This window comes from Cupressus sempervirens, chromosome 11, assembly GCF_028749045.1.
Source record: "Cupressus sempervirens isolate cs-2001-9-10 chromosome 11, ASM2874904v1, whole genome shotgun sequence".
Classification (NCBI taxonomy): Eukaryota; Viridiplantae; Streptophyta; class Pinopsida; order Cupressales; family Cupressaceae; genus Cupressus; species Cupressus sempervirens.
In genome coordinates, this window is record NC_143128.1 from 632,318,392 (window position 1) to 632,390,480 (window position 72,089).

At 34.0% G+C, this 72,089-nt stretch overlaps 1 protein-coding gene and 1 pseudogene across 1 annotated transcript; both read right to left on the reverse strand.

Annotated features, from left to right (window-relative positions):
* Positions 1-27,058: 27,058 nt before the first annotated feature.
* On the reverse strand, positions 27,059-31,976 carry LOC149531337 (F-box protein At2g27310-like; annotated as a pseudogene).
* Positions 31,977-50,190: 18,214 nt separating this feature from the next.
* Positions 50,191-51,582, reverse strand: LOC149531338 (F-box protein At2g27310-like). The gene has a single exon (XM_089809734.1). It carries the CDS (start codon positions 51,479-51,481, stop codon positions 50,438-50,440), a length of 1,044 nt encoding a protein of 347 aa, XP_089665860.1. The 5' UTR covers positions 51,482-51,582; the 3' UTR covers positions 50,191-50,437.
* Positions 51,583-72,089: the final 20,507 nt, after the last annotated feature.

Below are 72,089 nucleotides of genomic sequence, written 5' to 3' on the forward strand. Positions count from 1 at the left end.
AAGAAGAAGAAGAAGAGGTGATAGATGAGTCATATGTTCCATGTAGTGATTTAGAACACCTAGAAAAAGTGCATGTCATTGATCTAACAGATACAATGTTTGAGCCATATAATGGAAATATGTCTTTGAATCCCAGTGAACTCAGTTATCCTTTCAAACCATTATCCTTGCTCTACCCTAAACTTATCAACTAAGACATATCCATTTACCTCAATGTAGTTGAACTATCTATGAAGCTTGAATCCAGTGGCAAGTTGATGGATAAAGCATGTATCAATAGTCCCAATCGTACAAAAAATTGGAAAACTCTAGTAATCCAATTTACCTTTTGTTTGGACTACAGGCAGAAAAAAAGATGAAAGAAATGACACATCTAACTTTGAAAGCCTAACTGTGGCACCTAATGATGGCATAATTGATGCATTGTGAGACCATTTTGAAGAAAGCTCTTCAATTTTGATAGAGCCCACATAAAAGGTCAACATTGGCATGACAGAAGATCCCATAATGATTTATCAACCAATTTCATTGACAACTATCGAATGAGAGGATTTTGTCCAATTCTTTAAGGAAAGGCGAGTTAATTTTGCATGGTCATATGGTAAAATATTGGTTTTAGACCCTAAGTTGACTGTACATCATCTCAATATTGCACCTAGAACAAACCTTGTCAAGAAAAAATTTAGGAAAACACATCCTAACACAACCTTGTTAGTGAAAGTAGAGTTAAAGAAACACCTTTAGAGTACCTTCATAAGGCCTTTAGAATACGCTTCATGGATCTCAAACATTGTGTGTATTTTAAAGAAGGATTGTAGCATAGGGATATGCATTGATTTACATGATGTCAATAAGGCATGTCTAAAAGATGACTTGCCCCTACCAAGTATTAATGTTTTTTATCGATCTCCCAGTAGGACGTTTCATGTTCTCGTTGATGGATGAATTTTCATGGTATAATTAGATCCAAATAGCACCACAAGATCAAGAGAAAACAACATTTAGTTATGCTTTGGGAATGTTCTATTGGAATTTTATGCCATTTGGCTTGAAAATTATTTTGAATGGCTTTTGAAGATTCTTCTAGAATGCTATATTAATTGGCTTTTGAAGATTCTTCTTTTTTATGGCTCATGAAGGGGGTTTTGAAAGTTGTGTGTTCTTCATTGGTATAGAGGCCATTAACTTCAATGACATCATCATTGATTAGTTTTTGAATCCATGAGCTCATAATATATGGTAAATGCACTATTGAATATAGTAAATACACTATGGAAATAGGTAGAAGCACTGCAAAACCTCATGTATGCATTATAGAAAATAATAAAAGTGCTATATAAGAATACAAATGCACTATATAATATTATAAATATACTAAAACAAAGTTTTAAAGTGTTGAAATTAGAAAAATGAGTTCTAGATGTATCATATAAGAGTTTGTGAGCTTTTACATGTGAGATCTATCCTCCTAGAGTACTAATGAACCTTTGATCAATGAAATCTACAAGATCTAACCAAGAAACCAACTGCACAAAGATGATTTATGAAAATGAGCCTTAGAGCCCTATGATCATAAGATAGTACTCCTAAGACCATAGTGTGAGGTGTGTAAGTGTTCCATCAATATCTAATCATTCAATTGACTGATTTCTGTGTTTATCACACAACATTCTTACAACATAGAGAAATAATTCACCATGATTAACCTATGCAATATGAAACAACTCCCAAGAGAATCTTTCAAGAATTTTATTTAAAGATGGCAGTACACATTGACCAAATACCATAAAGAAATCATAGAAAAGGAGATGATGGCCATCTTTATCAAAAGTCTCTCCAAATCCATGAATTATTGATTATAACTCCAATGTCCAAAAGACTTCAAAATTATGCTAAAAAATGCTACCTAAATAGAGGAGATCCTAATTAACAATGAAAGCCTAAAAATATCAAAAGACAGAAAGGAGTTTTATAACAACTCTTCACATTCACATGACTCCACCAATTAATTTGAATGGAAAAAAAAACCCTGGTGGAGAAATAATAATAAAAGCATGGAAAATGATAGAACTATCAAAGAAAACAACATTATATCATATTCTTATCACCTTCTAGACTCACTGTCCTTTAGTAACAATAACACTAGCATGTCTACTAGCCAAGTTGAGCCATGACAAGAAAAAACCCATCTATTTTATAAATGAAATATCTCACCTCTATCCAAATCAAGTGCACCTAATCAACAAGTTTCTTATAATCAATCTCCTTTGCTGAAGGCACATTGACCCTCCTACCAGTCAAGAACATATACTCCTATAGGTGAGACATACAAAAAGGCCTTAAAAACACTATTGGGTGATGAACTCATTGTATTACTAGAGGCTAGACCATATGATCTACGAATCAAGTGCTCATGGTGGAATGAATTTTTTTTTTGTGCATACCACAAAAATCCGTGACACCTCACAAATAACTGCATGACTCTCAAAGGGGTTATCAAAAAACTAATCAATGATGATGTCAAAGTTAAAGGGTTTTGTATCAATAAAGATCCACACAACTTTCAAAAGCCCATTCATGAGCAATGAGAAAGGAGAATCTTCAAAAGAAATTCAAAATAAGAAAACAAATGAAAAATTTAACTACACCCATGACTATGACAACATGATCAACATATTGTTTAGATTTGATGACCATGTCAGTGTTATAGTCATAAAATAAAAGCACGAGAAGCATTCCTTTAACATCATCACTCAAGGTCAAGCCTCCAAAGTAGTACTACTAGGGGCAACCACTAACCCAGATCAACCTTCCATAGGCTCCACCACATCTAAGTATAGTTTGGTTAACCAAGTACTCAAAACTCTTGTGCATATCTCTATTTTTTATTTATTATAGATATCCCCCAAACACAAAGAGATCCTTACTAAAGCCCTCGTACCAAATAACCTTGATGTAAGTAGGTTACAAAACATGGTAAGAAATCTTTCCACACCCCACTATGTGTTCTTCTCCCCACAAGATGATATTTCATTTACCCATCCCCCAAAATTTACTCTACACATAGAAGTCTGTGTGCAAAGAAATAAGATAACAAGAGAAGTGGTTGATGGTGGTGTGAGAATAAATATTTTTAATTTACATCTAGGGAGAGCATTGAGATATGTAGAGGATATTGGGGATTTGAAGAAAAAGATTACTACCAAGGCATATGATGATTCATAAAGATCATGTAAGGGAATGGTCATTCTCCTAATAAGGGTGGGTCCAATCATTAAAGAAATAATTTTTTGTGTTAGACCTTAAATTGACATATAATATTCTACTAGGAAGACCTTGGATTTATGAAATACAAGCTATTCTGTCCACATACAATTAGTGCCTAAATTTTCCTTACATGGGGCAGGAGATAACCCTAGTCAGGGACCAAAATTGTACATAATATTTTAACTCCCTTGTTCCTCATAATAGGGAAGAAATCCTCACAGAAAGTTACAAAATAACATAATCCCTTTCCCTAGAGTCTTCTAGCTAAAGACATCACCCAAAATCAACAACCAATAATAGAACCAACTTCTCTACTACAAAAATTAAGGGAAAAGAAAAAGTAGGATATTTTGATTCAAGAAACATACAATCCCTCTCCAAACAAGCGCATAAATAATTACACTATGAAAAAATGGATGGGTTGATGAAAGTATTTGAAATGAAGTGAAAAATTGGGCTTCATGATAGATGAGAATACTCAATATCTCTATTTGATTTACCTATGTCTCTAAAATCTCATGAGAAACCACCTTCAAACAGACATCATCAACAACATAATGAACACTTTCTTACAGAGGAAAGGTCATTACAAGATAAATCTATAAAAGAAGATACAAGTAAAAGAATTCAAAATATAGATATCTCACCCTACCTCTATGGAAAAGGTTTTGAATTAATGAAAAAGCTGGGGTACTCTAGAACATGACCCTTGGGGAGAGGCACAAGTATAGTTGAGCCTTTTGAAGATCTTTTCTGATCTAACAAGCTCAAAATAGGTGTAGGCTATGTGAAACAATAATTTTTTAGGTCACCTATTTCTTCCTCACTACAACATTAGGATAACACACTTCATCCCACAATAATTAGAAAAGAAGAAGAAGAAGAGGTGATAGATGAGTAGTATGTTCTACTTAGTAATTTAGAACACCTAGAAAAAGTGCATGTTATTGACCTAATAGATACAATGTTTGAGCCATCTAATGAAATTATGTCTTTGAACCCTGCAAAACTCAATTATCCTTTCAAACCATTATCCTTGTTCTAACCTAAACTTATCAAATGGGATTTATCTGACATAACTATTTAGCCCACCTTTCACAATGACTAAGACATCTCCATTTACCTCAATGTAGTTGAACCATTTATGAATCTTAAGCCTAGTGGAAATTTGATGTATAAAGCATGTATCAGTTGTCCCCAGTCATACAAAAAAAATGGAAAACTCTAATAATTTAAGTCACCTTGAACAAGCTTTGACTAGAGGAAAATAAAAAAGATGAATGAAATGATGCATCTAACTTTGAAAACCTAACTATGGAACCAAACAATGGGAGAATTGATGAATTGCCAGACTATTTTGAAGAAATATCCTCAATTTTGAGAGAGACCACATTAAGGTGAACATTGCCATGATAGAAGGTTCCAAAATGATTCATCTATCAGTTTCCTTAACAACTATTGAACAAGAGGATTTTGTCCAATTCTTTAAGAAAAGGAAAGTTAATTTTTCCTTGTCATATGCTAACATGTTGGGTTTAGTCCCTAAGTTTACCTTACATCATCTCAACATTACACTTGCAATAAAACCTGTCAAGCAAAAATTTAGGAAAATACATCCTAACATAGCCCTATAGTTAGAGCAGAGTTAGAGAAACTCCTCTAGACTAGCTTCATAAGGCCTTTAGAATATGCCTCATGAATCTCAAATATTGTGTACATATTTTAAAGAAGGATGGTAGCATATGGATATGCATTGATTTTCATGATGTAAATAAGGCATGTCTAAAAGATGACTTCCCTCTTCCAAGTGTCAATGTTGTTGTCAATCTCACATGATGCAAGAGCATCCTTGGTTGGCTAGAAATCTTGCATGTTGGCATGGTTTGACCTTGAAGTTGGAGGACTCAGTCAAATAAAGAAGTGGAATTGTTCAATACCAAGTTGGTTTGGTTGTTGTGTTATTTGAGTGACTTGGTTAATGAAGATGTTTGATGATGCTTGGAGCATCGATAGATATTGGGAGCTCAATTTGCACTGGGAGCTTAGTAGCAGTGTTCCCTGAATCGACTAGATCGATGAAGAGGCTCAGTTGCTTCTAAAGGACTTGACACATGCTAGTGCTCAGTTAGTGAAGGAACTCAATTATGTTTGGTGGAATGCTGGCACTCGGTATGGCTTTCTTTGACATCCAGTTTGGTCTTGGTTCTTGTGGTGTTTGAGTTGTCAGTGAGATGACTTTTGGAATTTAATCTATGTATGGGTATTTAATTTGTGTTGCATCTGACTTGAGGATTATGAAAATATTTAATGTAAGGTTTTATTTTAATTTATAATGGGCTAGGTCAACTTGTGGCTTAGTTGGATATAAGTAAAGGGGTTTTGTGGAGTCTTAAATGAATATAGGAGTTATCCATCTTGGAGAAGAGCATGAAGTGTAGGAGTGAAATTTGAAGGGCTAGTAGCTAAGGCTTGGTAAACTAGGAGATTGATTGGTGGGCTTGTGAACACAAGTTGATATTTCATTGGGGTTTCCTACCAGAGTGTGTATCTGGACTAGCTAGGATTAGTGTGGACTTAGATCTTGAGAGATCTTGTAGAATTGTTTTGTAATTACTTTTTTTATTTGGCCCTAACTGGAAGGCCTTACAGTCAAGAATATTGACCAAAAAAAATTCCTTTATGAATCAAATAGTGCGATTTGGTATCAGATCTTGCATTTTTGTTGTGTTTCTATTGTGTGGTTATTTGCTAGGATCTAGATTACCTCTAGCAAAGGTGCCTTAGATTCTTGTTGCATCATCATAATAGGACATTCCATGTTCTCACTAATGGATGGGTTTTTAGGGTATAGTCAGATCTAAATAGCACCACAAAATCAAGAGAAAATAACCTCTATTTGTTCTTGGGGAACATTCTGCTAGAACATTATGCCCTTTGGCTTGAAAAATGTGGGATCCACCTATCAAAGAGCCATTGTCCATGATGTGCTCCACACCTTCATGGAAAACTATGTTGATGATATATTGGCTAAGTCACAAACATGGAAGGAACATATCCCTATCCTAGACAAGACCTTAACTCGACTTAAAGCCTTTAAAGTTTGAATTAAACCAAAGAAGTGTTCTTTTGGGGTTCAATCAAAAAAACTGCTAGGCTATATTATTTCAGCAAAAGGGATAGAGGTGGATCCTAAAAATGTACAAGCTATTTACAAAATGAAAGCACCTAGAAATTTACATCATCTATGATCCTTACAAGGAAAATTGTAGCCAGTGAGACATTTCATTTCCCAACTAGCTAAAAAGTGTAATCTCTTCACCGAACTCTTACACAAAGATGTTTTCAAATGGGATTACAAGTGTGATGCTGCCTTCAAATTTCTTAAAATGTATTTGATGAATCCTCCCATTTTGATGCTTCCTATGCCAAACAAACCACTCCTAATGTATTTTTTAGTAACATAGATATCACTAGGGGCACTATTAACCCAGGAGAATGACGAGGGAAAAGAAAAGGCCATTTACTACATTAGTAGGACTCTAGTGAGTTATGAAATCAACTATACATTCATAGAGAAAGATTTCCTCATAGTAGTCTTTGGTTCCCAAAAGCTACATCACTATCTCCTTGCACACAAGGTAAAAATCTGAGCAAAAGTAAACCCTTTGAAATATCTCCTCAATAAAACAACTTTGAATGGAAGACTTGCCAAGTGGGTCATTATATTGAGTGAATTTAAGATAGAGTATGTTGATCATAAATCCATTAAAATACATGCCATAGAAAACCAATTAGTAGATTAACCACTAGAGGGTTCCAATCCTATTGTTTCTGATTTCCTATATGCCTACATACTCCATATTGAATCAATTACATGGAAAATATACTTTGATAGTTCTTATACTCACCATGGATCAAGCACATGCATTCTATTCATTACACCTCAAGGTGTCACCATGCCAAAGTCATATAAGCTCCTATTTTACTAACAACATGGAAGAATATAAAGCTTTAGTCCTTGGCATTATGATAGCTATTGAGTGGAAATTAAAAATGATAGAGGTCTATGTAGACTCACAGTTAGTCATCAATCAAGCCAATGATATATGTCAGACTAAGGAAAACAAATTAATGCCTTATAAGAAATTAATTGATGTACTAAAATAATCCTTTCTCTAGATCACCTTTGAACAAATCCCTAGGGATAAAAATAGAGTTGTCGATGCTATGGCTACTTTTGCTTCTTTTCTCCAATCACCAGATCAACATGAACATTAAAAATTATTGGTGGAAGAGATAGTTCAATCTACATTTTCCTAGATTGAATCCCACATTGTTTTCCTCCTAGAAAACCAAGAATCATTCTGGTACAATCTCATCTATGACTACCTCAAAGATAACCTCCTACCCCTTAAAAAATCTCAAAACCAAAAATAAAACTTCATAAGAAAAGCTTCATGTTACATGTTGGTAGCTGAAATATTATATCGTAAGGGTCTTGATGATACTTTGTTTAGGTGTCTAGTGAATAATGAGTCTAAAGATGGTCTATGAGATTGTCATGAGGGAATTTGTGGCTCTCATTCTAGTGGCTTTACCTTGGCCAAAAATATTCTTGGAAAGGGTTATTTATGTCCCACCATAGAAAGGGATTCTATTTGATCATCACAGTGATAAAATACTTCTCGAAATGGATAGAGGCATTCCCATTTACCAATGCCACTAGAAAAGGAATCTTTTCATTCATCCTTAACTATATCATTTGTTGATTTGGTGTACCTCACACCATCTTAATAGATAATGCCCTTTACTTAAAAAATAAGATTCTTGATGAATGTGAATTTTTTTATATCATTCATCAATCATCATCAATCTATTATCCTCAAGGAAATATTCAAGTAGAAGTTACAAAAAAGAAATCATCAACATCTTCAAGAGAACTGTTAACAACTTTGGTTGAGATTGGCACATATAGTTCAATCCAACACTTTTGGCATATAGAAAAAATGTTAGAACATCTATGAGACCACCCCATTCTATTTGGTCTATGGTAGTGAAGATATTTTACCACTGGAAGTTGAGATCCCTTCTTTGAGAGTCACATTACATGATATGTTGATAAATGAGGACCATAGGGTAGCTTGCCTAGAAAAATTAGAGTTTATGGATGAATATCAATACAGAGCATATGAAAATCTTAAAGTGTATCAGAATAAAGTTTCTTGACACTACAACAAAAGGACAAAATAAAGTGCCTTCCAAATAGGTGATCTTGTTCTTTGAGAGAATCCAAAGAATTAGGCTAATAGGGAAAAGAAAGGGAAATGGGAACCTAAGTGGATTGGTCCTTACATCATCACTAAGTATTTTGGGACTGGCACCTACAAACTTGTTGATTGTGATGGAGATCAAGAGCTAGGAGAGCCCCTGAATAGAATCCATCTCAAAATATTTTATTTCTAAAGTCTATAACGATTGTCACATATCTTGAATTTTTTTTTAAATAGTCAAAAAATTCACAAAAAAAGGGGGGCAGGGGGGGGGGGGGGGAATATTTTGGTAAAAAAAGAGAGTCAAAGATAACACCTCTGGGCTTTCAATATTTCTTCAAACAATACAAGTCATTTGATGTAAAAAATGAATCAAACAGCTTGGGTTGTAGTGGATGGTTCATTTTGTGTCTCTTGCACCAATATTGCTTCTTTGTGGCCTCTACATTGCTTGCTTCTCATTTAAGTCCTACCAAGACTATTTAATAGAGGATAGGAACAAGAGAACCACAAGAAACCTTTTTCAAGATAAATCATCTGGATCCATTTGGAGTAGAAAATATTATTTTGTCTTGTCTTGGAGGCTCAAAGCTTGGTCTTTTCAACTTTATCAATAGGGTACTAGATCTAGAATTAATTGTGCACATACTTGATTGAGAAATACTTGTGGGTTTAAGTTCTACATTGATAGTTATTGGTTGCTTGGCATTGGAAAAATGGGAGAGGAAATATCAGAAAAGGGGAAAGTTATGGCTCAAAGGAAATATGGAATTTGATAAGTAGGAGATAATTTCCATAGCAAGTCAAATTGTGATATTGCTATCAGGATTTAACTGTGTGATTTAGAGTCAAACTCATTGACCCATGTTTCATGAGTAGCGATTCAACATGAATCCATCTCTCATGAGAATAAATGGAACACTTAGCACTCATTGGATCTAGGTGATGCTCATAGGGGTGAAGCACTGGGACTTCCCAGGAGGTCACCCATCCCAGTACTACTCTAGCCTAAGCACACTTAACTATGAAGTTTCCTCCATTATTAAACCCAAAGCTTGCAATCCCATTTTCAAAACCTTCACCAAGTGTTGTGCCTTATAAACCATTCATTAGAAAGCCCCTTAAGCTCATCAATTGATAAGTAGGAGATGATTTCCATAGAAAGTCAAATTGTGATATTGCTATCAAGATTTAGCCGTGTGATTTTGAGTCAAACTCATTGACCCATGTTTCATGAATAGTGATTCAACATTAATCCATATCTCATGAGAATAAATGGATCACTTAGCACTCATTGGATCTAGGTGATGTTTCAACCTTGATCTTTTGATTAGCATCTCTTTGCTAGATTTGATATCTAGTAGAGAGATGCTAATCGAAGGATCAAGGTTGAAGCATTCTAACAAGTGATTCAATAAAAATATCTTAATTGAGTTGTCCTACAGGCTTTTGTAAATTCTTTAACAAGATGCTTACTTTATTGTAAGTCAAATTCCTTTAACTAGGAACACTTTTAACAAGGTGTTGAAATCCTTTAACAGAGTGAGTCCTAACAGTCTTTGTAAGCCTTTAATAGGGTATAACTTTTATAGGGTAGATCATAGTTTACCATCAAATTTATTGTAACCTTAATTGGCTACACTTTAAAACTATAGTACTGAAGATTTGTGGGTGTCATCCCCACCCCAATTTTACCTTCTCGTTGAAGGGTTTTTGGGTACCAAATATCTTGTGTCATATATGTTAATTGTTTTCATGCTATGGATGAACATGTGTAGCTAGCTATTTCAATTTGCATGCAAATTATGAGATGGATGTGTGGTGAATGTTTTTGTGGTTAAAGTTTTGATTTTCTAATTTATGTGCCCCCACACCCCCCTAGAGTTTACTTGAAATCCCTATTGTTATTTCCAACATTTGGTATTAGATCCTTATTCTCTGGAAAGGAAAGCTTTGCATATTTGAGGAAAGATATTAAAAATGGAAGTCTACAAGTTGGGAAAAGTCATTGAGAACTAGAAGATTGAAATCTAGCTTTCCCTACACTAGCTCAATGAAGTAGGAGATGAGTTGAAGTGCTTATTAAAGAGAAGCAAAGAGATAGCTATTGAAGATAATGACACACATTACCAAGAGGAAGAGATTACTAAATTGTTTGCAGATGGAAATTCAAGTGTGTTTGATGTAGCAATTGCAGATCTTATGGAAAAGAATGGTGCCCTAATTGAAGAGGTCAAAAATCTTAAGATAGAACAAGAAGTCCAATCAGTATTGCTATGTGATGTGATTGAGAAGAAAAAGAAAGATGAGGAAGTAAAAGTCATATTTGAAGATGACTAAAGGACACTAACCAATGAATAGAAGTGAAGACATCAGAGTTGTAAAGGATTGCTAACATGCAACTGGAAATAATGAATCAAGTGATGATTTCCAATAATGAATAGAATGGAAAGGAGATTGATATCACAACCATAAATTTATAGAATGGAAAACTAAGGAATGAACTAAGAAGAGAAAAATAATTTGTTGAAAGTTTCAATAGACCTAGTAAAGCCATCAAATACTTTGAGAAATTGATGAGATCTCCTAGATCTAACAATGATACTATTGAATTGGGATACACTAGTATTAAGAAAGGAGAATAATTTAAAAGTGGTAAAAAAATAAACAACAAAGGTAAGAACTACAAACCCACTTATCATAATTGTGGAAAGTTATGTCATACAAAAAATGTTTGCAGGAGTAACAATGCAAATCAGAACCCTAAGAAAAAGTTCAAGGGTTATTATCATAAGTACAATAAGAAAGGACATTTGGCACATGAATGGAGGATCAAGACTTCAAGAAAAAAAAGATTTGAAGGATATTTCTATAATTTTTAGAAGTATGGACATAAATCATATGAATGTAGATCTAATGCAAAGTTGACATCAAACAAGCAGAAAAAGGTACAACCTAATGGAAAATCCTACAACTGGGATTGCAATACAAGGTAAAATTGTCACTACTATCAAGAGTATGTACATGTTTCTGAGAATTGCATTAGATCACATTTTAGAAGTGGTTACAATGGTTGAGTCAAACTACATGTTTTAGCTATTTGAAGATTGGTCACATTAGTAGAAAATGTCCAACAAGGTCAAGGCACCTAGCAGTGAATTCAACAAAGGAAAAGAGAAGGTAGATGTTGAGAAAGTAAAAGTGTAGATGAACAAGAAATGGAAGAAAAAGGAAGATTGCAACACATCAAGTTTAGATAAGATCACTTCATCTAATGGATCAGGTGATCACATCACCCCAAACTAGGCAATCAAGAGGTATGTGGGCCTAATATTTCAATGCTATATTTTACATTAGTTCCGAGAATCTAAGTTCTAAAAAATTATATAAACATGAATTAAGATGCAATGTATTGGTTAGAAATTGGAAGAAATCTCTAAGTTTTGTTAGTTTTCATGTTGCTATCGAGCATGAAAAGTTTCACAATTGCTATTGAGTGAAAAAGAAATTTTAGTTGATGCTGGGCTATTAAGGGTGATAGCATTGGCCAAATTCTCTATGGTTTCCAAGCATAGTAGAAATTATATGTAAGCTAAGTGAGTTGAAATTGATATGATAATTGAGCTTATAGCTATGTAAGCACTGAGCATTTATTATTGAATTTTAAGGGTTATATAGTCAAATTTTGACTCATTTGCATTAATTTGAGATTGAAGAGAGCACAAAAAGAATAAGGTGAACTTAGGAGAAAGATTCAAGAATTTGTGAAATGGATTCAATTGCTACTCATCACCAATCATCAAATTCATAAGGTATTTATCATGTGCCAAGCTACATTGTTTGAATTATCGCAAACCCTAGTTATTTAAAATTGTGTCTTTCTCTTCTACTATTGTTAGGAAGGAAGGAAAATAAGTTTTTAATGTTCAATTAATTAGTAATGGGATCAAACAACCACCCTTTCAAGCTATTCCTAAGATAACATATAAGGGAGATCCTTCTGGTGTGTTATCAATGATACCACCATAGGTTTTGATGATACAAGATGTTAGATGCTACTACACTTATAATGTTGGAAGTATCAAAGACATGACAATTAGAGATTTGTATGGAAAATTGTCTGTAGATGGAGCATTTAAAGGGGAAAACAAAATCGTAGAGAGAAAAGGGTTAAAACATGCCCTAGATTTTCCAAATGTATTCAAAATGGAATGGATTAAGATTGTACTTAGCACAATAAATTATCACTCTATATGGTTGGAAAATGGCCCTATGAAGATCACAAAAAAGGATCATCCATAGAGTAATAGGGAATCCTACCCTAAACAAACCCAAGACCATGTGAAGTGATGCCAAGGAGATAATAGAGAAAAACATAGGGGTAGTATGGAACAAAAGAGGGATGACTATAGACAAAATTACTAATGCCTTAATTGCATTTTGCAATAAGAATAATTACTCACAAGTTATTTCAATCTAAAAGATTGAACAACATGTCTTGTATGACATTGGATTTAGGCTACAAGATAGTAAAGAAGGACCACACTTATGACCTTTCCTATTTGCAAATCTAACAATTATTAGAAAACTTGGAGGCCATAAGAAAGAAAAAGAATGAACAATGCAAATTTGGTTCACTACTAGTTTGTATATTCTTTTATGTGCATAAAACATTTCCTTCATCTGGAAAAGTGTCTTGGAACACCAATAGGTCTATTTCTATTTAGATTGGAGAGTTCATAGAGCAAATTAGGGATAAATTTGACTCAATAATGACAAGTTATTTTGAAGACTTTAAGAAATCTATGAAACAGAGACTAAAGATTCTAGTATCACTAGTGGAGAAATATTATAATGATGTTTTCTTTCTAGTTGATGTTGATCATACATATATACAAGCAGTTGTTCCAAGGGTTAGATGGCTTAGTTCATTGCCTTATGAAATCAATGTGGATGCATCATTTGCAACCATCAAAATTTTACTTGTAGAAGAAATAGACAAGAGTGCACCCTCATTTGACAATTATGAGGAAGCCAAGTCAAGAATCATAATAGACTTGAAGAGAAATTATTTAAAAGAAAGAAAAATAAGCTTGTGAAGAAGCTCAAGGAAAGATTTGGTGAAGGGGAAGGAGGACAAGAAGAAGATGATGTGGATGATGAAGAAGATCAACCAGCCCAAGCCCCACTTGCACTTACACAAAGTCAAGGAGAGGAACAAGAAGAAGTAGAACATCATGAAGGTGCTGAGGAAGAAGAAGCCAAGGAAGCACCTACACCAATAGAAAAGAAGAAGAGGAAAGCATCATTAAGGGATTTTATATGATATTTCACGTGTCTAATCAGATTTTCAAAATCAAACAACTAATATCACAAAGATCCACCAAATTTCTCAAGAAACCCCAAATCGGGTATGCCGAAAATAGTGCCAAAAGCTTCACAGCTTCACCTATTATAAATAAATTTGAAAGTGGACATTTTTACAGAAATTTGAGCAGCATAAAAGCCTATAAAATGAAATTTCTAAATCTGTATAACATGCACACAATAGCTCCCAAAAAGAGGACAAAAACAATGCTCATCAAGCTCCCGAAAATAGCACAAAATAGCTCGGAATCACCACAAAAACTTAATAATCTATCACAGAAGTATAATAATATCCAAATAAATATTTTCAGCTCTATTTTAACATTTAAAATTATGATATACAGAAGCAACCCAAACTGATATGAAGTACTCAACCAGAAACACCAAACTCTTACAAAAAATACACCCGAAAACTCACAAATCTGCACTGTTCAGCACAAAGGAAAACTCTGCATGAGCATGCACATGGAATGGCTTCAAACTCCCATCCTCAGCCTTCCTAGAAACCTGCAAACTCTTGTTCTTGGGTCTCCCTAGAAACCTGCAAACTCCCGTTCTTGGGTCTCCTTCTCCACAGGTTTGGCAGCCTCTGAAGAATAACAAAGAAATGAGCAAAAATCAAGTTCTGGAATTAGCCCAGAATGCCTCCAAACCCCTTAAAAGAGGGCATAAACCTAACTCATGTCCAAGAGGGGTTAATAAAATATATTTTAATATTTATTAGTCCATTAGCTTCCAAATATTATCCCCTTTTTCCGAAACTTCATCTTTTTGGGCTTGCCTACCTTAGAAAAGATTATTATTTTTAATTATTTGAAAAGGGACATGACAAGTCCTCCCCTCCAAAATATTGCTTGTCCTCAAGCAATGGCTGAAAAATAAACCAATTAATCCACCCGGATCCCAAATGTATTCATGAACTATACTACTATCAATTAACACGGGCTCCTGCAATATCCTCTGCAATATAACCAAGAGGAATCCATAACCAAACTGACAATTATAGCTCAACCAAACTCCAAAATCACCACTACCACAGTTAGAAACCCACGAGACACAAGCTCTTAGAACATCAAAACCCAAGTAAAGTGGACAAATCAAACTGTCAACACAGTAAATACCATCAACGCATTCCACTGGCCTATACGGAATGTACAATCCAACTCTGCAACAATGGTGAATGCTCCCGAATGAAACTGTACCAAGTATGGAGAATCCACACACTGTACAACTCCTGCAGTCAACACAACTCTGTAGATCACCGACCACTGTCTCATAACCATAACTCCCATGCACCCCTGATGGTGAAAAGCCATCACAAGATAAACAACAAGAATTGGAACCCAAACCAAATTTTTCTGCCATCAACTCCTCAACACAAGGATCAAATGCTAACTGATGTACATACCTTGCAATATAATGTTGATAAAAAAAACCAACCTCAGTCAACAGCTCACCATGAACAAGTGATACAACCCATTGTGACTGATCACCAACTAAGTCAGGAGATGTCATAGCCAAAGGAATAGAATCAATAACAACACCTGTTGAAGCATCACTCTGAAACTCCTGCTCTAAGTCATGTATTATCAAGCTGTCAACTGTAGAACCTATCGCCATGTCGTTCCCATCACAACTCTCATCCTGAGGCATCAAACTATCCCATAACTGATGATAAGCACTAGGAATCAAAGTACATCTCTATATCATCATCTCATCAACATGGTCATCAAAGGTAAATTGATGAGCATACCTCACAATGTAATGCTGATTGAATGTGCCAATCTCAGTCAGTGGCTCAAACTACAATCTAGATGTAACTAACTGTAATCGATCACTAACCAAGTTGGAACTGACTACTACCTCTAAAGACATCGCCAAGGGAGTAGTATTACTAGTAGGAACCATGCCAACTATCAGCTCACCAACATCACACATGGTCTTTGATACAACATCTCTAGTCTTTGTGCCATTAGTGCTAGAGGTCACCACCATATCAGGCATACCACAACAATCTACTACAGCACCCAACTCAACTGAACTTGACTCTAGTGGGGCTGAACCCAATATGCCAATGTTAGTATCAAGGATGGATGCATCCCCATCTCCACTATCTTTGACAATCTCAACCATGGACATCCTCAGATCATCAGACACCACAACTTGTGACTGTACAGAATCTAGTAAAGACTATAGTTGCTCTAACTCCATGGTCACCTTAGCCAAATGAAACTGTGACTCCTTGAAAGCCAATTGTGTACTCTCAAGAATCTCAGAAGTCACCTCAAGCTGCTCAGTAAGCTCACTCACCTCATCTTCCTTGGCCAACAATGCATCATATGCTGTACTGCCCCACTCCATAAGATAATCTCTGTCGGCTACCAACTGCATATAATCCTATCTCAGAATCTGGATAGCCTCCCATAAAGAGTGGAACTCTATCAAGGAAAGATAACTGCCTCCCTGCTCATCACTAGTATGAGAACCCCATCCATAAACTGCTAACAATTGACGAGCAACATCGAAATGTTGGCAAGCGATAGTAATGTCTTGCTCACTAACTCTCAACTGATTAGATACATGATGGCACTGGCTTGATTGTCTCCTACAAAGCTCCTCTGATGCACTGTCTAAAGGAGTATCCTCAAAGTTACTAGTCTCTAGAGTATTACCATCTATATCCTATGAATCAACTCTAAAGCTCATATCAACATACGGTGTATCAAAAATTGTAGCACTGCTGTCCAACTCCTTTGTACCCAAGGAAACTAAGTCTTCAAAACTATCCACTGCATCCTCCTGGATGTCATCAATGCCAATATGATCCTAGGACTCATCTGTACACACTGCCAAATATGAAAGATCATCAACACATTCCAGCAAGTATGGTTGACTGGATATATGAACAAAGCCCAACACCGATGTATAAAAACTAATACCAACATTGGACAAGCTGCTAGCACAAGATAAGACAACACCATGCAATCTATTAATCAAATACATGATAGCACCCAAGCAAACATTGCTACCAAAAAGTGTTGAAGATCTCCAGTCAATTGAATCCCAAATGCCAATATAATAATCTCGAGTCCATATCTGTAAACTAGAATCAACTGGTAACTCAAGAAAACTCCTCACCTGAGTAATATGACCAATACCAACTAACTCCACATACCTGTCATGATGAGATAATGTAGTCACAATTCCGTCTTTACTCACCTTCAGCTGGCGGGATAAATCATGTGAAGTACTACTAGCCTCAACCTCATGTGACGAAGCATCTAACTGTGCCTGATACTCTCTCTCAGAAAAGTCATGAATGCTCAATGTCTGCTCATCTCTACCAGGTATCTCACCATCATGCACAACAACATCCTCATAATCATCATCCTTGAGGTCAAATCTATCTATCACTCTTTGACCAAAATCATCAAATGTAGTTACCTGATCATGACCTTGAGTAGTCATTCCATGATACCACCAATCATAGGCTGCATCTTCCAAGTGTAGACTTGCAATTTGAACAACATCACTCTCCTTCATGGGGTTAAGTGTGAAGAAGGTCTGTAATTTTTGTAGCCATGCTCTAGCTAAAATTTTATTTGTTCCATCAAAAGTAGGTGCTATAAACTTGCTTATTTTATTTTTGAGCTCTCTTCCACTTATGTCATGTTGCCTTCTGTACTCTTTCTTGGGCATCAATGTGTTCATCATATCCACATATTATCTAAAAGGAACTAAACTGCGAAAGTCATCATCTAAACCATTGTAAGTAGCTCTTAATGCAATCAAGTTACCTGTAACCTCTTCCATGGGATTAAGGGCTGGATTTGGCACTGGTGGCTCATCTGCATGCAGAAAAATAGTTTTTGTTGATTGAGAGGGTGTGAGTTTCAGATTTCTTGACTCCTTTGAAGTGCTCCCTTTCTCATTAATAGATGCAACTCCTTGCAATTTTTCTGTCAATATTCGCAAAGCCTCTCTAGTTTCTTCCAAACTATCCACTGTTTGCTTCTGAGTATTTTGGATGTCTTGGAAGAATTTCTTTGCCATCTCATCTAGATTAGCCATGCTTTTCCTTCCTTGGATTTTATACTTTTAGTTTCAACTGGAGGTTTGATCAAAATTTCTTTATTCTTTTCTCGTTGTAAATATCTCTTTTCTCTTTCACTTAGTTGCATGCAACCATAAATTTTGACATGCAACTGATTAGAAGCAACATGCAACCACCAAATTCACCAAGAACTAACATGCAAACGATTAGAAGTAGAATGCAACCATAAATTTTGACATGCAGCTGATTAGAAGCAACATGCAACCATAAATTATGACATGCAAGATTTGGGTAATTGTCAAAACTGACATGCAAGATCTGGGTAGTTGTCAAAACTGACATGCAAGAGCTGGGTAGTTGTCAAAACTGACATGCAAGATCTAGGTAGTTGTCAAAATTGACATGCAAACTTCTACAAACCCTCAGGCTGGCAAGATCATGGCTCTGATACCACTAAAATGTCCCTTTACTAATTTTATATGATATTTCACGCGTCTAATCAGATTTTCAAAATCAAACAACTAATATCACAAAGATCCACTAAATTTCTCAAGAAACCCCAAATCGGGTATGCCGAAAATAGTGCCAAAAGCTTCACAGCTTCAGCTATTATTAATAAATCTGAAAGTGGACATTTTTACAGAAATTTGAGCAGCATAACAGCCTATAAAATGAAATTTCTAAATCTGTATAACATGCACACAATAGCTCCCAAAAAGAGAACAAAAACAATGCTCATCAGGCTCCCGAAAATAGCACAAAATAGCTCGGAATCACCACAAAAACTTAATAATCTATCACAGAAGTATAATAATATCCAAATAAATATTTTCAGCTCTATTTTAACATTTAAAATTATGATATACAGAAGCAACCCAAACTGATATGAAGTACTCAACCAGAAACACCAAACTCTTACAAAAAATACACCTGAAAACTCACAAATCTGCACTGTTCAGCACAAAGGAAAACTCTGCATGAGCATGCACATGGAATGGCTTCAAACTCCCATCCTCAGCCTTCCTAGAAACCTGCAAACTCTTGTTCTTGGGTCTCCCTAGAAACCTGCAAACTCCCGTTCTTGGGTCTCCTTCTCCACAGGTTTGGCAGCCTCTGAAGAATAACAAAGAAATGAGCAAAAATCAAGTTCTGGAATCAGCCCAGAATGCCTCCAAACCCCTTAAAAGAGGGCATAACCCTAACTCATGTCCAAGAGGGGTTAATAAAATATATTTTAATATTTATTAGTCCATTAGCTTCCAAATATTATCCCCTTTTTCTGAAACTTCACCTTTTTGGGCCTACCTACCTTAGAAAAGATTATTTATTTTAATTATTTGAAAAGGGACATGACAGGCTTCTAGATCTAGGTTGGATTAAGATCAACTTTGATGGCACCTCAAAGGGGAATTTGAGTTCCTTGGGAGTCAATGCAGTGGAAAGAAATGAAGAAAGTAATATTTTGACAATCAAAGCTAAACTGAGTGCTTAGTAATAATTGAAGCAACCATGTTGGATATCAAGCTGGGGGCCTAGAGATTTCATCTTGAAGGTGAATCATAGATCGTGGCTAATGGGATTGTTGAAGGGGAATTGGAGACATGGTATTTGAACAAATATATTTGAAAAAATTGAAGTTTTTTGGATAAAGTGAAAGAATTTCACATTACTTATTTATCAAGGAGGCTAATGACTTGGTAGATAAATTATCAAGTGTGGGAGCAAAGGTGTTATTAAATGAGAATTTGAAACTTTTTTAAGACTTTAGGATAATTGAACCTACAAAATTAGATATTCTTTAGTGAGAAGAAATAGTGGAGGGGGCACGCGTTAATATTTATAATGTGGTTTAAATCAACTAGGGACAAAAGTATTTTTAGTAGCAAGTGGTTTGTATAGATTGTAAGGAGTTGACATGTGTGAATTTCTCCAACAAGTTTAGAAATGATGGTGTTGTATTTTATTGTATTTTAAACTCATTCATTTTTTGAGCCTCTAATGATGACTTTGGGATCCTTCCCCCCAATTTTGTTAAAGTATGGTAAAAATTAAATGGTGTTGTGAAAGATGAAGTGTTCAATGTGTAGAATGGAAGTCAATTTCTCATTGTGCACTCCTATCTTGATTATAGCCTTTAAAAGGCCAACCACAATCAAGAGGTTTATGTAATGTGTTCAAAATTGATGGGGAGGACTTTTAGAAGTAAGTGTTTAATTTTCAGGAAAGAAAATTTGGAGAATGATTGGCACCCCCAGTCAAATTTAGATAGTTCTTCCCTCTTTCTAGCATTGGCTTTGATGTTTGGAGAGAGGAAAGAGGAGGTCCTATGAGTGGCTAGGTCATTTTTGGAACCTAAGTGGGAAAAAGGTGTGGAGGGCATTGCAAATAGAGTGGAAGCTAGAGTGAGGTTGCATATGGACCAAGGCCTGTGGTGGTTGATTGGCACAGGTGATGATGAACTTCAACTTCTATTCTATAAACCCCATGGAGGTGCATTTTCCTATAGTGCTAAAGAGGTCACATCATCTTGTGTAGGTTTTGTACTTTTGTGGGAGTGTGTAGACAACTAAAATGATTGTTAATAAATAGAGATAGAAAGAAAATCCAATTAGGTCAATGACTCCAATCAACAAGGATGGGTGTCCATTGATCCATCGACAATTACTTGTCACTCAAAAAAGAGGACGTGGTATGGATGGTGGTCGTTCTTTGTTAGGTGTGAGATGCATAGCGATAGCCAAAGCTTATGCTTCTCTACTCGAGGATCATGCAAGTGTTGTTGGGACGAGGAGTGGTGCTTCAATGGAAGGTCTGGGATAAGTGGATGGTATCACCAATTTGACCCATGAGCAAGTTACTAGTTGGTTTCAATGATTTTGGGGGTGGTCTTCCATGAGATTGATCTATTATGGGGACTATGCAACTAGTTTTTGACTTGGGATTCATTATGATGTATGAAAATATGTGGGTAATGTTGGTTAGATAATTGTTTAAAAGGAGTTCCTTTTTTATCACATGGTGATTAGATCTATATATGTACTATTTTTTTATTTCACCAATATAAAGCTTGAATTACTAATTAAAGAAATCTATTCTTCAAACATAGACAATTTTAAAATATTAGAATAAAATATTATTAATATATATTAATTAATACTTATACCCAACAAATCTAAAGTAACTTTACTTGTTTTTATAAATTAATAAACATATATTTTTTTCCTTATAATAATATATTTTTTAATTACATTTAGTTTTTAGTTTTTTTTCCATTTATGATATGTAAAATTGAAGTAAGATTAAATTATGCTTTTTACGTTTTATAATACTTTTAATTAAAAATTTACAGTTTCTCATTAATTTCATCATATTTTTTTTTTTTAAAGCAAAGTGGACAAGCCACTGATATATATATATATATATATATAACTGGTTCAAGAGCTCAACTGGGAAAGAACCAGTAAAGAAAATCCAACATTGTCGCAGTATGTACAAATTACAAGCATCGATATTGACAGTCATAGTTTATCGATGGAAAAAACATAATTTTACCAAAATTCAACCTTTATCGAATTTTGCATTTTTGAGCATATCAAAACAGCAAGCATAAGAGATTCAATACAACCAAAATTTTCAAACATTTTTAAAAAATGTCTAAAGTTTAAAATAAAATAAAATAAAAATAATTTTATAAATTTTTTTTATGAATATGATTTCTACTAATCCATCAATGAGCTAACATGTTATTACCTATTTTTATGTTAACAATAATTGTTTTAATTAAGATGGTACAAAGGGAAAAGTCCCACATTCTTGTTTTGTTTATTTTATTTATACTATCTATTTAGAATTATTTATTTATTTATTTCAATTTTTTGATTTACTTGAATCAACTCTTATAAAAAAACAAATATCTATTAATTTTTTTAATAAAAAATAATAATTGTAAATTAAAATGAAATAAAAGTTAAATAAACACAAATAATTAATCTATCAACGATTTCTTGAGCAGAGTCCCATTATGACACCACGCGCTCTGAGGACGAGATACCAAAACGAAACAGCAGCAACAATACCACTTAAGATGCGAATGACATCGAGACTCTTCACAACAGGCGGTTGTTGATCTCTCGTTATACAAGAGGCTGGCAAGTTGTGAAATCTATTTAAGATTAGGTTTACGAAGCTTACAAAGACCAAATAAATGCTACGTCAATCGCCTCCCTATAACTCAATTGATTTGGAACAGCAAGTCGAAAGAGTTTGGGTTATTCCTTACAGGCTGACGTCCCTTCCGATTTGCCTTCCACGGATCGTTCTTACGGAATTCAACGAGAGCAGTTGTATGAATTTTACATGATAAAGTCACAGGTTCGAATCCGAAGCGTATTTGCAGCTCTTTGCTGAATGTAGTTAAACTCAATGGCAACACGCTTCCGGTTGCCTTACCTAAAGGATTTGAAGCAATGATTACCAGATTGACCGAATGATTAACATAGTTCCCAGATTGGCTTGAGAGGAGACGAAATTTTAGTATTTACTTTACACGCAAATTTTTTATCTCATAGTCTGACTCATATATTCTCCATGAGTGATCTAATATAGAGGGCATGTCGGCACCAGAAGTAGAAGTGGACTACGAAATGAATACTAATTAATGCGTGAAGAAAGAAATTGATTGTTAGATTGCTGAATTTTAAGACTCACTGTAAATCGCCACATTTAATTATGGAAAGGTGGACAACGATGCCGTCATTCACTCTAAATATTAGATTCAATGGATATATTATGGTGCCATTAGCTATAAATATTTTTAAGAGATATCATTCACTACCCTAACATAAAATATTTTGAACTTTTGTAAGTCGTTTTACAATATACATGGACACTTCATTTTAAACTAACACTTCCACCAACAATTATCACTATCACTAAAGATATTATATTAAGTAATAATTATCCATTCATGTAAAAATCGATCAATTCTATGTCTGTCTTAAATAACTTATAATAACAGTGGGTGAAGTATTCTCATCATTAATGAAGTATTCTCAAATTTGGTAATGATATATATAATGTATGTGAAAATTAAATTAATTATCACTATTGAGCACAGACCAAACTGTCGGCACAGACCGTGGAAAATTTATGTACACGTTCAATGCAGACCAGTCGTATCTACCACCACCCTTTCCAACTTCCTATCATCAATACTCCAACTAACTTTGGTCTACATTAAAGTTGGAATTTAATATGTATTTTCTTATAAATAGAATAAACTAGGCCTGTGATTTGCAAAGCCCATTTTTTGGGTTTCTCATCTCTTTGGAGTTTCTTCTCTGCCTTGTTTTTTAACTTGGTATCAGAGCTAAATGAAAGAGTGGAATTTAATGGAGTTTGCACAATCTAATCTGGTTAAGTGTGAGCTATGTTTTGATCTATGGAGTGTCACCTAATCGTGTTGTGTGCAGAGTAGAAATGAGATTGGTGATAGCAAAAAGCCTAGTTGGAAAGGATGTATAATCAATTGAATGAACTATTGTTGTGTGGAGCATAGATGTAAAAGAGTGCTGAAGTTTGAAGTTGTCAAATGTTGATGTTATTTGAGAAATCTTTTGTGATAATAGTGAAGACTATTGAAGGATCTCTTTGGAAATATGATTGTATATTGTTGTAGAAGGTTGAACAAAGTTTTGAATAGAAGGCATTCAAATTCAAGATACAAAGCATTTTTTATGAAGCTACTTTCGTGGTTTGTAAAACACCTCTGGGCAAGGGAGAGTGCTAGAGAGTGCGTACACACTTCTTGGTGAGGAGTTTGTATAGGGTATTACATAACATTTTTTTTTTCTAAAAGCAATAATTGGAGCATGATCTTACTTTTCCTGGACTATTAGATTTGAGAATCAAACATAATTTGAATATTAACCTGAGCCTGAAAACCATTAACTAGAAAATTATTTGGAATAAGAGACATTTTAGTTTGGGACTTCCAGAAGTGGATTGGCTAAAATGTAATGTGGATGGTTATTTTAAAGGGAATCTGAGGATCACTAGAGCTCGGGGTTTAATCAAAGATTATAGAGGGAATTTAACTATGGTCTTTACTAAGAAATTAGTTACTAGCTCTAATATCTCTTCTAAGGGAATAACTATGTCGTATGGCATCAAAATGTTGCAAGACTATGGAGTGGACAATATTGTGATGGAGGGAGACTCAAAACTAATTATTGATATATTATAGAATAAAGATGAATGCTTGTGGAGACTATACAGTCTTTTATCTGACTATAGAAGACAACTCCTCTCATTTAATAAAGTCATAATTGAACATACATTGAGAGAATGAAATAGTGTCCTAGGGCTTAGCATATGAGGAGTGACATCAAATTTTAGCTTTGGACTGCTTACAGGAACTAAAGGACATTGTTCAAAATGGTAGAAGAAAAAGTCAAGAGATATGGTAGGAAAAAATATTGGTGAAATTTTGAAAGGTACACGTGGAGAGAGAAAAACTCTTAAAGTGTTTCCCAAAAGGATTTTGTTATATATGCACCAAAATCATAGAAAATTGTGGTTAAGTGTTTGGATTAATTTGGGTGGGAATTTCATGAACACAAATTATTTAAACCTTTTATACATGAATTTTAGAGGCATTCCTATAAATAGAAATATTAGCTTTTTAGGGGTGATAATTAAAATTTTAGTGGACATGAATGCTATACTAGTGATCATAACACTTAAGTTGGGTAGTAATGCCAAAGTCAAGAAAATTTAGATTGAAAATTTGAAGTACCTTTTAAAAATAAGGAAGTACATGCTAAGACTATTCTTTATTGAATGCAAGTGTTCTATCATAAGCTGTAAAGTTACCAAATTAGTCGAGAGGTGTACCTCAAGAATTGAGGATGTGTGTTTTAGTGGGGATAATAAATGTAGAAGTGTGTCAATAATTATTGTGCATCACCTCATATCTAAAGTTGTTAATTCTCAACGAGCTCTACAAGCCTTCTTCAAAGAAACCATGTTAATTGTGTTGGTTTAAGTTGGAAGTTTATCATGTAGAGCAAAACTATTGAGTGGAGTATAGTGAAGATAGATATTGACTTTGAGGAGGGAAACAAGATTTGACAAATCTTACATTGTGGGTGATCCTCCCAAACATGCTGAACTGAGAAGTTGTAGGGAGTTGATACAAAATAAAGAAATTTCAAATTACTTCAAAAGGGTAGGGTTGGATAATTACATTCAGGTGATTAGAGACCACAATAAGTTACACTTTCTTCAAAAATTTCCAACTCTTGGCTCAAAATTCAGGTGATTATTGGTAATGATAAGTTTTTGGTGACTCTAAAACTAATTGGGGAAGCCACTAGTCTTTCCTACGAAGGGGTGAAAGTGGAAAGGAAGGGCTCCATTGATTACACCAAATTAAGCACAATTTTTTTTAGGACACTAAAGAGTTGGTTAGGGTTGAGTTGAACAATAGGTATGAGTGTCTTTCTCTTCCTAGTCCTTTCACTGTTGTTTGTACATGGGTCATGAAGTATTTTACCCTAGAGGGATGCCTCTCCACCTACCATGGCTATCATTTTCTTTTTCTCAACATATTAAGGCATGGTGAGAAAATTAATGTTCCCTTTTTTTTTGTACTCTTCTCAAGTTAATAACATTGTTAATGGGCACAATTTTTCAATTCGGTAAGGCCTTATTTTTGTCATGTATCACTAGGATTACTCCCATCATCCTGATCTGGGTAGGTGTTTGTCTGGGAATGAAAGTCCCCCTCCTAATCCTAGGTCCTTTATTATCATTGAATAAATTAAAGCTGAAAAGGTTCCTTGGAAAGCCCTTTTAGACTAAGGAAATATGGATTAAGACTAGAAAAACACCAAGGTTTGTAAGGTCAAAAACCAAACCCTTGAGGAGTCCATGTTATTTGAAACTTATGCAAAGGCCAAGAAAGCTTCTTCTAAGTCTAGTCCTATAGGAACCCATAAAAAGAGAGGATTTTAAAAGAAATCATTGAAGTGGATAAACAAGATTTTGAAGGTAATTCAAAAGCTGAAGAGGGAGAAAATAAACCTTTATCTCAAGAATATAAAATTGATTCTAGTTTGGGGGAGATAAGGTCTGCAAGACTAAGAAACAAAAAAAGTAAGAACTATAAAGAGTAAAGGAAAGAGGATACCCAAGACACTTAAAGTGAAGAGGTGATCTATGAAACTAAAGTGAAGAAAACCCTGAAAAAGACAATGAATAACACTACTAAATATGAGGAATTTGAAGTGGAAGATGTTGAGGAGACAAAAGATGAGGAACATAACTCTCAAGAGGCTCATATCAAGGTTGACCTAGGGATTCATTAGGAGGTCTCATTGCCTAAGACGTTGACAGTGGAGGAAATTAAAGAAATAGTGAATTCTCTATCCTTTGTGTAGAATAGGATTGACAACGTGGAGAAGGACTTCACAACCAAGATCATGGAGCTTAATGAAAAAGTTGCCATCCTTGACAAAAAAAAATTGAGTGCTATAACAGGTATTGAGCTCAACATGGTAGATTCTTCCAATTGCAAGGTTTAGAAGGAAATGATGAAGAAGGCCATGTTTGACACCATCACAGGTAAAAGCAAACTCGAGAAGGCTGGTCTACTTAAGGATGACAATTGTGAGGAGGTGAAGAGCCCTAAGAATGTCACTTATTGAATGGAAGACCTCAAGTTCCTTTTGAAGACTGAGAAAGTGTTAAACAGACTTAATGACTCTTTCAGTCTTTGATTTTTTAACTTTAATTTTTCTATTTTTACCAATATTTATATTTTTTCAAAATTAAATTATTAAATCAAATATAATGATAGCAATCTTTTATTAACATCCAGATTACAAGAATGTGATAAATAACAACCGAACAAATCAGATTATATTGATATACATCCAGAGAGACAATTCCTACGTACTATTACACATAAACTCCATATTCTAATTTCCTTTTCCATCACTAAACTTCGAAATTACAGGACTGTTTTCTAATTAAGTTATAGGAGATTAGGTTCAATTATCCACACATTTTCATAATTAATCTATCAACAATGTCTTGATCAGAGTCCCATTATGACAACACTCGCTCTAAGAAAGATATACCAAAACGAAACAGCAGCGACAATACCGCTTAAGATGCGAATGACATCTGGACGCCCTTCAATATTTTTTATGTTCGTTTGTTTCAGTTTGCCCCTTTCGTTCAAGTGCTTTTGATAAGATGCACAGAAATGGATCTGGTCATTGCTCTTTCTGCAACCCAGAGCTCTCTCAAGAATGAGGAGACTGTTTCTTCCATTAACCCAACTTCCCATCGTGTCTTCCAACCGCATGCTGAGCTCTGTGTGAAAAATCAAACTATTGCAGTCACTGATTATTAATCTCCTATCACAAATGATTATTAAACTGCTGAAAATAAATTCCCGGCTAATATCGAAAAATAACACAACTGCAACTTCACTTAAAATACGGAAAGAAATGCGCAACAGAATCAACACAATATTTTCGGACAAATTGTCCCTAGAAAAACCCCTAAGGGAAAACCAGTTCTACAGATGAGAAATTATATTAAACTTCAGCAAATCAAGAGATACAAAATTCCTTGCCTCACACTGGCAGAACTCCGACAACCTCCTAATTTCTCCCGCTGATATTTCTCACTGCTATCCTTGCGCTAACACTGCGCCCTTGCTAACACTGCAAGACTATTTGCTAACACTGCAAACTCCTTCTCCAAAATGCTTCTTCTTCCTGTGCCCTTGCTAACACTGCAAGACTGCTTCACCAAAGCTTCACCTGTGCCCTTGCTAACACTGCAAGACTGTTTGCTAACATTGCAAACAGCTTCACCAAAGCTTCTCCCCTTTGCGCTTTTTCTCCAAATGCCCCCTAGACCCCTTTTTATACTACTCTCGTTGGTAAACCAACGACCGAGATTAAATCAAACCAACGGCTGAGATTAAGACAACTCAACAGCCAATAATAGAATTGGTTGCAGAGTGTCCAAAAGGGAATCTCTAAAATTAGTAAATAATAACCATTTACTAATTTTTGGCAAGTGGACAAACAGCTGTCCAAACCACCCATAAATACAACCGCTATTCATAGATAAGGATGAACAGCTGTCCAAGCTACCCATAAATAGTGCTGCTATTTCCGGGTCAGAAATAACAACTGTCCAACTAACAATAATTAACACTCCCTCTTAGCGAGAAAGCTGTTCTGCATGACACCCATCTTATCTCTGAAGAAGATAAATTTGGCCTTTCCCAAAGCCTTCGTCAGAATGTCTGCTACCTGCTCATCTGTAGGTATGTATTGTAGTCGAACAACTCCCCTTTGTACACAATCTCTGATGAAGTGATATCTGATATCTATATGTTTAGACCTATCATGAAACACTGGATTTTCAGACAACTTGATGCAACTCTGATTGTCACAATGTATCACAGTAGTCTCAACCTTCTGACCAAACAAGGCTACTAACAACTTCCGAAGCAATATAGCTTCACATGTCGCCATGCTAGCTGCTATGTATTCTGCTTCTGCTGAACTTAGAGCCACAGACTTCTGCTTCCTGCTGAACCAAGGTACAACTCCTGATCCCAAGCTGAAACAACACCCTGAAGTGCTCCTTTTGTCTGTTGTACTTCCTGCCCAATCTGCGTCAGTATAGCCTATCAACCTGATACCTTCACCTCGAACATATCTGATCCCATACTCGACTGTACCACACAAGTAACGTAGCACATGCTTAGCTGCTATCCAATGCATTCTCTTTGGTTCAACCATGAACTGACTAAGAGAGTTTACTGCAAATGCTATATCTGGTCTAGTGTTGACCAAATACATAAGCGAACCAATTAACTGTCTATATAAAGTGGGATCTACATCTTTCTCCTTAGATGTATCGTCATGCTCTGTGCTCACCTCCGGAACACCTGTCACGGTCTCACGAAGAAATCTAAGTGCTCCATGATGAATATGGCCCAACCTCCTATGCCATAGCTCTCCAAGATCTCTAGGATTATTGTTGCTCATAAGTGCCTTAGGAGTATCAAACTGCAATCTATAAAGGCGACCACTCCTAACTCCAATAGTTATGGGTGATTTCCAATCCTTGTGCTTAATCAACACATGTGTCCCTCTAAAGAGTACATTATACCCCCTATCCTGAAGAACAGATATAGAAATCAAATTCATACCTAAGCCCGACACATATAACACATCATGAAGAGGAATTATCTTTCCATTCTCCCTCTGAAACTGAACAGTCCCTTTCCCAACAGGGTTGAGTTTGGACAAGTTTCCCATAGAAATCTGGATGTTGGTGTCCTCCTCCTTGTAACTGGAGAAGTACTCTCTAACTCCTGTCATATGAAATGACGCCCCACTATCTATATACCAAACACACTGTGAGGTTGAGCTAACCATACAAGCTATGAGTGCAAACTCATCTTCCATTCTGCTGGAGAGTTCTTCTACACTTGTTGAAGCTGCCACCTGCTTCTTACCCTTTTTTCTCTCTGGGCAATCACTGACATAGTGGCCAAACTCATGACATCCAAAGCACTTAACCTTAGAAAGGTCCTTCTTCTTCTTTTCACTTTGTGAATTTGATCCTTTGCTAGATCCCTTCTTTGCTTTCCCTTTACCCGCTAGGGCAACGTTCTCTTGTTTCACCTCATTTTTCTGACTCTTGTTGGCCCCATTGACAAGACTTAGTCTAAACTCCTCCTGAGTGAAATCAGTCCATAGTCGATCCCAACTCGGTAAAGTATCTCGTCCACTGACAACTTGAACAAAGACACTCCATTGTTTAGTAAACCCATTTAGGGCTATTCTCACTAGCTCATCATCACTAGGGCTATCTCCAACAGCTGCTAACTCATCCTTGACAAGTCTGAGCCTGGTGAGGTAACTTGTGACGTCTTCTCCCTGATTCATCCGGGTATTTTTTAGCTTCTCTCTGAGAATCAACTTCCTGTTAGTGGTAGCATTCTGGTACAGATTTAGAATGGCGTCCCACATCTTCTTTGCTGTATCTAGCTCTGAGATATGTGGAACAATATGATCCTTGACACCATCAAGGATAATCCTCCTCGCTTTGGCATCGTCCTTCCTATATGCTGCAAGCTGTGTTGCATCCGTTGGTACAGGTACACCACTGGTAGCATAATCCTTGATACCATTCTCTTCCAAAAATAAAGAAATTCTGGCCTTCCAGACACCAAAATTTGAGGCACCATCCAATCTATCCTGATCTCTCAAACTAGCTGAAGCCATCTCAAGGGTTTAAAGCAATAATAAATCTAAAGAGATCAAAATTTCTTTCCTAGGGAAAAACTCTTCTACCCTTAACAATGCTCTGATACCATGTCAAAAATCAAACTATTGCAGTCACTGATTATTAATCTCCTATCACAAATGATTATTAAACTGCTGAAAATAAATTCTCAGCTAATATCGAAAAATAACACAACTGCAACTTCACTTAAAATACGGAAAGAAATGCGCAATAGAATCAACACAATATTTTCGGACAAATTGTCCCTGGAAAAACCCCTAAGGGAAAACCAGTTCTACAGATGAGAAATTATATTAAACTTCAGCAAATCAAGAGATACAAAATTCCTTGCCTCACACTGGCAGAACTCCGACAACCTTCTAATTTCTCCCGCTGATATTTCTCACTGCTATCCCTGCGCTAACACTGCGCCCTTGCTAACACTGCAAGACTGTTTGCTAACACTGCAAACTCCTTCTCCAAAACGCTTCTTCTTCCTGTGCCCTTGCTAACACTGCAAGACTGCTTCACCAAAGCTTCACCTGTGCCCTTGCTAACACTGCAAGACTGTTTGCTAACACTGCAAACAGCTTCACTAAAGCTTCTCCTCTTTGCGCTTTTTCTCCAAATGCCCCCTAGACCCCTTTTTATACTACTCTCGTTGGTAAACCAACGACCGAGATTAAATCAAACCAACGGCTGAGATTAAGACAACTCAACAGCCAATAATAGAATTGGTTGCAGAGTGTCCAAAAGGGAATCTCTAAAATTAGTAAATAATAACCATTTACTAATTTTTGGCAAGTGGACAAACAGCTGTCCAAACCACCCATAAATACAACCGCTATTCATAGATAAGGACGAACAGCTGTCCAAGCTACCCATAAATAGTGCTGCTATTTCCGGGTCAGAAATAACAGCTGTCCAACTAACAATAATTAACACTCCGTGATATTCAAACTCTCCGAGAGTCTACACTTGACAACAAGGACACACAGTGCAGAATCACAAGGCAATATGTTGTGAGCAGAAAGTATGGAGCCAAAGCATATGGCGAACTCCGTATGAGAAGCCCAATGACTCTTTTCAGACAGATGGCTCCAGCTCGAAAGATTAGCTGCTCGTCCCGTTCTCTTGTTCACCATAATCCAGCTTAACCTGATATCTTCTCTCAACTGCCTCACGAAATTCCAATCCTTCTTCACATTCTCAGCTGTGTCAATCTTTGGCAGCTCGTCTCCAAAGGCCTGATCTTCGTCTTCAACGTCATAGTAGTTAATGATCTCCATTTTGAAGGGACAGTTAGAGAACCAAGTGTCAAATTCCTCTTCAGCACAGGGAATGCCCCAAACCACTTTAGAATAGATGGTCTTATTCTTGTATGTTATATCTACAAGTGACACGAAATCAGAGGGAAGAGAATCATAAACCTCGTGGGAAGACTCATCATATGCAATGACCGGAAAACAGCTTGCATAGAAATTTCTGAAGCCACCGAGTGAAGAAGAGATGAATTTCTTGACATCCGAGTCCTCTGTGGAAGGCCAGAGAGAAGAGCATTTATCTTCCCATATCTTCTCCTCTTTTGCTACGGACCAAAACTGTGAAGAAACACAGCCAGCACTTGCAAGTGTTATTCCATCCATACGGCCTAAGATATCTGTGATAATATCATTGTTCAAACTCATCATGTCTTTCAAAATTGCACAAACTATAGAATCCTATACTTGTCTATAAAACATGAGGAGGTCGAGGCTCTTCACAAGAGGGGGTTGTTGATCTCTCTTTATGCAAAAAGCTGGCAAGTTTTGAAACTAAATCAAGCGAAGTTTTCAAAGACCAAACAAACGCTACGTCAATCGCCTCCCTATCACACAAACGTTGAAGATGTGACAAGTGATGCAGAACAGAAAACCAAAGATTTCTTTCATTATATTCTTTTATTTTGGTGAGCTTGGATCATGCCTTTACCTTTCAATTTTCCTTCATTTTATATTCTTTTGGTGAGCTTGCGTCATTCCTTATAGACTTTGTCTTTCAATTTGCCTTCCACGGATCGTTCTTACCGAACAGAATGAGAACAGTTGTATGCAGGACTTGTTTTAGTGTAAGCCATACCTACAGACCTAAGGTTACAGGTTCCATTCCGAGGCGTAAGCGAAGTTCTTTGCTGAATGTGGTTAATTTTAATTGCAACACACTTCGGGCTGCCTTGCCTTTGTGTATTGAAGCAATGGTTAGCACAATTATTCCAGATTGACCAAATATAAATAACAGAGTTCCCACATTGGCCATTAATAAAGATAGTTTGGAAGAAAATTAATATTTACAATTTACTTTTAAGGCAAGGACACGCAACATTTCTATCTCATTGCAGTCTGGCTCATACATTCTCCACGAGAGATCTGTAGAGAGCATGTTGGCGCTAGAAATAGAACTGGATTAGGTAATAAATATGAAATAATGCGTGAAGAAAGAAACTAATGGTGGCATTCAACCTGAATATTAGAGTACCTGTGAATAGCTAGCTACATTTTAATCTCGGAAGGTGGACACCAATCCTGTCATTCACTCTAAATATTAGATTTCAGTTGGACAGATTATGGTGCCATGAGATTTCTTTAGTGGATTTTAGATATCACATACAATCGGTACATAAAATTAAATATTAATGTTACAGTGTGAGTTGGTTAGTAATGGAGAGCCTGTCTCTTAAAATGTAATCTCACTTGGGGTAGGATATGTACGTTCTGCTTGTAGCATGGTTAGGTGTTCTAGAGTAGTTTCATATTGTTGTCGTCATGTGTAGGCTGAAAAACATACGAATTGTGTTGTGGACTGTAAAAGAGCCTCTCTTTTCCTTTTTATAAAATTTATATTCTTGTAGATTTTAAATAATTTTTGAAACTTTTTGCAAGTTCTCGTCATTGATATACACATCATTTTAAAAAACACTTTTTCTTAAAAAGAAATTTATAAATAATTATTGTCATCAATAAAGATACTTTAATAGGTAATTATGTCTTTATGTCGAAAATGGATCAACTCTATGTTTGTCATTATGTAATTATGAAAATAGAGGGTGAAGTGTTTTTAACATTTATGAACTATCTTTAACTTAATGACATGAGAGGGTAATAGGGAGATGGTGTTGCACCTTTATTTGGAAAAGAGGTCTTGGGTTCAAATCTAATTGTGAACATATTGATAAATTATCATGTGTTAATGTTGAATAACTTCTCTATTGAAGGTTTTTTAATTAAAAAAAAAAAAAAAACTGTAGTTGGTCATTTAAAGAGAAAAAAATTCTATTGATAAATTTAAAAGAACTCCAATTTTGAATAATCAAATTAGTTTATTTGCATTGCAAGAGTTAAACACAATCCTTCTAGAGACTTGGATGTAGCACCTTCACTAATCATCCTCGTCCACTTGAGAAATTCTCTAGATTGAATCCATCATTGGCTTCCCTAATTATAGAGTTGAAAAATCTTTTCATAATGAGTGAATATTAATTCTCTAGAATCTCCTTTCATGATGAGAGAACACATTTTCTTTGAGTCTATAAAATTACTTCTCTCCATCATCTATAATATGCATAGGGAACCTTTAGAGTTGTCTACTTCTTATTCCATCCCACTACATTGTTCAAATTGTCCCTTTTTGCTCCTTTTGGAAATGTTTATACTACAAGTTTTCCTCAAATTAGTTTGTCGATATGGCTTATTCATCTCCTATAGGACCTCTCTCTCAACATGATGTTGTTGGTAGCACGATGATTGTAAAAAAAGAAAAACTCTAGTTGGTCATTTAAAGAGAAAAAATTTCTATTGATAAATTTAAAAGAACTCCAATTTTGAATAATTAAATTACTTTGTTTGCATTGCAAGAGTTAAACACAATCCTTCTAGAGACTTGGATGTAACACCTTCACTAATCATGCTCGTCCACTTGAGAAATTCTCTAGATTGAATCCATCACTGGCTTCCCTAATTATAGAGTTGAAAAACTTTTTCATAATATGAGTGAATATTAATTCTCTAGAATCTCCTTTCATGGTGAGAGAACACCTTTCCTTTGAGTATATCAAATTACTTCTCTCCATCAAATGTAATATGCATAGGGAACCTTCAAAGATGTTTACTTCTTATTCCATCCCACTACATTGTCCAAATTGTCCCTTTTTTCTCCTTTTGGAAATGTTTATACTACAAGTTTTCCTCAAATTAGTTTGGTGATATGGCATGTTCATCTCCTAGAGGACATCTCTCTCAACATGAAATTGTTGGTAGCACGATGATTGCAGTAAGGGATAAAAGTGTTGGGGTTTCTAAACTAGATGCTATAGGTTTGGGTCTATTTTCCTCTCTTTCAAATATGGGTGTTGTTTCTTCGTATGAGTCTTTTATCTCCAATATTCGTGCTTCATATAAAGATCTTCTTAGAAAATTTTTGGGTGTTCTTATTAGTACCAATATTGATGAATCAAGGGAAATGGAGGGTGATAGTAAGTTGTTAGTTATTTATCTTGGTGTTACTCCTATAATTACTATGAGAGAATAAGTGATAAATTGTGAGGATAATTTTTCCAAATACTCCTTAATCTATAGGCTTTTCTATTTACCTCCCTCTCTCCCTAATTTACACCATCAGGTTTAAGAGGTTAAGTCTCCTCTAGCTGAGGGTAAAATAGAGATTTACTCTTTCACTAGTTGGCTTTTTTTATGGCATACATTGATGCAAAGGATAATATAGGTAGGTCATGCTTTATACCATTGAGCCTCTTAGTAGGATTCACATCCCCTCTTTTTGCATCACAAAGTTTCTTCCTTGAATTCTTTGAAAGACACAATTGATATTTTTCCTATTTGGGTAAGGATTCCCTATCTTTCCTTCATTTTTGGTATGATGAAGACTATGAGGCTAGTGATAATACTAAAGGTATGTTTTTGGAGGTGAATTCTCTTACCAAATTTATTGGTCACAAATCATTTTCTTATATTCTTTTTGCGTTGAATATTTCAAAAGTGTTTCCTGAAGAAGTCATTTTACAAGTTAATTATACATCTTAGTGTAGGTTGGTGGAATATAAGGACATACCTTTTTGTTATAGGTTTTTTTATCTAGTAGTCTTTTGTCTTGAACTTTGTGGAAGATTTAAATTTACAATGCCCATCTTACTATGTTTCCCTAGGCCATTTCTAAGAATGATGCCATTTTAGAAGATTCTACACAACTCACTCTTATTCTGCTCTTCCTAGTATTTCAAAGCTAACTTTGGATTTAAGGTCATCTCTTTTTCTAATCCCCTTCTCCTATCCATTTTGTACCTATAGTTACATTAATTTCTAGTAGTTATAATCTTATGATAATAAAATAAGTGGTGTTGGGTCTATTATTTTTGTAATCAATGTTATCAAAATTAACTCCTGATTTTGAACAACATTGTACACCCTTAGAATGAAAGATCCAAAAAGATAACCCACTTGAATTTTTGAACCTTTGACATCCTTCATAACAATATACAAATTATTTTTCACATTATTTTTACTTTTATAACTTATCATTGTTGTAAAAAACTTAAATTAATATATTCACCATTAATTTATAGAAATACTCTAGGAAAGTGGTGGAATTCACCACTTCCTAAAATCATTTATGAGATTTCTCCTCTATAAGGTTTTGTGATAAATATTCACCTCTAAATATACTTTTGAAGGCTAATAAAATCTAATTTGAAGAAAAATTACTAAGATTTTGTAATATAAATAATATTCAATGAAAAGAAAATAGTATGTGTAGGGAAAGGGATTTTCTACCTTATGTAAGAAATCATCCATATGTTGCGTCATTTCTACTATCATGAAGAGATAGAGGGAATTATTTGTACTTAGTAACTAAATACAAATTACGAGTACCTATTAAATGAATCAAATATCCTTAAATAAATCTAAATCTAAATATAAATATAACAATTTAATAATAATAACCTAGTTTTATTGAATAAATAAGAACAATATCCTACTATTATAAAAAAAAAAAAATTTGAAGCTAACAATTGATATTTTAGAACTCTTATGATTCTTATAGTTATAGGAATGGAAAATACATAATGCAAATTACTTACTGGATAAACCTAAAGATTTCAACCTTGGACAATAGTGTGCCATAGGGATATTTGTGTACCACATTGTAGTCTTGTGTACCATAAAAATATAGAGGCAACAAACAACTTTAGATGTTGCAAAATCTATCACTTTGGTACCTAGTTGTCACTTGCAAACACATAAATAAGGAAAACTATTTGTACTGAGCTTTGCCTCTCTCAAACCATCTCTTTGGTGTTCCCACCTCCATAGATAGCTAGATTGAGAGTGGAAGCAAGGAGTTGGGTCTTAAATCTTCTAAAGTGTATAGACTGAGATGTTACTCCTCTAGAAAGAGATGCCCATTTTTAAAATGGGCTCCCATATTAGGCTCAAGAACATAATCTAAAATTCAAAAAATAGGTGCATGTTTTCAATTTGTATTTAAAATATTTTTTGAAATGTTTCTTTTTAAAAGAAAAATGCGCCTATTTTTTGAATTTTTTTAAATGGGTACCTATTTTTTACACCATGGGGTAGGAATTTCTTCCCTTCCCTCAAGTTTTTGTTTAGCATAGGATTTTTGGGACCAAGCCTACGCCTTGACCTCTCAAGATTTGACTAAGGTATTGAATCAATGAATTTAGCCCTTGCCTTAATTTTAAGAGGGTCTTCTTGATCAAGTTTTTAATGAAATTAAAATGCTTTGGGGTTCTCATTGTCCTGATTTTACAAATGTAAATTTCATAGTGTTGTGATTTTATTTATTATTAAGTAAAAGTGGTACCTTAATGTAAAATAGTGAGGCTCACTAAAATTATAATAATTTTTTTAATTCTAAGTTTTTGTTAAATTTATTTGTATGTCAATTAATCTACATACAATTCTATCAAAGTTTTTAAAAAAATGAAACTTTTAAAATATGTGAAATTTTAATCAAATTATGGTTCTTGTACACTAGAGGTTTCAAAAATTATCTAATAGTTAATTAAAAATAAAAAATATTCCATAACAGATTAAGAAAAATGTGTATAATTTTAATTCTAGGATATTTCTTTGCAACTTCTAAACTTGGCTTTATTCTTAGCTCTTTCCAATAATGCCTTTGTGTGAGGGAGTCAGTGGGGGTCCTTCCCTCTCCACCTTTTCCTCTTGTCCTAACAGAGGTTTGAATGTAGTTATTAAGATATAACCTAATCCTATTAACAATGTTTTTAGATTAGTTACCAAATACTTAGCCCTTTTTAAAGGGGATTCTTCCCTCCCCTTCCCCAGAAACCACCAATGTTACATTTGATAGAAATAATGCTCAGGCTTTCCCTCTAAAAAAGTTTTTTTTTTGTGTTCTAAGTTATTGGAGAGGTTTTGAACCCTTTAAAATTTTTTCCCAAGGCTAGTGGTTCTTTCTCTATGAAGGGCACTACCATTTGTATCCCTCATGATATCCTTGAGGAAACTATTAATGATATAGAAATTACTCTATTACATAAATTTCTCCTTTTTAGACCCTTTATTTACTAGCTCACGAAAAGGGAAACCTCTAGTTTGTCTCTCAAAGGAAGTGTTAAAATCAATGTCCTTGTCAATGACATGTTCATGTTGTCCTTCTCTAATAAATAAGACCTTATTCTCATCTTTCCTAACTATTTGTAGTCCCTAGGACTCACTCAGGGAATATTTTAATGGTCTATTAATAGAAACCTAGACTAGACCTAAGAGTGGTGGCTCCCACATGGGTTAGACTTCCAAGTCTCCATTTGGAGTTCTAGAGTAATAAGGTTTTTAGAGGAATAGAAGAATCTTTTTGTACCCTCCTATTAGTGGACAAAGTCAGACAACCTAAATCTTGACTTCTTTTTGTGAGGATTTCTCTCTATATCACTATGAATAAGGTGTTACCCACCTTTGTTACACTAGACTACAAGGTGGGTTATTTTGTCCAACCACTAGAATAAGAAAAGGAAGAGATTGTGTGTGTGTGTGTGTTACAAATAGTTTTGTCATTTGAACATTGTTTTCCCTTTTCTGGAAAAAGATTCAACTAACCCTACTCAACTTTCTATTCTTATAAACCACCCTTTCTAATCCCCTTTTCTTCATACAAAGGTATCCTCACCCCTCCCATCTAAACCCTTTTCATCTTCTTCTTAAGAGAACCCCCCAAAGGGGCTCTTCCAATTCATTATTCAACCATTTCGAAAAAATAATTCTAAATGAAGTGGTTAAAACTTCCCCACTTAAGTCTTAGTATCTTGTTCTTGTGTCTCGTATCCCATTATGTGAGTATATTTCTATTTTAGGTTTTTATATCTCATTTTTGATATCCCCCTATCTTATCATTTATTTTGGAAGATGTGGGTACTTTTCTACTCTTCACCTTTCTCCTTAGTGTAATCAAATGAGAATGAACACCTTTTTGAAGTGTTTGAGTGGGTGGTGGTAGAAAAAAAAATGCAATGAGAAACAAAATGGATGTAGAAAGAGATAGAAGAGTTGTTGAACAAGAAGGGAAAGTATTTGGACCTAAAATCTCTAGAACCAATGTTGGTCTTTCCAGATAGCTTATAGTGGAAAGGACACACAAGGGGGAAACTAAGGCCAGAGGCATAGTTTCTTAAGCTTCTAGATATGTTCATTATGAGAAAATTCTTCTTTTAATATCTAATTGTTATTCATAAAAGTTTTGTCTTAGAATATGGGAGATCTTAATAGTGTGGGAACACAACACATGCTTAAGCGTTCCTTACAAGGATTCAAAGTGGATATGCTTCTTAACTAAGAAAACAAAACAAAAAGAAAGCTTTTAATAAAGTAGTTGGTAAAATATGGCCTAATATGGAGTGTGAAGTGAAAAAATCCACTAGGGCATTGGGTGGTCTTGAATTTATTTGGAATAAGAAAAATATATCAGGTAGTCTCTTAAACTCATCCTATAACTCTATTTTATCTTGTTATGATATTTCTATAGGATATTCATGGAATTTGGTGAATATTTATTCTCCTAACAGTAAAGGTAAAATAAAATATTTCTACTCCTCTTTGTCTTTTTTATGGGTAATAAAAATAATATTAAATGGACTGTAGTGGTGGAATTTAACTCTCCTATCTACCCATTGGAGAAACTTGAAGTTTTTGAGAGTTATACAAAAAGTATGGCAGATCTAGAGGAGTTCATTCTCAAGTTAGGTCTTATTGATCTGGACCTTAAAGGGGCTCACTTCACCTAGACTAATTGAAGATATATAAATAAAATTATTCAAGTGAGGTTAGGTAGATCACCTTATATTCTAATTGGTGTGACTTAGACAACTTCCACTTAAAATCTACAATGAGGATATGATCAGGTCATAATGTTATTCTATTGGATTGGAAATTTGGCAGAGGGCTGATTATCCCTTTTAGATTTGACAACATGTGGATCTCTTACCCCCTCCTTCATGATCTCATAAGTTCCTAGTGTCTTACCCCATCTATGGCTTCTCCTATGATTAACCTATGCTAAAAATGAGAGTGGTAAAAGAAAAAGTCAAGAGATGGAACAAAACTCATATAGAAATATCTTTAAAAGAACAATAAAACTTGGTGCACAAAATGGAGGTAGAAGTAAAGATAGAAACTAATTATATAGACAAAGACCTAGGGAAAATGGAGCAAATCCTTAGGGAACAATGGTTAAAACTCACAAGACAAGAAGAGGTCTTTTGGAAGAAAAAGATAGAGTCCAATGGCTAAAAGAGGGAGATAGAAACATAAAGTTCTTTCATTAATCGACTTTGAAACATAGAAGTGGTAATAGAATTAGATCCGCCACTCTCCTTAATGTCTTTATTTTTAGTAAAGAAGATGATATTAATATTGAGATTATTAATTATTTTCTTCATAGAGGAAAAATTAACTAGGATATTAATGATTTTAATGATATCCTCAGCTGATGTGAGTCTTGGAGGAGGAAAATAATTCTCTAAAGGGTAAAGTTAGTTTTGAGAAAGTGAAAGGTGCGACTTTCTCCTTCCAGGCTTTCAAATTCTTAGTCCTAGATAGTTTTCCCACTCCCCCTTTCAATAATACGGGGACACTATTGGAGGTGATATCTTCAAAGTGGTATGTTGTTTCTTTATAATTGGTATCAGCTTAGATGATTAAGGTAAATTTTACACACGCACGCACGCATGCACACACACACACATACACACACACACACACACACACACACACACACACACACACACACACACACACACACACACACACACACACACACACACACACACACACACACACACACACACACACACACACACACACATATCTCATTCCCAAAAAGGAATACCCTTTCTCTATGGATGAATTTAGACTAATAATCTTGTTGCAGGAGCACCTGGGGTTTTAGGCTAAACCCAAACTATTTTGAATTTTAGTGACCTTAGCCCAAGTCACTAGACAATAAGCACTAGAAATGAGTCCTAGATGTTTTTGGAGTGTTTGAGAAGTAAATTGTATGTCAAAGTTGTAAAGGTATGTAAGAAGTTGTCAACTAGGAGTCAAATTGGGTCAATAGGTGAAGTGGACCTAAAATGTGTGAAATTGTGTAGAAGTGTGTAAGATAGTCTTAGATATGCTAATCTATTCAAAGTGCACTCATTTGGATGAAATATAAAGTATAAAGTGATCAAAATGCCAAAATTGCAAAAACTAACAATGATAATTTTGTAATGGTGTAATGACAACAATTGACAAGTTTTAACAATGAAGGTAAGAAGTAGTTGTGGGTTACTTTTGATAGTTGAGGCAAAATTTATGAATCTACTTAGCATTGGAAATCTAATACAAAAAGTGAGATGTTGAGAGGGGGCATGAATCAAGAATTATAAAAAAAATTAACACTTCAAACATGAAACATATTTGATGTCTACACATATACCACCATTTGAACATTAACCTCGTATCAATGTAATTTTGACATCATATCTAACTTCTAAATGCATGAATGAAAACTCATAAACACATAACACATTAACACACATATTTGGTAATGTAGAATGCCTCCAAGGTGAAGGAAAAAATATGGTGGGGATGACACCCACAAAATCTTCACTACTATAGCGATAAAGTTTTCCTATTAAGGCTGCAATATTTGGTCACTTTTGATGATCTACTCTATGAGAGGTTTGCCCTATTAAATTCTAAAATAACTCTTAAGTTCTACCTTAATTAAAGGATTTTACATCATAGTTAAGTGAGTACTCTATTAGGATATTTCCAAAAGCCTGTTAAAGCTACTTTGTTAAGAGATTCGATCCCAAAAACACCTATTAGAATGTTTAGTGCCTGATCATTTAGTTTTCATTACAATGGTGGTATCTAATCTCCTCTATGCAATGTATTATTATCTCTCTATGATTGATCTTCTATAATTTTTCTCAAAATCATTCACTACACTGCTCGGTCACTTATGTCTGGTTCTTCTCAGAAACTTTGCATTCACACTCTAATTGATCACACACTTGTGCACTCAAGTATATCTCTATGACTTAGGTATAAAACCCTCTATATATAGCTATTTGGTGAAGGTTATAGATCCAATCAATGATCTCTAGATTCAATCTTATTCCTCGTAATCCTTGCAATTTTTTGATTGGTGGATTGCCTCACATAGGGATTAATGATCCTTTTTTGGACACATAATAAGCTCCTTGACTACCTCCTTGATCTATAAAACATGATTCCATATTGATAAAAAATATTTTCATTGGATTATATGTCATTTCAAATAAATATGCAAAATTGTATTACTTGACACTTACATCATATTGGTGCTCAACATAAATTGCTCCCTACTATCCATCATCCTTAACTATGCTTGACATAGACTAGACTTTTCTTAGCCTCTACATCACTTGACAATAATTGGAGTACTTGGTGACCTTTGGCTTTCTCAGCAATAACTACTATTCGATACTTCACTTGAAATATACACAAGCCTTTAATAAATGGCTTGGTCTATATAAGATGGCTCAATCACAATGATGACCGAAAAATCCTACCTTGGAACTTGAAAATCCACATGATAATGAATAAACTTGATATATTTATTTTCATGGTTAGATAGAGCATTAAATATAATTACTTTGTATCCATTTCGTGGTTTAGATCTTTTGTTTTAATAGGTGTAATAAAAATATTTGGTCTGTGGGCTAAAAGACATCGAATGACCCTAGAATGAATTTCAATTGTGGAAACTATACGACCTATTGGAATTTACCAAGGTAAAAGCACAAACCTATGTCACCCTTTTACAAAGGAGAAGGCTAACAAAAGTATAATTGTTCACCTTCAATGACATAAAAATGGTATTATTATTTAGAATTTGAAAATGAAGTAAACTAATGAAATGTGTAGAAATGGATGAAGTTTAGGATTATAATTTTTGATAATTATTTGGAATAAGAAATGATATATTTTCCTATTTTTTAATGATAACTTTTTAGTTGTTGAAAAACACTCAAAATCAAGAATTTAGTTCCCACCACAAAACTACATGAAAATAAACTTATTTACCTTTGATCTTATATTATGTTATAGATAACATATGTAGCTACAACAATAAAAAATAAAAGTTTTCTTAAAACCTATATTTTCTCTTTTATAATTATTCGAACTTCAACTTATTCAAATCAATAGTTTTCATCTCCCACCTCATTTTTGAAAATACTTCTATTCCAACCAAAAGAAAACTTATAGATCCTAAAAGAGGACTCTCTCCTCTAGAATGACATATAATTTTTAATTTTTATTGATTTGATTTAATATTTTTTTCTTTCTCAAAATTGACATCTTCTTGAGTGTTAAAATATGTACTTGTAGAATTTTTTGATTACAAAATACTATATCTAATTAAAACACTATGAACCCTATATGTGAATATTCTTGAATTTGAGCTCTATAAAATGGTTTTTATAAGTTATTAAAAAAAATCATAAAAAATAGTAAGAGTTATTGAAATGTCAATTTTTTGAAATAATTGTATTTCTTTAGTAATTGGATACTAACTAGTGTAAAACATTCATTTAATAGACATTTCCACTTGGAAAAGTGTGAGACCTTATATAACTTAGCTAGAATAAATTTATTAAGATCATATGTTTGAACAAAATTGAGGTTTAGATAGAAATACTCAAATTCAATCATTTTGATAAGTCAACCTGAAAGGTGACACAACTTTGTACTTTTACCCACCAGGGTACTATATATATTTTACAACATATGGAGTTTGGGGTCATAATTTTTAAAGGCTTTCTATTTTTAAAACCAAGCCCTAGGAGACACAAGGTGTACTTGGCTAGGAGTCATGGAAGTTGCATAGAAAGAATGGAAGGCTTATAGAATTGACATGATCAATCCAAGATCATCGAAGTCTAGAGAGATGTGTAGAGGACCTATTTTTAAGAGGAGAAGGCATTCTGAGTCCATTCACAGGTTGTTTAGGACCCTTGAGTTCAATACAACACAAACGCATTTGAAACCCTTAAATTTAGGTCTATTTGTAGAAAGGAGGTTTATGGATAGTTTGAAACCCTAGAACCTTTTGAGTTCTCTAAAAAGGGTACAAGGAATAGTGATTGGTTTGGAGCCTTATTTGATCATTTTCATAGATATTTCTCAAAAAATCAATTACGAGGCCTAATTAGACCTTGAAAGGTACTAGCCCTAATTCTAAGGGTTTCAACAGATTGGTACTAGGCCTATAGTTCTTCCAAATTTTAGTATAGTTTTCTTTTTTCCCATCAACTCTGTTATTATCAAAGTTCTAAAGATTCCCCTATATATCTCATCTTGTTTAGCATCAAGGGATCTATAGTTGAGATTGATAAACTTAATACAATTAAATATCCACTTCTCCATCTGAAATTTGTGAGTAATAATATATTTGGCTATTTAGAGCACCCCAAAGTGTGGGTATACCTTTGTATCCCTTAGATCATCTTGGACAATAATTTGACATTAACTTCATCCATATCAAATGTCTTTAAAAAGGGAATGCATTTATATTTCCTTGTCTCTTCATAGCAATGTCATGTAGGAACATCTAGGGTGTAAGAGTAATCTCGCATCACCCAAAAATATTTCCTTTTTGTTTCTTGAATAAGGGTTGTCCCAGTGTACAGTTGTTGTTTATAGAAGCTTTCTATTTATTAAGTGAGTCATACAAGCTTGAAATGCTCTAATTTCAAAGATGGATGTTCATCTTGGATATATCAACTCGCCAATTGAGTCTTAGTGCCATATCATGAGTATTTGTAAAGTTATTGAATATTTTTTGTGTGCACTTTTGGTACAAAACTCTAGTCTCAATTTTGAAGGCCTAGAGGTCTCAAATGGGATCCAAAGTGGGTTTTGACTAGCTCTTACATAAGTTAGGCCTTGTAGATCACAAGATGAGGATTATAGAATGGGGTTATAATAGCCAATCAAAGAAATAGTTCAAATTTTCTTCCAAATTTTGGCCAACCAAAATTTCTAAAATAAATTTCAAAGGTGTATCATCTTGAGTCTATATATATATAGGTTGGTTGACATCAAGGGTTAAGGTTTGATGTCTAGAAACTTCCTAGGCAACATAAAGTTATCTATACAAGAAAGATCCACATATTATATAGTCCACAACTCTAGGATATAGTTTGCAGATATATGTTACAAATTATTTTAAGGAAGGTTCCCATGTGGGTTTGCATATTGTATTTTAAAATTCTATAATTCTATATTTGTGGTGATAATAAGAAGCCCATTTTTGTTCTTGTAAATTGTTGTTATTTCTTTGTTGGCTCATAGAACTCCTTCTCAATCACATGATTACGTGACATGGAGACATCGTGATAAATAGAAGTTGCATACTTGACCAACACTAGAGCTTCTTGCTCTCTTTGTCAACTAATAGGATTAACCACAGATAGAAATAATAGTTACATGCAAATATAACCAATATTATAAAATAATAAATCACATAAAAGAGAAAAAAAGATATTAGGACTTAATGTGGTTCACCCAATCCTTGGGCTATGTCCACCAACAATAAGTCCAATCTTATTATTATTCAATGATTACAATCTGCAATCCCTTATAGCTCAATATCACCACAAGAAGCTACAATCTCATCATACATTATGAAAACCCAAACCCAAAGCCATTTTATACAAGCTTTTGTCACTTACAAAATTAGGTCTCGAATAGGTCATCTAGTACAAAATAGTAGTGACTGTCTTTTACAATATAGGACCATTTTTAGCTTTGGGGGCACTGTCCCCAATAACCCCTGTGGGGGAGTTGACCCTCAACCCCGCCCTATATTGTAAAAGGAAGCGCACATGGAGCACTACCCCAAGACCCTACAAGGGGTGCTACCCCTTGACCTCATCTTGGGGGGCTGCCCACAAATCCCCATAGAAATAATCTGGGGGAAATTGTGCTGAATAAATCTCCAAGTCCAATTAGGGTCCGCATCACAATGATCTCCCACTTGGAGACTAATCAGAATCCACAACAATAACCTCTCACTTGGAGACTGATCAGACTCCACAACAACCTACCACTTGGAAAGTGATCATAGTACTACTAAACCTATAGCTCCCATAGGAATATCAAATCACCCTATACTCTATTTTTCTTTTATTCTATTTAGTCTAGAAGACCAACTTAAGTTGAAGATGAGTTTAGCTTCTCCATAGTTACTGCCTTGCTAAAAATATCTATTGTATTATCATTTATATTTATCTTATCCATCTTTAACTATCTATCATCCAAAACTGATCGAATGAAATGATAAAGCAATTGTATGTGTTTTTATCTTTGAATGTTGAGAAGAATTCTTTACAAGATGAATGACACTCTAGCTATCTATGAACAAATAATTATCCTAATGTGTGTGCCCCAATTCTTCCATGAAGAATTAAAGCCATATCATCTTCTTGGCTACCTCTGTAGTAGCAACACAGTCTTACTCTTTAGTGGATAAATCATTCACCTTCTGTAATCTAGAAACCCAACTCACCGTTGGCCAACCAACAGTAAATACATAACTTGTAGTACTTCATCAGATATCAATATCACCTACCAAATCTCAATCAACATAGCCTTGTAAATCAGTAGTAGAGACCCCAAAATGTAAACACTTTATGAATGTTCCTCTCAAATATCTGAGAATCTATTTGATTACATTCCAATGTTCAATCTTTGGATGACTCGTATACTTGCTAAGAACTCCTAGTGTATGTGCAATATTTGGCCTAGTACATACCATGACATACAATAAGCTCCCTAAAACTAAAGCATAGGGTACCTTAGACATTTTTTCCTCCTCTTCTTGTGTATTCAAACACATCTCCTTTGTCAATTTTAAATTACCAGGTAAAGGTGTACTAACATCTTTAGCATTCTCCATAGAGAAATGTTGCAATGCCTTCACAATGTAACCAGTTTGAGATAAAGTCAATTTCCTATTTTTCCTATCTCTTCAAATCTTCATACCAAGGATTTATTTTGTTGCCCCCAAATCCTTCATAGAAAATGAATGTGCTAACTACTATTCTATCCCCTTAATATGATCCATGTTATACCTAGCTACAAACATATCATTAACATATAAACACTATGTTCTTATGAACATTAAAAAAAAAAAAAAACCTTTATCCTATTTTTTAAAACAATGAAAAAAAAGGCCATGTGACACTAAAAAATGTGATCAAATGACTTCCTACTGTAAATCTAAAAATGTCAAATTGTCCCACTCGGAGAAAGCTTTCCAATGACTATAATTTTAATAGGTATTATATTCATTAAGACTTTCAAATATGAGTTTAACTTGTTATAGGTTGATTAATGATTGAACATTGATTGAATTTGACACTTTGGGAAAATTTGTAAATTAGGTCATTTTTTTTTGAAAAATATCTAAGGAATAGATTATTGAGTTAGATTTTTATTGAAAAAAGAAAATTTTATTTATGATATATTGAGTTCAAGGTATGCTTGTCAAAATAAATGTATCTCTAAATTATGATTGATGTCACTTCAAAACTTCATAAAATATTCAATATTTAGCCAAATTGAATAAAAAAAAATTAATCCTCTAGACATTGATGTTACAAATCCAACACCAAAATAATTACCTCATTATCATTTGTCAAAAAACAGTTTTGCTTGTCAAGATGACTGTTGCTATTTAAAAATATTAATTTTTCATATTTACCAATTTTCGGGGGGGGAAAGAAAAATTTGACTTAAATAATTCAATTTTTTTTTTTTTAAATATGGTTACAAAGTACTAGAAATCACTAGTTTATGTCATCTTCAAATTCTTAACAGTTTTAGAGATATAGTCACTCAAATGTGAGGCTTGTTTCAGAAATGTTGATTTTAGTGTCACAATTGGTCAAAAAGTGGCACCCACTATTGTGGGCTCAATAAGTAGGATATATTTTTCCATGGCAAGTCAAATTATGATATTGCTATTAGGATTTAGCTATGTTGTTTTTTTATTCAAACTCATTAACTCATGTTTCATAAGTAGATATTCACATGAATCTATCTCTCATGACAATAAGTAAAAAACTTCACACTCATTAGATCTAGGTGATTCTCACAAAGGTGAAGCACAAGGACTTCTTGGCAGGGCACATATCCTAGTACAACTCCAACTTGAGCATGCTTTACTATAAAGTTTCCTCTATGGTTAAACCCACTCTGCTTGCAACCTTATTTGCAAAACTTTCACCAAGTGTTGTGCTTTATGAACCATTCATTAGAAATCCCCTTAAGCTCATCAATTGATAAGTAAGAGATATTTTTCCATAGTGAGTCAAATTGTGATATAGCTATAAGGATCTAACTATGTAATTTTTTTGAGTCAAACTCATTGACTCATATTTCATGAGTAGTGATTCACATGAATCCATCTCTCACAACAATAAATGGAACACTTAGCACTCATCAGATCTAGATAATTCTCACAAAGATGATGCTCACATAGTTTTTTTGAATTTCACTATAAAAAAAAACTACATAGTTAAATCTTGATAGCAATAGCAGAATTTGACTTGTTGTGCCCACCTGATTCCTGGTCCCTTGGGAGTTGATATAGTAGAAAGAAATAGAGAAAGTAACATTTCTGCAATCATAGATAAGAGATTATTTGATGGATCTAATAATTAGGCTAAGTGCTTAGCAACAATAAGAGAAGCCATGTTGGATATGCAGTTGGTTGCTTGAAGAGTTCATCTTGAACTTTGTTGGACGAAGAGAAATCATTTTAGGTTACTTAAGTACCAAGGGAGGCTAATGCCTTAGTTGATAAATTATCAAATGTGGGAGTAATGTTGTTGTTAAATGAAACTTTCAAAAAAATTGAAGGCTTTAGGAAATTGAACCTACATAATAAGATTTTCTTTAGTGAGAAGAAATAGTGGACAAGGGTCATATGATAAATTTTATAATGTTTTTAGTGGTAGGTGGTCCATATAGACTACAAGGAGCTAACATGTGTGAATTTCTCCAACAAGTTTAGAAATGATGGTGATGTATTTGAAACTCATTTCTTTCTAGAGCCTTCAATGATGTCTTTAATTGGGATCCTCACCCCAATTTTTCCAAAGTGTGGTCAAAATTAAATAGTGTTGTGAAAGGTGTAGGCTCTGGTGTTCATCGGGTGTGTAGAATGGAATCCAATTTCTCATTACAAACTCCTAACAAAATTATAGCCTTTGAAGGGTTGGTCATAGTAAAGAGTCTTGGCAATGTGGCAATGTGTTCAAACTTGATTAGGAGGACTTTTGGAAGTCTGTCTATTTCATTTCTGGGGAAGAACATTAGTAGCACAATTGACACCCTTAGTTGAATTTGGATATTTCCTCCCTCATTCTAGCATTGGCTTTGATATTTAGAGAGTAGAAGGTGGAGGTCTTATGAGCGGCTAGTCTAGGGTGAGTGGACGGTATCCCCAATTTCACCCATGAGAAAGTTGTCAGTTGGTTTCAATAATTGTGCAAAAATTTCCATACATTTCATCACTAGGTTTATAATTTAAAAAATATATTGAGTTAAATTATTATGATAAATTAATTTTATAATTTTTATTGTAGATGTGATATCAACTTATCAATCAATAATTTAACTTGTTATTTGACCTATTTTAATGTTAACAATAATTATTTGATTAGGATAGTACAAAGGGGAAAACAACTCATGCTTTTTTTGTTTATTTTATTTATACTATTTATCTTAAATTATTTTATTATTTATTTTAGTATTGTTTGATTTATTTAAATCAACTCTTATAAACAATAAATATATATTAATAATTTAATTTTTGTGAATAATTGTAAATAAAAATAAAAATAAAAGCTACATAAATTCAAATAGTTATTTGAATTATAAGCAATTAAAATGAAAATATTTCCTATAGTAAATAAATTTTAGACAATAGAGATTCCATCTACTAAATATGTTAAAATAAAGATCTTTTAAATAAAAATGCTATAGCAGATAGAAAATTAAGAAATACTTATCAATGATATTATTGACAATTTATTTTTTAAATATTATTTCTTAAAAACAACAGTTTGTTTTATAATAATAAAATCTAAGATATAATTGACTCATGAATATAATTGATACTACTAATATCTAATATTTTCTTTATAGAAAAGTCTAAGATATAAACAACTCTAAGCATTATATATACCAAATAGGAATTCAAAAATATATATTATTAATGACTTCAGAAGTAAATGTAGCATTCAAATTCAAAATTAAATTTTAACATATCTACTAATATTAGAATACCTTCAACTCTTTATTAACATCCAGAGTATAAATAAACAAACCAGATTACCATAATTTGCATACCAAAGACTATTTGCAACTACTACTTCACATAATAAACTCCGTATGCTATTTTCCTTCTCTATCACTTCACTTCGAAATAAAATTTACAGGACTGTTTTCTAATTAAGTTATAGGAAATTAGGTTCAATTATCCACATAATTTCATAATTAATCTATCAACGATGTCTCCATCAGAGTTCCATTATGACACCACTCGCTCTGAGAACGAGATACCAAAACGAAACAGCAGCAACAATACCACTTAAGATGAGAATGACATCTGGACGCCCTTCAATATTTCTTATATTCGTTTGTTTCAATTTGCCCCGTTCGTTCAAGTGCTTTTGATAAGATGCACAGAAATGGATCTGGTCATTGCTCTTCCTGCAACCCAGAGCTCTCTCAAGAATAAGCAGACTGTTTTTCCCGTTAACCCAACTTCCCATCGTGTCTTCCAACCGCATGCTGAGCTCCGTGATATTCAAACTCTCCGAGAGTCTACACTTGACAACAAGGACACACAGTGCAGAATCACAAGGCAGTATGTTGTGAGCAGAAAGAATGGAGCCAAAGCATATGGCGAACTCCGTATGAGAAGCCCAATGACTCTTTTCAGACAGATGGCTCCAGCTCGAAAGATTAGCTGCTCGTCCCGTTCTCTTGTTCACCATAATCCAGCTTAACCTAATATCTTCTCTCAACTGCCTCACGAAATTCCAATCCTTCTTCACATTCTCAGCTGTGTCAATCTTTGGCAGCTCGTCTCCAAAGGTCTGATCTTCGTCTTCAACGTCATAATAGTTAATGATCTCCATTTTGAAGGGGCAGTTAGAGAACCAAGTGTCAAATTCCTCTTCAGCACAGGGAATGCCCCAAACAACTTTAGAATAGATGGTCTTATTCTTGTACGTTATATCTACAAGTGACACGAAATCAGAGGGAAGAGAATCACAAACCTTCTTCATCTTATTCCTCTCGTGGGAAGACTCATCATATGCAATGACCGGAAAACAGCTTGCATAGAAATTTCTGAAGCCACCGAGTGAAGAAGAAATGAATTTCTTGACATCTGAGTCCTCAGTGGAAGGCCAGAGAGAAGAACATTTCTCTTCCCATAACGTCTCCTCTCTTGCAATGGACCAAAACTGTGAGGAAACACAGCTAGCACTTGCAAGTGTTATGCCATCCACACGGCCTAAGATATCTGTGATAATATCACCGCTCAAACTCATCATGTCTTTTAAAAATGCACAAACTATAGAATCCTGTACTTAGTGTATAAAAACAAGAGGTCGAGAGGTTTCACAAGAGGCGGTTGTGGATCTCTTTTTATACAATAAGCTCGCAAGTTTTGAAACTACAACCAAGCGAAGTTTCCAAAGATGTGATAATTGATTTGTTTCATTATATTCTGTTGGTGAGCTTGGGTCATTCCTTGCAGATCAGTCTCTTTCAAATTGTCTTTCACGGATCGTTCATACCGAATAGAATGAGAACAGTTGTATGGAGGACGTATTTAAGTCTAAGTCATACCTACAGACCTAAGGTTACAGGTTCCATTCCGAGGCGTACGCGAAGCTCTTTGCTGAATGTGGTTAAATTTAATTGCAACACGCTTCGGGCTGCCTTGCCTTTGTGTATTGAAGCAATGATTAGAACAATTCCCAGATTGACCAAATAATAAATAACAAAGTTGCCACATTGGCCATTAATAAAGATATTGGGTTGGAAGAAAAATGATATTTACAATTTACTTTTAAGGCAAGGACACGCAACGTTTCGATCTCATTGTCTGGCTCATACATTCTCCACGAGAGATATGTAGAGAGCATGTCGGCACCAGTAATAGAAATGAAGTAGGTAATAAATATGAAATAATGCGTGAAGAAAGAAACTAATGGTGACATTCAACCTGAATATTAGAGTACCTGTGAATAGCTAGCTACATTTTAATCTCGGAAGGTGGAAACCAATCCTGTCATTCACTCAAATATTAGATTTTAGTTCGATAGCTTCACGTCCCACTTGTAGACATGCTTTGTTGATTGCTTGTGTGGCGGTTGAGTCTATCTTGTCTGGTCAACCCTTTTGGTTTAAACAATGATTAAGGGGACAACCCTTTTGATTTAAACAATGATTAAGGAATATTTAAGATATTTTTACTTTTTTGTAATTTAATGCATTAATTAAGATGATCTGATGATTAAGTTGATGCAAAGATGTTATGAGATGTTACATTTCATTTTTTAGGATGTTATGTTATGTTATTTATGATTACGTTTAATGTTGTATTAATCATATCATCTAGATTATTATTGACTCGTTGCTTGTTGCGAGTGTCCGAGTGTTGTAGGATCGATGAGACAAGAGTGTGGTTGAGGTAGAGAGGGTTAGCCTCTTGGAAGGGTATGCATTGGATGATCTTGCGGCTACACCCACACACCACTTAAATATTAGATGGTTAATTAATCTGAATTTGAGTTTTATCCCTAACCTTTTCCGAGTGATCTAAGTGCGAATATAAATAATATTGATTATGGTTTAAATAGAAAATTTAAAAGTAAAAGTATATCTCCTTTTTATGCTAAGTTAATGTCGCATTTGTGTATATATGTATACTTGAACCTTGTTGGCTTGTTAACTATTTATTTAAAAATGTTTCGAATTAGCTTTAAAATGAAACTCTTAGACTCCATATACTCATTGGATATAATGTTTCCTAACCCAAAAAGAAAGAAAAATAATTCAATGATTCTCATCATGCGTTATTTTCTTATAGCTCTTTACACAACTAAAAGGGGGAAATTAAAGATTAGGTCAATTATTTTTATGGTGGCAAAAAGGTTTCGTTTATAAAATCAATGAGAGAAGGGCATGGGGAGGTATTGACGGCTATAGAGGTCAGAGAAGGGTAGTGGAAAAATAGTGCAAGCCCGAGCTCTTTTCTAAAATTTTTTAAGTTCTAGCATTTGCGGATAGTATTGTGATTACTTGGGGGTTTGGGTGAAGATTTGTAGTAATATTTATTTGTTCAATCCTGTTATGATCAATTACCGGAATGAATGAATTTATGGATTCGTCAATAAACATGTTATCAGACATTGTAGCCGAAAATTATTTCTTTTAAACTCTACTGTTTGGTTTAGTTGTGAAAAATGGTAAGAATGTAGACATTACCTTTAATTTTTCTTGCACTTATAAATATCTCGGTGCAACACGATAGTGAGGGAACATGACTAAAACCTCAAGACATGGCTGTAAGTAGATACAGGGCCAAAATATCAATATTTCTTGGTTAACATTGAGCTTCTCCTCATTTGGGTATTTATTGTCTTCCAGTTCAACTATGTGACATCCCCATTGCACATCTCTCTCTCTCTGAGATACATTGCATGACCCTTCCAATGTTGCACAAGAAACCCTTCTCAGTATTATGGGTGTCAACTATCTAAGTGTTTTCTATTTGGAGATTAGTTTTATTGATTCTCCTTCCTTAAACCCAAGAATTTGAATTAGCTTGTATACCCTGTTCTTGCTGTGAGAAGATGTATCTTATGACTAAAGTTATCTTCTATAAACCGCCAACAAGGCCTAGGAGAGACTCTACTATTAGAAATTATTGCTCAATATTATCTTGATTGTGAAGTCATAGATATCATTGGTTGGAGCCAAAACCCTATTCTGAATTGTTTCAGTCAAAACTGACTCCATTAGATATAAACATATAGATATAATAAAGAAATTGTGTAATGAATTAGGCAGTAAAGTTTGAAATAGAATTTGTTGTGTTCAAATTGTGCATTGTTGTGATCAAATCAAACATAGTATATATTTTAACTTGTTCTCTATTACCTAAGGGTTCATTTGGTTGCTGGAATATGATGGGAATGGTCATTGAGAATTAGAATATATTTTTGAATTCTTTGTTTGGTGCATAGAATGGGAATGGGGAATAGGAATATGTATTTCCATTTTAGCCCAAAATGAGCATAAGTCCATTCCCAAAAATATCAGTTATTGGAATGGAGAATAGGATTACTTATTTTTTGGCTAGAGGATTCTTCATCAATTTCATCAACACAAAATGGATGGAACAAAAAATTAAGAACAAGAATAATGACATGATCTATGAGAGATTGACCCTGATACTCTACAATGGGAATTGATTCCACTAGAAGATTAGAACTGTCGAATGCCTTTGGTAGAAGCCCAATGTCAAGCCCTTCTTCCTCTTCCTCCTTCACTAGCATCCCCAGCTCTCCCTTGCCCTTCCCCACTCTCTTCCTCCTCCCGCAACATCCCCTCTTATCCTTTGCTTTCACGGGATCAAACTCGTATAGGGAAATCCGTCTGAACATTCATCTTGTTCCCACATAAACAGGCCCTTGCAATCTATCCAGAGTCCTCATGTTCACATAAAAAAAAAAAATGTTGTGGTTGGCATAAATTTGATGGATTTCATATAGGCGTGAAAGAATTAGTAAATCCCTTTAAAATTTGAAACAAATTCCATACAATGCAATTTTTTTAGAAAAGCCCTAAAAATATTGATTGCAAGAAGTGGTAAAGAGAAGCCATCGATCTGGAGGAGCTGTTGCTCACTAATTTGTTGAGTATTAAAGAAGAAATTTGTGTAACATTGCAGCAAAGAGAAGTCAGAGAAGCCATTGCCTACCTGACGGATTTACAGAATAAACAGAAGGATTGTCAAACAAATTCTCAAATAGATTTTAGGTGAACCAAATAGGAATGGGATTGTCATTTTCCATTCCCATTCCCTACTCTGACTCCCATTCCTATTTCCTATTCTAATTTCCTATTCCTATGCTTGTCACCAAACAGGCCCTAAACTACATCCTGTAAAGTGACATTATACCATATCCAGGGTGGTTACCTATGTATCAAAGAATGGGCCTTGTTTTGATCTTAACAAGATGCTCATAGGCCCAGTTCTGTTCTATTTTTCTTTTTCTCAAACCACTATAAGTTCTTGAAATATCAAAATGACCTTGTATAAAGGAACCTGTTCAATATAGAGAACTAATGCTTGCTGAAACCCTTTCATACATCTTACTATTTTTTATTTTATTTTCTTGATTGTACATTCTAAAAAATAGAACTTTTTTGTCATGCATTAAAAGATATGAATAGTTAAGTGTCTTAATTCTCTTGGATTCATACTACTTTTATATTTAGAAAGTTGATCCGGTCTCATTTAGGATTAGAAATTTGAATGATAAACTTTTACATTTTCCTTGTTCTCAAGTAAAATTACCTTGGGGAAATCTACGTGTTATGTATGATCAACATGAATGTGCACTCAAACTTTTAAAGTTGTAGGGACTTTGACTTTTAGAATTATGTCACTATCACTTAATGGTTGAATTGAACTCATAGATAAGACCTCTTACTGTTGCATTTGAATCACTACTTCTTGATTGTTGAATATGAACTCAAATGTAGATTTCTCTTATTCACTAAATATGACTTAGAGGTATACTGCTATTAATTGTTGGAGTCTTGAGTGGTGATGTATAACTCCTTCATGGATGGGTGAAATATGGCATAAGGGAAGGTGGGGATGGATGCATTATGTTTTTACTTCTCTCAACTTGTTAGGTTCGAAGGATTGGATTTATTACATTTTGTCTCTCTCTTCAGTTATGTTGACAAATTTAGTGCTTAGCCAAGCCATTTATTATTTGCATTTAAGTATGATGTTTCTCATATGTAGCATATGTGTGTGACTATGTTTACTTTTATTTTTCATATGTGTAGATGTGCATTGGTTAAATAAATGTACATGTGGGTAGATATGTTATAGTTTTTCTTTCACTACATATGGGTAGATGTGTAGTGTTCTTTTCTGTTCCTTTCCACATTCTGTGATTAGGCTACTAGGCACATGGTTGTATGTATTATATTTCATAGATGCACCAGGTACATTCAATCCATCTTTCTTTGGAAGCTAGGCTTCTCATGCTAGGGTTGAAGTATTCTTCAAGTCAAGAAGAATTCCAGTGGAGTAAACACTCCATGGTTGGTGAGGTAAAAGTCCTTGAGTCACACTCCTATGTTAGATAGTAGATGGATGTCATCTGATGGCTTTGGAGACTGGATGCACTGAAGGAAACACAAGTTCCAATAACCTTTCTCATGGTCTTGTACTTTTCATCTTAGCAATGATGTATAGTAACCTTCAATTGGTATAATCTCTAATTATTGATTAATGTAACCATAAAAGATTGAGATGTACTTTTCCTTATGTATAAGATGGGCATACATTGTAATTCAGTAGCATAGTTCATATGATGTAATTTTCATGCAATATAAATCAACACCTTAGTGTTATGCCAAATTCATTGATAAACTAATTGTATTTGTTTTATTGGTTAATGGATAACGAATGAGATCTTGACTTTTCACCTCTAGTTGTGATTGGTTTATTTTTTGCATTTTTTGTTCTTGGTGATGTAGCATCTTTGATTTGGACATGGTTCTTACACAATTTCTATAATTTACCATATAATGAAATTTATTTAGTAGTTTTTTTTTTGAGATGTCAAATAAAATAGGTACATAAAATATTATTTTTGTATTTTGAGTTGTTTTAGTGATAGCATGTACTCTTAAAAACAATAAAGGTTCAAATCTCACTTGGGGAAGGATAACTCTATGTTTGTAGTATAGTTAGGTACTTAGAGTAGTCTCATATTGTTGTTACAGTATGTAGACCCAAAAACACATGGTGGTATTGTAGACTATAAATGACCCATCCTTTTCTATCTATAGAAATTATATTCTTCTAGAATTTATATAATTTTAAAACATTTTGTAAGTTGTTTTGCATCATGCATGTACACAAATTAATATTGGTAACACTTTCTCCTAGAAAGCAATTTACCAACAATTATTGTCATCAATAAAGATACTTTATTATGTATTTTTTACTTCACATTAAAATATAAACCAACTCTATATTTTTCATTCCCTTAAACATCACACACTAATGATTGACTCCTATGCTAAGAGTATTAAATAGTCAACATTGACTTATTTTTTAAGGCTTGATTTGTTCCTTAATGTGTGATGTTTAAAAGTGGCCCCAAAAAATATAATTAATTATTTAAAGAGAGATCAAGTCCATTGAATTTAAAAAAAAAAACTAATTTCCAAACATGAAACTACTATTATTAAATTAAAAACAATGCTTATTTACTACCTTACAATAAAAAATAATAAAAATTATTGAATAAAATTAAACTTCTTTCATGCTCCTCCATGCACCCTCTTAAATTCAAATAGAATATAAAAACTTCCAATTGATATGTAAAGTTATATTATACACCACAGTAAGTTTTTTATAATTCAACTATTCTTAATATCACATTTGCTAATGTCCAACATTTTTTTGTCTCATTCCATCAATGAGATTAGCTTCAAGAAATTTTAAATATATATTAAGAGACATGCAAAATTCTAATGTTATACTTCACATATACTTTATGTATTCAATATTTCACATTAAAATCTATTTTTTAAATATATGTCGAGCCACAAGTCGAATACAACACAAATTAAATACCCATACATAAATTAAATGCCAAGATCGGCTCACAGACAACTTGATACCAATAGGAACCAAGACCAAGCCTAGCATCAGAGAAAACCAAGCTGAGCATCAACAAACTCCTAAGCATTGTCGAGCTCCTAGAGCATGCAGAGCTCCCAAACCATGTCAAGCTCCATAGACCATGTTGAGCTCCAAGACCATGATGAGCTCCATAGTGTATGACAAGCTCCTAGTGTTGATCGAACATTAGTATCTACCGAGCTCCAGAACATAAATCCAAAATTCCTCCAACATGTAGGATTGCAAGCCAACTAGGGATGCTCCTACATCAAATACCCTAGGTTCAAAAAGATGTTCTTAATAGCTAGAAGAACATCTTCTGGGATTCAACACATATATACCAAACTAGTTCTTCACATAAATATCCTCCAAGTCTTCAACTTGTATAATGTACTCTTTCCCTTGTTCTTCTTCTACTTCTTCACATCCATCCTTAGTGTGCTACATTTATTATTTCCATACTAATCTCTAACCTTTTCAAAATTTTCCAACTCAACTTGACTGCCAATACTCAAGTTTCCCCTACCATGCTCTTCATTCTGCAAATCAATCAAGGAAAACTTCCTACCACCTTTCTCAATAGTAAGCACATTGTTGACACAATCATGCACAACTCTGCAATCATACCTCCAAGGTCTACCAAGAAACACATGACATCTGTTCATGTCCAAAATATCACACAAAACTTCATGCTTATACTGCCCAATCTAGAAATCAACAAGGCACCGCTTCCTCACTTCCAAAGCATACTCACCTTAACCAACCAATCCTAAAAAGATAAGGATGTCTCACTCTCTTCAAAAAAAGTTTCTGAATCATCTCCTTAGCAACAAGGTTATTAGTACTACCACCATCCACAATCACATTGCAAACTTTACCACTAGACTTGCAACAACTCCTGAACAAACTAGTCCCCTGACATGAATCTAGTGTCCTCTAGCCAACTAGTACTCACTGAGCTAGTAACCTTTCTCCTTTCTCAAGCTGACTATCATGGAGTGAAACCTCATTTACAGTAGTAGTTGTCCTATGATGTGAACATTCAAAAGATCTATGCCCTTCCTAACCACATCTGAAACAATTATCTCAGAACACACTTCCACCTGTCCTTCTTTTCTGATCAATAGGTTTTGGTTCACCTTCTACACTTGGTTTAGCTTGTGTAGAGCTACCCTGCTTCTACTTTCCTCTAGCATTGCCTTGACTTTGCATCTTCAACTTATCCTATACCTTTAGAGCATGTTGATAATCATCCTCGATTGAAGAAATATTCAGCATACAAATCTCATCCTGAATATTGAATCTCAAAACATTAATGTACCAAGCTATCTTTTCTTTTGACAATTCTCTGTGACCAGATTGAATATTCAACTTGTAGAACTACTCAGTATAATCCTTCATAGTCATATCTTTTTGCTTTAGATTATGCAACCTTTTAAACAACTCAAGTTCATAATCAACAGGAATGAACTTAGCCTTCAATTTAGTCACCATCAGTCTCCATCTAGTGATCTTCATTTCACCTTCTTCTTCTCTATCTCTTTGCAATTCTTTCCACTACAGAGAACCATTTCCTTTCAACTTAGTTTGTTCCAACCTCACTTTGAGTGGATCCTTAATATCCTCAAGCTTAAAGTAGTCTTCCAATTCACCAATCCAATCAATCAGGTCTTCAAGATTCAAAGTACTTGAGAAATTAGAAACCTCCATCTTATGCTTCAGCTTCAATTGAGATCTAGGTCTAGCAAAATGACCATCCCTAGTTCCAATAGGTCTCTCCACATGATCAATTATGTCCTAGCCACTAGATCCAACAACTTCAAAGTCTTCAAAAACTTCATCATATCTATCTTCAATACCCACATGCCTTGGTACACCACCTAAAGCACTCACAATTTGAGCAATCATGTCACTCTTTATCAATGCAATCTCAGATCTTAATTCTACTCTAATCTTCTCTAAGATCCTTTCCTCCATAACATCACTAAGATCATCAATTTCCCTAAGGTCCAATCTTCTTAGAGGCATCTTCCAAAATTTTGCAACCCAAAGCAATAGATCCACAATCTAGAAGATCAATAAGCTCCACAAGATCAACCTTCTCCAACCCAAGATCCTAGAGCAAAACTACCTCAACTTTGATGATTTGTCCACACACATGCAGGAAAAATCTTTGCTCTAATACCACCTAACTTAGTGCAAGGCAAGAGAATCCCCAAAGGAGATATCCAAAACCCCAACAAATAACCAAAAATAAAAAACACAACAAAAAACAACAATAATGCAAGATTTGATACCAAATCACAACTCTTTATTCATAAAATAATTTATTACATGCAATGTCCTTGACTATAAGGCCTTCTGGGTTAGGGAAATATACAAAAAAAAATTACAATATCAGTTCTACAAGACCCCACAAGATCCAACTTACAAGCTCAATCCCAGCTAGTCCAGATCCACAACTAGATAAGAAGAACAAGAAGAACCCACACTTGTACCCTCAGGTCCACCAAGCAATCCTCTCGTTCCCAAGTTGTAGCTACTAGCCCTTCAAAGTTCACATCTATAATTCATCCTCTTCTCCAAGATGGATGATCCTAATCCCTCTTAAAGACTCCATAAAACCTCTTACTTATACCCAACTAAGCCACAACTCAACCTAGTTCATTGCTAATTAAATTAAATCCCTTACATTAAATAAATGTCAAGCCACAAGTCAGCTACAAGAGAAATTAAATACCCATACACATAAATTAAATGCCAAGGTTAGCTCATAGACAATTCAACACCAACAAGAACCAAGACCAAGCTGACCATTAGAGAAAATCAAGTTGGGAATCAACAAATTCCAAGCACTGCTAAGCTCCTAGAGCATGCCGAGCTCCTAGACCATGCTGAGCTCCAGAGACCATGAAAAACTCCAAGACCATGCTGATCTCCATAGTGTATGTCAATCTTCCAATGTCTTTCGAATATCAATATCTATCAAGCTCCACAAGATTAAGCCAAAATCCATCCAACATGCAAGATTGCAAGCCAACCAGGGATGCCCCTACATCAATATTAATTATAGAGCTCTAAATGAAAAGATGGGAGAAGTTGTGAATAAGGTGATTGAGGGCCCTAAGATTGGGGCCAATGGGAATGATATGGAGCAGAACAATGTGTTGTAGGGGTAGGTCAATAGAACTGAGAACATCAAAAGAACTACCAATACCACGGTCAATAATCACTAGAAACTACTTGAGGCTTCGGTGGAGAGCATGAATAAAATTGCAAATAATGTTGATTTAAACATGGGAAAAATTATGGTGTTGGACCTGGATGGACCTAATGGTGCGAAAGATTCTCCTAGTAAGAAACAAACTAGATTAACAACAAGCAAGCTGAAGCCCAAGAATGATGAGCTGATCAAACAGGATGTCAAAGTATTCATGGAAAAGATCAAGGAAAAATAGGATTTGGCTCTTGAGCCAACCTAAAATTTGGTTAGTTGTCTTACTTTTTGGTCCTTATGACCTTTTGAGTTTTAAGTATAGGTTTGTAGTTTAGTTGTGTTGTTGGTCTTGATCTTGGTTTTGTGTTGGGTTGTTAGATATCTAGGGGTGCTAGTTTACTTTTCTAGTATAGTTTAAAACTTGTTAACTTTTCTAAAAATATTTTGTAATGACTTTAGGGGTTTTGGGTCCCCTATAAAAAACCTAGTTTAACCCTTAATCAGTAACATTCTTCTTTAATTTTTCACAAATTTCTCCATCTTATAGACTAGTAGTATTTAAGATTGCACTTGATTTTTGTTTATCCTTCTAGGAAATTTTCCTAATTTAATACTACCCTCCTCCACTCCTCTTTAGATCCTCTCATGAGTCCTCATTACTATCAACTAGTCAATTTTAGTTGTGTGACTCTAGACTTGTCTGGTCTAGTGGTTGAGATAAATTCTTGTTCTATTTCTTGTATATTACCTCTTTATCATTATTTAAAAAATAAATCCCCCCATATATTCATTGAAATTTATATTGAGTAGAGATGGATTATTTTTGGGTTTTGGAGTGGACTTAGATATGCCCTTATCAATTTTTGGATTTTCACAAAAGGCAAGTTTAATGTTAAAATTATGTCTTTATTTTTAACTTCATCAGGTTTATTGTCCTCACAAAAATATCTAGTATGTTATATATTTTAACATCTAAATATTTTAACACATCATTTCCAAACTTCTCAAATTTTCCAATTATATTGGCAATATCAATTAGTATGGAACTTAGAATCAATTCAATTGGTAACTATGGTAACATGATCAATCTAGCTATTTTTATTTTGTCTAATGTTGTGAAATTAAAATTAGGGCACCATTCCATGATAAGAAAAAAATCTTCTTTAAAAGGAGGCCAATTACCCTCTTTCTAAAGAGTAGACTTGAAATAATCGAAGTACAAAAAGGTATCATTGTAGAAAGTTATACTTACCTAGTTCTACAATTGGTTTTGGCACCAAATTGCTACTTCCTTGACTGGACTATGCTCTCCTAGCCATCTGATAAAGAACTCATAGATTTTACAATACTCATACATTTCATCTTTATGTTTGTTCCTCATTTTGAAGAATTCTATTTGATTCCTAAGATGAAATCAATCATTCTTTAGAGTGGTGGTATTGGGGTTTATCCTCCATCTTGAAGCATTGTGTACCCTCTTTTTAGGATTTTGGTAAGGATGGATATGTGATGCATCCAGGTACCTAGGGTCTAGAGTGAGAATTTTTTTAATGTATTTTTAATGAGATCGGTAAATCCCTAGTATTATAGAGGAAATGGTGGATTTTTTACCAAGGACTAATTTTCTCACCTCACTAATTTTCTTTATTGACTTGCCTCTATTTTTTTCTTTCTAATCACCTCCTTCCAACCTCTTTCTTCCTTCTCTTTGGGCTTAGATTTCCAAGTATTGTCCCAATCTTGAACCCTCTGCTCTAGATAATTAACCATTTCTCCTTAGTTTTCCAATGAAAATGTCTTGTTCATGGAATGAGTATTCATTGAATATCATGGTAAAATACTCGATCTTGGTTTCCATTTGAAGTTACTTTCTCTTAATGAACTTTGATATAGATTTCAAAACTAAGTGACTAATTCTTAGTTCTACCCTTACCATTCTACAAATTTGTCATAGTTCATAGAGTAGTTGGAAATATGAGCTTTCCTACTGAAGTCTTTCCCCTATTAACATAGCATGATTTTTCATGATTTCACAAAGTTCACACATTTTAATCATCACAACAATCCACACTTTATGAATTAGTATGATAATCAAAATTCTAGATACAAGCTATTTTTATTTACTAAGGAGCTTTTTTATGTATTTAAAGAAAATCTTAAGAAAATAATATATTTATTAAAAATCAATTTTGTAGGTAATTATAAACTGGAAGGTAACTTATTAGGCACTTCTTTTTAATCTTTCTTTGCCCCCCCTACGGCTGCTAGTGTAGAGTCCCTATACCATAGCTATTGTTGTTGATTCACTGGTACCTAAAAGCAATATTTCCCACCTTCCCTTGCACCGTCTTATTTACAATTGTGATCCCTATAGCCCTATTATTCTAAGGGGAGGGGGTTTTCCATCTCCTATAGTTGCTATAACTCTATGATCATATTAGTTGAGCACACCCTTACTATTCTAAGGCCTAGGGAAGGCCCCTCTCTTTATTAGTTCCCATGTTGCAAATAGAATCTAGGATGGCCTTAAAATTCTATAGGGTCTCCCTTGAGAATAGTAGGTAAAGGGAAGAAGGGAGAGTGGTCCATGGGCCTCCACTTGAATCCTCAAGAATAGTAGGGTGACTCGAATAATAGAGAGCATTGAGAGTTATGAGGTAGGTTTCTAGAAATATAGTTTTGATTGCACAACAAATTCATAAGGACCACCTAAAGCAAAGATACTCGTTGCACACCCCTTGCGTACCTATTAAAAAAATGGATTATTTCCTTGCGAGAGATTCTTTGTAGGTCATGATTATCTGGCAAAACCATTGGTATCTATCTACCATTTAAATCTGATACCACCTTTGCTATGCCTTATTAAATGAGTAGGACTAGGTAATCAATAGGTTATGGGTCCATTTAATCAATTGGATGATCCGCTATTTACTCCATTAATCCTTAATGATCAACTAATGTGTGGCCCTTTCTATCATTGCAGCTTCCCCTCCTGTCACAAGCAACCTATAATACGTTCCTTCTACAAGCCTTAGATGTTTGGGATCTATTGCTGGCTTTGTGCCAAGACATGGATCAACAAGTTCATCAATTAAATAAACTAGCTATGATGTTTGCTAGCTGACGTGCTTAGAAAATAAGTAAGGTAAGCATGGCTACTAGTCATTCATTTTAGATAGTTATATGCCATTATTCAGTTAGGAAAATAAATGAATAAAATTTAAATAAATATGAATAGTTGTTTGAATGAAAAAGTAAATAAAATAAAATAAAATTATTATAATGACTAAGTTTCAAATAGTTTCTAGAAAAGAAAAATGTTGTAAGATGAGACTCTACTAATTGTGTCAAAATGAAGATCTTAAATAAAAATATCTATTGGTAAATAGATTTGTCACTATGCTATTTACTTCTAAAACTAACCCTGTTCATACTGTGAACACTGACAACTATGCCAACAATTGGAGAGATTAAAACTGATCATTAGCAGATTACAATCTTCCTCTAGCTTTAGAGGGGCATCTCCCTCATAAGATAAATTTTTGATTTTTTAAATAAAGATGATTACAACTTAAAATATAGAAAGGAAACTGTTGATGATGAATCACTAGTACAAAGATAACAATATATTACTAAATAAACTACTAAAATATGTAGATATGTGACTAATTTTGATCACATGACCAACGGTAGTTCATTGCCAAACATTTGTCTCCCAACCAAATTTATGACTAGACTATTTTAATCATTGATTAGGTCATTGATTTGGTCATTTATTGTTGTTACTTGGTAGTTTATATGGTAGTTTATTTGGTAGTATATTTGGTAGTATACTTCACAATATATTTGGTAGTTTATTTAATCATTAATTTAGTCATATTAGTGCAGGATGGAATTGAACCACCATCCTCCTACTTATAAAGGAGGTGCTTTTCCATTGAGCTAGTACCCTTTAAAGTATAATGTAAAAAAATAACAAATTTGTCTTTTCGACATTAATTTAATCATTTATTTAATTTATAAGCTAAGACTTAATTATCATTTTGATGTCATCCTTGTGATAGTTTTGCTTTCAATTAGTTATATAATTATTTGTGACTATTTAAAAACAAAGAACAACAATATAAAATAGAATTATAAATAGGTAAGTAAGCAAGCTTTTAACAAGAAAAAAATCAATAAATTTTTAATTTTATAATTATTTGCATGTAATACAATTTGAAGTGATCGATATGAGGCAAAAATAAAAATGACAATAAAAAAGTAACAAAGATTGCACAATTTAGATATACTTGAATTTAAATGTAAATTTGTTAACCAAATTTTATAGTTTGATTAATTTTTCATTTACACAGTTTTATTAAATTAATATTATTGAATCCAATTGGCAACAAAAATTACTCACAAAATATTTACAATGATAGCATACACCAGTGCCTAAAATTCCAAAGGGGTAAGTCATAAGCAATCTAAAACTTTGGTACACAGTTTTCATATTGTGAAAGTGATAGAAGAAATTTTTAAAAATTAAACAATAGATTTTCATCATCCCCAATGCTACAAAACTATAGAATGACAGTAAAAAACTACTATGATTTTCACATTTCTTTAAGAAATTTCATTTTTGAAGAGAGGCTTTGAACTCAACTATCATAGAATTGAATTATTTCTTACAAATCTATTTCCTCCCTTATAAATTTGGTAAATCCTTTCATGATTCCTTGTTTCCTATGCACCGGCCCTACATCATCTATTTAGTTATCAATAGGGGAATTCAAATTACTAGCTATTACATTTTTAGGTATGTCCCTCCTATTGATTGCAAAATAATTCATTTTTAGAAAGTTACAGGTCAATCATACATCTTCTGCTTCTGCATTTACTTTGCAATGCATGAGGCAATGATTGTCTTCCTCAGCCATACTAGTTTGTGTTCCTTAGCCTTGATATTATGAATTCACTATTCTACTATGACATACTTTCTTTTACAAATAATAGTGCTGGACATTTTAAGTAAGTGCCCCTTTATGTGGCATACTTTTGCCTATGCTGTAATTTTTAACTATGCTTTTGAATCTATCTTTGCACTACTGTATTATAGTGTCTTTTATTACTATTTTGATGATTTTATCCATCTTCAATGACCATGTAGTTGTCTACCTTCCCTTTGCACTATTTTCCTTTATGTGCCTTCATGACTTGTTAATTTCCTCGTGACGATTATTGGGATGCTCTACCAACTCTAGCTTTGAGATATTTTGATAGTTCTTTTCAAACATTTTTTGTATTGTGGTGCATGACACTTAGACTACTCTCAATATTGTATGATCTTAATGTTCTATGTATTTATGATATTTGACTACTATAATTGTTTGCTTTTGTATTCATAGATCACTATTTTGTAGAAAAACATGGTGCTTTGTCTTCCATTAATGAAATTGCTCATACATCAAACTTTTCAAGAGTGTTAAAAAAAACTTATCACAAACATGGATGCTTTGAAGAAAAGCAAAGAACAATTTACTACTTTAAATAACAACATTAAGATCACTATGGAAGGAATGGTTGCATAAACCTATTCTACAAATAGAAGACAAATCAATGTATGTTGTAGCATGTAGAAGTAATTTTTAAAATAAATAGAAACATGTAACAAAACTTGATCAACTATTCTCAATCAATGGAAAAGTTAAGTAGTGTACGGGCAAGAGTGCCAATGATGGCATGGTCCATGGCATTCGATCAATTTTTCAATGCCAAATTGGTAATAGAGCAATTGGAGATTGGATTGTAGATCTGCGAGGGGTTTGATGTCATTCCCAATAGACATTATGCAAAACATGGTAAAAGTAAGCCATGACAGAGGAAGATGGAGAAGATTTGAGTGAATGCACATTGCACCTTAAGGAAGCCATTAATGAAGTGTGTTGCAAGTCGAGCATTAAAGCCTTTGTATCTTATATCCTCAGCCTTGGTTACAGTGAAAGTAAGTGAACATATTTTATTCAAGTGTAATGCCTAGTCACTTGCAGATGAAAGAATTCTAAATTTATGCATCAAAATATAACTGAGAAAAATTATGTTTATCAGAGTTATAATATGAAATTGTCAATTTGACATATCTTTTTGTATGCCTAAATCCTAATGGAAACCAAATGGCTTTGTTTATGGGAACCCTGAGAACCTTTATTTAATTATAATTTAAGATGAAGATAACAAGTGTACAAGTCTCCATGCAAGATAGAATTAGGTATCATAAGAACCTTGAAAACCTTTATTTTGGAGGGTAATAAAAGAAAATGACCATTTTGATTAAAAAATAATAATTAAAATGAAGCTGGTATCAATGATAACCAGTGTAGATTATCACTGAGGGACTGTAATTTGATGCTTGGTTTGGCTCATATTGTTTAGATGTGTTTTCAGTTGCACACATGAATTTCAATAAGAAAAAAATGTTATTAGTACAGTACAGGGGGTTTTAGAGTTGTGGGTTATGAGGGCTGAGCTTATATGCAGTCTGCTGAAGTTCATTTAAAGACATGTACAATGATCCTTCTAAACCTCAAATGGTATGTAGAGTTAAAAGTATGCATCAAAATAATTTGCATTGAAAATGAATATTATATTTTTATTTAAAAAATTTAGCAGGGATCATGCTTGTCAAAAATTATGAAGGTTCAGAAAATTCGAAAAAACCCTAACCTAATGATTGAATGTGTAATGCAAACAAAATAACTTGCATGACACATTTTAAACTAGCACTAAAGCTTCACAAAAATATGTATGTGGGCAAGACTTGAATAGTTTTAAATGAATTTGGTGTTCTTAGGGGAAATTTATTGATTCTAAAATAAATATAATAATTAGTGATACCAATATAATTTAGTATACCAATATTTACATTGCAGATTCTGAACCCCTCTACCAGATATGCAGTACTACAAAAGAAAGAAAGAATAAAATGAACTTAAATTTTTTTCATAATATATTTAAATGGCTGAATTTGTTCTAGTATGAATCCAGCACCCATGAAAAGTGCATTCTTAGCTTGAGAAGAAGTCCGCAAAGGGAGACAGAGTTGGAGCTGGAAGAGGATGAGAAGGCAGAAGTTGAGTGGGTAGACTAATGATTTTGAAGGTGTGCTATTGCTGCCATGAAAGCGTGGTGTAGAGCAATGCAAGGGATTTCCCAGTTCTAGTTGGCAACTCGAGGAGGGCATGGAAATGACCTTGTTTCTGTGCACGGTTGGATCTAACATCCCTAATCTGGATTTACATTAGAGCTATGCCCAACGATGATGTGGATCTAATTGAGGAATTGGCGATAATCAGTTGTTTTATTTGTCCAAGATCTAGCAAAACCTTTAAGGGCTTAGATTGCTTCAATCTACTTCAATTACTCCCATATGATAAGCCAATTTGGATCTACTTGTATAATCTCCAAATGGGATATTGATCAGGAATACGATGCTCCACTTATGATTAGTTTATTGGGAGCTATTAATGCCCAAATTTGCCTTAATGAACAAATCACCAAAGCTCCCTTTATCTGGCTCCCATTTTGAACTGTGTCGCCCACACTCCACTAACTCCCACCGAGTAAAAATGACGAGAATGGACCCTAAATTTCTATTTCACACCGAAAAAATCTTTAATAAAATCCTTGGTTACAACACCATTGCCCGTGTCGAGCTTAATATCAAAAATTCATCATTAATTCCTTGAAATTCACCATCCAAATATCCATTTTTACCCACCGCTTGCAAAATCTATAAATTAGGGTTTCAAATTGCAGACAATCGTACTCCCACTTAAAATGGTTGAGACAGAACGGTAAAGCAAACAATCTGGTAAGGCAAAAACCCTTTTGTCGGGTGCCACATTGGTTGATGCATAATAGAAAGTGGTGTGTCATCTGTATCATTTAATATTAATAAATATTTTTAGTTATACTAATTAATATTTTAAATTAATTATATTTTTCTCTTACCACTTCCAATCCAATGTCTAGAGTGTTGCGGCCTTTGATGGTAGGGTTGAGCTATCACTAAAGGCTTGGAGCCCTAAAAATGTACATTTCTTTTGTCTCCATTTAAGTTAAATTACATTTGTACAATTTGTGTAAATTGAATCAAATTACTTCTTAAATAACTACTTGACAGATAAATCTTTTATAAATAATCACTTTTACAAACATTGTGTTTCTTTAATCTACATAGATTGAATCTAATTGCTTCTAAGATAACTTAATTTAACCTTTTGAAATGAAAGTGTATGAAATATTATAATTTAAATTATCCCTCAAAATGTAATTGAATTTTTAAAATTATATTTATTAATGAGGTTGATAATAATTTATTTGATGCATTTGATATGCAAACATTAAAAGTTAATAACACAACAATAAGAAGCAAATCAAACTAGAATCACCTTTTAGTTAAAAATAATAATAATTCATTAACATAATGAGAAATAATAGTTATAGAGTATAAATATTAATATTTTTATGAAATATATGAACATCTAGAGACTAAACGAAGATATTCAAGCCATAATAATACAAATATTTTAGAATAAACTAATATAAGGTCCATGAAGGTTTAACTTGGGCACCCAAATTGTCCCACACTCCTAAATAATAAATTTAAATAATAACTCAATAGCATCCCTTCATTGATGCTCATCTTTCATGACCATCAATACAAAATTTTTAAGTTAGATGTCATAGAAGTATCAAAGATCTACTAATAATAAGCTACCATGTGATCTCAAGGTTATAAATTCCCTCATAAAAATTCTCATATCCTATTCTTGAATTTTAATATAAAATACTTATTTTAATATGTAACCCTAGTTAATCAACTTTCACTGTCAAATTATGTAACAAAGAATAGTGATGTGATAATCTAGTCAAAAATTAGCAAATTAATATTTAGTGGATGATCAACATGACAATTTGTGCCTAAACTTAGTAGTCAATAATTATTTTAATAAATTCCTATAGTTACTTCACAATCCTAAAGAAAATATTGAGCAATTGAGGAAAATGATTTGATTGTGTAGCAACATATGCATCGTTTATCTTAAAATAACGAAATGTTTGTGTACAAAAGCAATAATCATTCATTAAGTCATCTCTTTTTGGGTGACTGGTTGTTTAGTCATTTATTTGTTCATTTATTTAGTCATTTAATTTATCTAACCTTATAATTTTACTAGATGACCACATTAGTCATTTATTTAGTTATTATATTAATATTTTACAAAAAAAATAGTAGAATTTGATCACTTTTAGTCATTTGACTAAAAGATTTAGAGATGTGACTAAACATTTTAGTCACTTAGTCATTTATTTGCCCAAATTCTACTAGTGAATGCACCACACGAGTTCAATGTTTCCAAAAAATTGATGTAGACTACTAATGAAAATAGACAAGAACTACGCTTGAGAGCTATCATCAACACAATGCTAATTTAGTGATTCACTAATATTTACACCATACCATGAAAATATTCAGACTAATGAATCAACACTTCAACAATTCAGATTTAGTGGAAAAGAGAATGCAAAATGTACTTTCTTTTAAATCTGAGCACCAAGAACATAAGAAATGACCGATTACAAGAATAACAATTGTACACACTTGCCAAAAATTGCCTTGTTATCAAAGCATAAGTGTTCCCTGTCCCCAAGTACAAAAAAAGTCCCTTATTACATTGAGATTCATGAACTTATAGCTATTCTAACATAACCAATATTTCGGGTTTGTAACTACCCCAAAAGTTAGAGTTTTGAAGTTTGGAATACAAGACTAACTCTAACTCATATGAATCAAGACTCTAAATCCTAACTCTAGTTACAATAAGTGACATAAGTCACTTTTCACCACAAGGTAATTAAAAATCTATTGTAAAGAAAAGACCAAAATGCTGATTTCACTAAGGTATCCTTCCATCTTCATGTTCTTCCTTTGCGATTGTCTTTATCCACCAATAAAATTGAAGTTTCTTCACAAGTGGAATGGCATTCTAACACATTCATAGCTCAACATCCTTGAAAGATCTAAATCTCCCCCACACATAATCTGAGATCATAAAATTTAAGATAGTGTGTACTTGATGGATCATGTCCACATGTATATGACTCATCTTCAATAAGACAAGCTAATGAATTGGAGACATTATAAAGCTTAAATGATGAGTGTCATATTTAAGAATAGGAATACAAAATATGACACAAGAAATAATATGTCGTAGTGCCGTTCTTCCCTCACAAGGAATACCAAAATAATCAATGTTGACACCTTTGCAATGGGTCTTCCATTACACCTTCATCACTTCTTAAATCAATGATCGAACACCTGTGATCAGATAGAGGCATTTATTTGCTTTATATGTCATCTTGGGATCACTATTGTAATTTTCTATGTTTTAATCCCCTACTTTGGAGTTAGTGAACTTCAAAGTCTTTAACTATACCCCCAAACTCAATTCATATATGGAATTCATAGGTTTTCTTTATTCTTGTGGTACTTTGGTCATTTTGTCAACCAATTCACATGCACCAACTGTTCTTTCACATTTGGATGCATTCTAAGAGAAGGCATATCCCTGTGGCCTTGGGTTGATACCCACATACCACGATGCATACTGCTTGGTCAATAATCTCACACTGGAAGCTTTAGTTAATGCTGGGCAATCATTTACTATTTCTGGTGATCGCTCCCTTACACATAGCTCATGCACTCTCAAAAAGTTTCCTACATACACACACTTACTATGAAGCACAATAACACTGCATCAAATTGTCCCCTTCCTACTTGGACTCTTATCTCCTATGTCATGTCCCAACATGGATTCTATCATTTCAACATATGTCATTGGAGGGGTACGTTGGTTGGAGAGAGGATGAAGGGATTGAACCAAATAGATCAGATGCATTAGGAAGATATTCTGTCAAACAGATAATGTACGTTGTTTCCATATGTCGT

Excerpts from the sequence above, each read along its gene's own strand:
- LOC149531338 (XM_089809734.1), bottom strand. The coding sequence starts at position 51,481 with ATGATGAGTTTGAGCGGTGATATTATCACAGATATCTTAGGCCGTGTG.